Below are 71,941 nucleotides of genomic sequence, written 5' to 3' on the forward strand. Positions count from 1 at the left end.
AAAGGAGAAATTATGTTTGGCTCCAGCAGAACGTGAGAGCTGAGAATGACACAATAAAGCAAAAACAGTCACATTTTATTGCCTTACTCACCCATGGTTTCTAGAGTATGGTGTAACTTTTGGAAGCTTTGATTTATGCTGGTGCGAGTTTTATCTGCTGCTGTCTTGCACAGTTCATTCTTAATACTGAGACCTATGGCCCTCTGCTGACTTTCTTGGTTAAATAAATTAAAGGAAATATAAACATTAATGGAAGTCACTTAATTTATGGCTGGATTGGAACATTGTATCTTACACCATGGATCCAATACAAGCTCCATTAATCTAAATCTTACTAACATCCCTGAATCAGGCCCTATCTTTGGGCTTTTCCTTCTCACTATGAAAGGAACAGTTAAAAATAATTTTAAATGAGATTATATTATCCCTCAAAAGTTATCCTGCACAGAACTTTCAACCCTTGTCACCTCTGGGGTGGCAGAGCATTTGGGATGTTTTAGTGGCTGTTGTTTGAAGGACAAAGATATTCTTCCCACAGCGATTCCTCTCCTCCCCTTTTCCTCTCCATACCAACCATCCCACCCTTTAAGTATCTCCTCTTGAATCTTTTTGCAATGCATCACATGTCAGTTGTGGCTAACACATTTTTGGCTCTTCTGTATGATACAGAACCTAATTCCAGCTCTTCAGACACTTTCTCAGATTATTTCTTGCCAAAATTTACTTTTTTGGCCTGGTTGAATAAAAGAAAGTTTTCTGCTGCTTTTATTTTTTATTATTTTTTATTTTGTTAATTATTGTTTATTCAGAGATGCTTTCTGCCACATATATCTCTGCCAGCAGCAAAACTACTGGCTTGCCATTCCACTGTCTGCCTTAATGTGCTCCTTCCCTGGCACACCTTCTCCAGTTTAAAAAAAAAAACAAAAAACACCAAACCACCAAAACAGGCAAGAAAATGAAAAAACAAGCAAAGAGCATTGCATGCACTTTTTGTGCTGAAGGAAAAAAGAGCAGAAGACAGAAGAACAGGGAAGTACAAATTGTTTAAAAGGTGTAAAAATATAGGAGTTGTCCCATAAAGCATTAGCATGAGTCAGTAACTGAAGCAGTTATGTTTTCACATGGAAGTAGCAAGTTCTGCGTTGTTCTTGTAGTGAAAGTTTTACTGTTATCACAACTGTGGGAGGTATGAACAGAGCAATGAGAAGGAGAAGCAGTTCCTCAGTGAATATGAATTATTGTAGTTTATCAAGACTGTGGCTTTTCACAACTGATCATGTCCTGTTGATATTAGTAGAACTTTTCCTCTGAGCCAATCAGGGTCTCGATTCAGAAACTGAAAGACAAGAAGAAAGCATTGGGTTAGATCTCCATTCTGGAGAGGAGCAGGGAATATAGCCCAAAATGGTTACAACCTAGAGCCCTCTGTATGAATGCATCCTTTGGGATGACATCTAAATTCTTGGGTTTATAGGCAGGGTGGTCCCTCCCAGCAGGAACTGCACACCCGTGCACTGGCTGTGGCTCTGTTGGATTAGGCAGCTATACCAATCCAGCAGATTGGAATAAATCACAGAGGCCTGATGTCCATGTTTAAGTACTATTTACCAGCAGTTCAGAGAGGTGATTCTGCCCCTCTGCTTGGCTCTGATGAAACCCCACCCGCAGAGATGCTTCCATATCTAGAGATACTGATCCAACATCAGAAGGATGCAAAGCTGCTGGAGTGAGTTGAGAGGAGGCTGTGAAGATGCTCTGAGGGATTCAGCCCTTTTGTTCTGGAGACAGGCTGGGAGAGCTGGGCGAGTTCAGCCAGAGAAAAGAAGGTTCTGGGGATACCTCATTGTTGTCTTTTTGTACTTAAAGAGGGCTTAAAAAGGATTTGAAGAGTGAATTTTAACATGGGCAGATAGTGATAAGAGAAAGAAAAACTTAAACTGAAAGAGGGTAGATTTACATCAGATATTTTCAATTGTTTATCTGAGGGTGGTATGCTGTTTGGTTTTATCATTGAACTTAGTATAACAACCTTCACTTTCAGGGAAACAGCATGTTAGGCAGGTGGGGTGGGGTGTTCCCTGTAGGACTCATGTCCCAGGTCTCTGTGAACTGATGAAGCAGCATTGTAACCCCAGCTAAGTCATGCCAATATGACCACTCCCTGTCAAGCACATCCTCTAGAGACACCCAGACTCCTGCTTAATTCAGCTCACAGAGATTGGTGTGGACAAAGAATGGACATGGTATCAGAAGAGACAATTTTGTGTGCTGTCTTCAGGCTTTTGTGGCCACTTCACATTGCAGCTGAGCTTCCACGTTTATCAGCAGTGGTGACTGTGAGAATATGCCCAGGTAAGGTGGCTCAAACAAGACCCCATTTCTTTCCCCATATTTCACCTTAATGAACTTCCTGTACTCATGCTGACAAACACTTGACTCTGTGAACAAAGTGACATATGGCTTTCAAATATGCCTTGTACTTGGCTGAGGAGAGAACAAGCTTAATGAACATTTACCCTACAGAGTTCCTCACTTAAAATATCTTCATGAATATTTGTTCTGTAGATCCCAATTCATAATTAAGTAGTTAACAATTAAGCGAATAAGTGATATGTAGCAGCCTTTGCTATTCAAGAGCAATGATACCAGGAAGCAAAAGGTACAAATACCTGCCTAACCTTTTGTGCCAGCCAGTAATTAATCTTTGAAATGGCTCTGAAGTAAAATTCAAGTAACTTAGTGCTGACTCAGGCCATGAATCCATATTATAACCTTAAAAGTGCTATACTTTGCTCACAATCTATTTCACTATGTTTTTTATGATCAATATACCCCAATATGGAAGACAGACCAAAATCTGTTTGTAGGTAAACAAAAATCCTAACAGAACCATAAGGTTGAATCAGTGATAAATTGTATTAGGATTACAGAGAAATCACTTAGGGGAAAAATAAATCACTGCTGTCAACAAAAAGGATTCACCTCAGGTATGTTCCTGGCAGTTTAGATAGAAGCATAACAACCAAGTCTGGGTACTTCTAGGAAAGGATGAAAGGTTTTTATAGCATCCCCTTAAAGATCTTTCTTTAATGAAACCAATTGATAAGGAAGGTAACTCAGGCTGGCTATCTCAAGAATGTCTTAAGCATGTCTTAAAAAATGCCTACATTAATCAGAGACTCTGTTTTTGTGTGCTGGTGTCCCAGCAGTGCAAGCAGATGAGGAACTCTGGGTATCCACAGTTGTGTCCCAGTGGGGAGAAAATGGCACCTGGAGTATTAGCAGGGACTAAATGGGACATGGATGCTCAAAAAGTAGACCCCACTTGAGCTGTACAGATTTGCTCAAAATTTATGCTTCCAGATGTATGAATTAACCCCTGTGAAAAGCAAAGATTTCAGGTAAACCATACAAGTGTTGTCTATGGTTTATGATAACATAGCCCAGGGTATATTTGAGAGAGGTTTTCTTTGTCCAAATTGTTCCAGTCTAAGTTTCAAAGAATGGTACTTTCTTTTGCTACCTTCTCTGCTACCTTGCAAGTTTTGGTCAAGCTAGGTCATAAGGTGATCATGCTGTTAATCTCCTTGCTGTCCTAAGTTTCCATCAAAAAGCAGCTTTTTTTCACAGTTGCAAACAGAAGTACTTGGCTGAGCTGGGGTACTGCAGGTTGCTTTGAGATCCTTCCCCAGTCTGGAGTCAAACATTCTCTGCAACTACCCAAGGTGACCTACGGCCCGTCACAGTCTTGCTTTGCTTTGCCTAGTCTAAAAATATGCCATAGAACCATAGAATCACTGAATCATTTGGCTTGGAAAAGATCTGTAAAATCATGAAGTCCAACTGTTCTCCCAGCACTATCAAGCTCATCACTAACTCATGTCCCCAAGTGCCACATCCTGTTAGATCTGTTAAATCCCTCCAGGAATGGGGACACCTCCACTGCCCTGGGCAGCCTGTTCTGGAGCTTCATAGGCATTTTGAAGAAGAAAATTTTCCTAATCCCCAATATAAACTTCCTCTGGCACAGCTTGAGGCTATTTCCTATTGTTATATTGTTTGTTACCCAGAAGAAGACTGTCCTTTCTGTAGGGAAATGGATTGTGGCTACACCTTTACAGGCAGATAATTGGGATGCTACTGCACAAAAATGTCTGCTATTTAAGGGCAGGAGGAAAGTGAAGGCAGAATAACTCTTCAGGCTTGCATTTCATGCTGGAAGATGCCATAATTTTCTGCAAGATGTCTGGTAATGGAGAAATTTCAGATTGCTGCAATCTTTCTGATTTACAGGCCTTGTATGCCAGAGGAAGAACAAAGAATGGTTTCATCCCTTTGTAAAGTTGTCTATGCTAGAGGTACAAGGCAGTTTGCATATGGCCTCTTTAGGATCTGGCCTACATCTCTAGGGTTTGGGCACTACGAGAAGAACCAGATATCTTTTACCTCCCTCTGATTGCCACATCTTGGGACAAAAACCTTTGTGTTATTTATTTACCTTAGAGCTGCCAGGCATTGCTAAAGCACAGCCAGAGCTGCACCCTCTCCATGCATGATGAAGTGTGGTTGTGATAGATGCTCACACACCTCTCCTCTGCATCTGCAGGGACACTCCTTGCCATCCCAGTCCCTGCTGGGTCCCTGCCAAAGTGTATTCTTTTATTAACCCACTGCCTGGCTTCATAACAACCTCATGTTAAAAAAAAAAAAATAATGTATCAGAAGCTGTCATCCTCTTCCCAGAGATGTGGCACTTCTCCCTGGATGCTGTACAGATTAGTCTTGTACCAATGTATTTGCCCCTCAGAAATAACAATGCTTGCTATGAGGCAGTCCAAAGCAGTGACAACTCAATTATGTTCCCTAGTTTTGATTTAATTTGGAAGAACTTCACTTTCGGAGTCCTTACTTTTTCATATATGCTCCTGCTCTTCAGCATTTTGAAAATTATTTTAGCTTCAAACAGTCTTTTATTGTTCTCCCTGTCAGAAAAGAAAGTATGTATGTGATTATTCAACATTCATATGATAATAATATAGCACATTTTTAGTAGGTGGCAGAACCTTTTAAAAAATATCCCTATCAATGCTTGAAATTGAAACTTAGGAAACCAGTGAAAAACTTGTATCTGCTTAACTAGTAAAGAGGGTCAAGGGCACAAACCTGGTCGCTGACCTGTAATTTATTATTATACCTAATTTATCACCCAAAAAACACTCATTAAAGTCAATGCAGAGCTTGGGGGATTTAAGAAAGATGTTTCCTGATGAAGAGTGTGGGTAATGGAGCTTAGTTTTCTATTCCTGTTGTGCTTTGGGACAGTAAATGGCCACTAACTCAAAGTTATTTTTATTTCTAGCTGGAGCCTGTGCCTCAAGATGGCCAGAATACTTGTTTAAAATGTAGGAATGGCATACTGTCACATGCTTGGGCACTGTCCAGCCATTGGTCCCAGCTAAACAATTTTAAAAAAATTCATTGGGAGCATTTATCCATGGCTCCTTTGGCTGCCACTAATGCTGGGTGTAATGCTACTCTAACCCCTTTGGGAGGATGATAGCTTTCATAGCTCATTCATAGCACAAAGCATCTTGAAATTCACTGAAAAAACTGTAACACCACAATACACATAATTGTATCATATCATTAAATATTTGGAGAGTGTCATGGCTCAGCACACTGCTGAAGAGATTTTTTACATGAATGAGCACGGACCTCTGCTCCAACAGAGTTTGCAGTGGAGTCCTGGATCTACAGATGTATAATGTTTTCCTGAGTCATCCATGGAGGGTCTTCTTCTGTTGCAGGGATGGAAGAAGAGAGAGAGAGGAGACACATACATAAAAACAAATGATAAATGAAATGCTACTGAAGGGTGCATGGGTGGTCCTAGGGCATTAGTAACAGAATATGCCTTTTTTCTGTGTGTGTGGTTGGTTGAAATCCAGTATGGTTTATATAGAGTGAGTCTGGGAAGGTCTGCAACAGATTTAGGACTTTTGCAAGGGGTTGCAGGACTCCTTGAGTGAGAGTCACTCCTGCTGAGTTGCATTTGAAGTCAGGGACAGGTGTAGCTGAAGTCTGGGTGCAGGGACTCTCACCTGTGCTGTCCATGGTAGATTTAAGACTGATGTCAGTCTTCTAAAGCTCAGGGGGGACCTTATCACTCTCTGCAACTGCCTGAAAAGAGATTTTAGGGAGGTGGGGGGTCAGTCTTTTCTCCGAGGTATCAAGCAATAAGACCAGAAAAATAGAATCAAGTTTCCCCATGGGAAGTTAAGGTTGGATATTACAAGAAATTTCTTCTCCCAATGGCTTGTTTAGCCCTGGCACAGGCTGCTCAAAGCAGTGTTGGAGTTCCAATGCCTAGAGGGATTTAAAAACTGTGTGGATGTGGCACTTGGGGACATTGGTTAGTAGTGGGCTTGGCAGTGCTGGGGGAATGTTTGAACTTGGTGATCTTCTATAAACTCTTCTATTATTCTATGTCCCAGCTTAATAGACACTTCATAAATCCTGCATGAACTTGCTGGTAGATTTGGAGAGGTCTTCACGTTTTGGAGGTTACCTGGTGCAACAAATGACAATAAAGCTTTATTTTCCAGTTCACTTATCTTTCTGACATGATAATGAATTTCTTACAGCACCCCAAATATATTGCTAAAGATTAGCAAGAAGATTATTTTCCAAACATTTAAATATAATAACTAGGTCAGTTAGGAAATGCAATCAAGAAAATCTCATCCAGCTGCCTCTCCTTCTATTAATATGTGGATACAGTCACACTCTATCTTTCTTTTCAAACCAAGACACTACTCCACGCTATCACCTCCCAGCACCTATTAAGGTTGGTCACCTCTCAGCACCAATATTAAGACCATGAAGATCCTATGGAAGGACTCATGTAGCTGTGTTGTTTGCACAGTTCTGAGCACAGCAGGTGCCTACTGCATAATCATGAGTATTACAACTGCCACAGCTTGCTATTTCCACACCTATTGACTAATAACAACTGCATTTTCCTTACTGCCCTTTAAAGGTTACGGTAATTTTGGAAAAAGGCTATTTATACAAAAATCAGAGCATTTGCACAGCAAGTCAGACTGCAATAGATATACCAGGCACTTTCCCCATGTAAATAAGTCCTCCCTAGAGAACCCTGACAAAACCTCCTCATAGGTACACATTTTTGGGGGTCAGTGGGATGGGAGAAGGGACAGGGAAATGTAAGTTTGGAATAGTTTGAGTACTTCTGGGCAACTGTCACACAAAGAAAAATGGACATACTGTGCAAAGCTGCTGGCAAAACCTGATATTAAACAAATAATGTCATGTCTTTGGTAATTTGGTATTGTGTATACAGGGTTCTTTGCAGTTCACACTAGACCTTTTGTGACTTCTATATATGAATGCAACCAGCAAAGGGACACAGATACAAAAAAATATCCTATATAAACAGCTGTCCTGAAAATAGACCATAAGGAAACTGTTCTGAGTGTCTTGATCCAGGGACTAAAGCATTTATTCTCTTTTTTTCCTTTCACCTGAAACCCACAATTAGACCAAATGAAAGAAAAAATACAGAAGGACTTTTGCAACCAGCATCCATTTTTTCAGAGCCCATAACTGACAGATGTCTTAAATTCAGACTCATGAGGCCTTAAGTTCAGACACAAGTTGTTCTTTTCTTTCTTACAGGGTTTTAACTTAAGGTTTTTCCTTCTATTTATTTTCCTTTTAATTTCCTTCTTTTTCCTTTTTTTCTTTCTTAATTTGTCCTTTTTTGTTGTTTTCTCTCTCTTTTTTTAAATTTTCCTTTTCTTTTTCATTAACCTCTTTTTATTTTTTAATTTTTGCTTTTATGCTTTTGTTTTTCTCTTCTCCTTTTTTCCTTCCCCGTTTTCCCTTTTGTTTTTATTATTTTCTTTCTTTTTTTAAATGTTTCTCTTCTCATTTTTTTTCTCTGTTTCCCTTTTTATTTTTTTACATATCCTCTTTTCTTGTGTACATTTGTTTTTCCTTTCCTTTTTATTTTTATTTTCTCCTCATTTTTCCTTCTATATTTTTTATCTTTTCTTTTCTTTTCTTTTCTTTTCTTTTCTTTTCTTTTCTTTTCTTTTCTTTTCTTTTCTTTTCTTTTTCTTTTTTTCCTTTCCTTTCCTTTCCTTTCCTTTCCTTTCCTTTCCTTTCCTTTCCTTTCCTTTCCTTTCCTTTCCTTTCCTTTCCTTTCCTTTCCTTTCCTTTCCTTTCCTTTCCTTTCCTTTCCTTTCCTTTCCTTTCCTTTCCTTTCCTTTCCTTTCCTTTCCTTTCCTTTCCTTTCCTTTCCTTTCCTTTCCTTTCCTTTCCTTCTTTCTCCTTCCCTTCCCTTCCCTTCCCTTCCCTTCCCTTCCCTTCCCTTCCCTTCCCTTCCCTTCCCTTCCCCTTCCCCTTCCCCTTCCCCTTCCCCTTCCCCTTCCCCTTCCCCTTCCCCTTCCCCTTCCCCTATCCCCTTCCCCTTCCCCTATCCCCTTTTCCTTTTCCTTTTCCTTTTCCTTTTCCTTTTCCTTTTCCTTTTCCTTTTCCTTTTCCTTTTCCTTTTCCTTTTCCTTTTCCTTTTCCTTTTCCTTTTCCTTTTCCTTTCTCTTTCGTTAGCAGACAACCACCAAGCCTCCAACCCTGAACCCGACCTGAAAGCCAAAACCAGACCCCATCATCTGCTCTTTCCGCCGACGATACAGATCGGAGAAGAGGCTGTGGAGCTGCAGGCTGACAGCAGGACGTGCTGAGGTACGACATGAGGCAGGACTACCCCGGGCCGTGGTTCCTTGCCCTCGCAGGAGAACCAAACCTCCCTGAAGGAACGTGCCAAACATCCTTGTCCTTTCCCGGGGCAGCCGTCACTGAGCTCCGAGCACGGAGCGCCTCCGGGAACGCTCAAGTTCCGGCGAAAGCACGAACTCGCCGTTCGCTAATCGCTGTTAATCATTAAGCGCTCATTAGAATAACACCGCTGAGTCCCTGCGGGTCCCCGGCACCCCCCGAGTCCCGTCCCCCGCGCCCGGCCCCGCTCCCGCGGGATGCGCTGCGGGAGGGGAGATGCGCGGAGCCCCGCGGGGCCCGGGCCTGCCCGCCGGGGCATCCGCGGGGCGCGGAGCCTTTTGTTATGCTAATCCGAGCTGACATCACTCCGCATATGAAAGCAGAGGGGCCGCATATAAGGCGGCTCCGGGGGCCGCCCCGCCAGAGCGGCCCCGGTCCCCGCGCAGCCTGGGCCGGGCGGAGGTAAGTGCGGACCGCAGCGGTGTGCGAGCCGCTGTCGGCAGAGGTGGGAAGGGGACAGCGGCTCGGTGGAGCCCCTCGAAACGCCGAAGGTGCGGGGCTGGCCAAGAACAGGGCTTTGCGAGGCGTGGACAGAATTCCAAGGAGAGGGGATGCGTCCCGGAGGATGCGTGGGAGTACGAAGACGCCGGGGGGTTCGACGGAGAGAGAATTCTTAGAGGCTGCAAAGCAAACCGAGGAAATGGCAGGGAGAGGGACGGCTTGGAGACTGCGAGAGAGAAGGGAGACCCGGAGGACTGCAAGGAAAAGGGAGACCCGGGAGGATGCGTGAGGCAGGGAGAACCGAGGGAATGCAGGGCAGAGAGTCTGCAAGGAAGAGGGGATACCCCGGGGGAAACCGGGAAGGAGGAGACTCGGAGGCTGAATTAAGAGACCTGACACCCGGCAAGGGGAAGTGTGAGTGCAGGAACGAGGGGAGGACCCAGAGGGGGGAGGAAGACCCAGAGGGTGGAGAGACCCGCGCCCGATGAGCTGCAGGGGAGAGGAGACACCCGAGTGTGAAGGGAGACTGGAGACCCAGGGGCTGGTGGCAGAGGAGGGACATGAAACTGCAAATGCGTAGGGCAATGCAAGGACTGCAGAGGAGAGAGTAGTCCGGGAGGCTGCAGGTTAGTGGGGACACCCAGGGGCTGCAGGGGAGAAGGAAGATCCAGAAGGCAGCAAGGAAGAGGTGAGACCCTTCAGCTGGAATCAGCTCCACCACCCTCTATTCCTTTTCTCTGCTCCCACTCCTCACTGCAGGTCATCTGGGGATCTGCTACCCCTAAACCTGGCTGCTGTGCTCTTGGAGAGAGTTGCAGGCTGGCAGGAGAGTCTTTGTTTCCTGGATGGGAAACCTGGAAAAATGTGAGCTGAATACTCACACTTTTATGTACAGTTAAAATTGCCTGCTCCTATCCCTGAGTCCAGAGTCTTGGAAGTGTCTGATGGGAGTGTTTTCTGTGTGCCAGAGTGCGGCTGGCTGCAAACAGCCTCGAGGTGAAGAGAAAAGAGAGCTTTGAGTTAAAAGCAGCTCCTGTTTTTAGGAGTCCACAGGCCACTTGCTGTTGGTTTGATCAATGACCCAGAGCTCACCAGAGCTGTAAAGATCACATCTGCTCCAAAGTGTGTCCCACCCGTCTCTTTGCAAATTGCTCTTGCAAATGTAATCTGTGTTGGACTGTGTGGAAAAAGGCATTATTGCCTCTCCAAATAAAAGGGGTGCAATTGCACGCAAAACCTGCAGTTCTTTGGGTAGGTATGGAGGAATTAGATCATTTCTCTTCCACTCCTGGGGTTGAAAAAAACCCCAAACTGTGACTTTTTCAAGGCAGGGGGGGAGAGTAGTGAATGGTGTTGGCTGGTCAGGTTTAGTGAGAGCATTTTAGACCATCTGAGACATTTTACACCCGACTCCTATGTTGTCCAGCAGTTCACAGGGGTGAGATAAGGGGTCTGAAATATCTAAATAGACACTGAAAGGCAGGGGCAGGATTAAGGGTTGAAAGTTTCCAGTGTGCTTGTAGAGCAGTGGGAAGAAAAGGGCTCCCAAAGATTAAAAGATATAGAAATACTCTGGAACAAGAAGCATGTATGCCTGGATACTCATGAGAGCACTGCCTTCAAGGGATGCATCAAACCCAAATCCAAGTTGGCATTAAAAAAAAAAAAAAAAAACAACAATCCATGGCAATGAAAACCTGCCTCCCTTGTAGGCAGTCAGTTTTGTCTTGGACTTCAAGGAAGCCAGGAACTCGCCCCTAGAGGTTATTAAAATTCTTTGTAATAACAGCACTTCTCCAGTAACCCTTCATGCCAGGCACTGGGGTTGGGACAGCCAAAAAGCAGCCTGAATAGAAAAATACGCTGCAGATGGCAGAGAAAACACTCAGAAATATTCATTCCCCCCAACCCACTTGGTCCCTAAATGAGAATATTTAGGCAGAGAGCTGCAGCTGGGCAAATCCAGAGCTGGGGATGAGGTAGGATACCCTTTTTCCAGGGTAAGAGGTTTCCCAAAGTGAAGCTGACTGCTCCAACCATTCCCAGTCTCTTCCCAAATCTCTTTGAGGGGGTGTTATGGGGAAATGCCCAGTTATAGTTTGCGTGTGCCAGTGTGCTATGCAATGTGTTGTGAAACTCCAGAGATGCAATGTGGTGGGCAGGTTTTTCTGTTTATTTTACTATTGTCTTTCTTATGGGATGGGAAACCACTGCAAAGACCACAAAAAGCAGCCCAGAGCAGTGTCTGAAGTGAATAACTGAAGGGAAACCCACTTACTGTTATTAATACTGCTGCTAAAATAAGCAAGCCATGCCCTGGAGACAGAGAGGACCCCTCTAAGGATTAAAGTCCTGCATCTGGTTTGTTTATCTGTTTGGCCTGAAGAAGGGAAAAAAAAAAAAAAACCCAACCCAAAAAGAAAAGGGGTGTGGGGATATCCTTGAGAGCTCTTTTGTTGCTGCTTCCTGGAGACAAAAATGGGATTTTATGTTTACAAAGTTGCAGCCTTTTCCGTGAGCTCCAGGTGCCAAGGACTTGGAAGAAGTGAGAGGCAGAGTTAATGAGGTGAGAAGAAAAGCAAGAGGTAAAGAGCAAAACGCATTTATTGTGACAGATCAGAGAGAAACACCTGCAGGGCAAGGACACCTGCATTAAGTAGGGAAATGCAGTTTTTATTATTTGTCTTCTCTGCAGAAAAAGAGAGGAAAAAGAAATCTGGAGAGAGGAAAGGGAGAGATGAATAGTTGAAGATTTGAGCTAATATAAAGATCTATCTTTTTTCTTCTTCTTCTTCCTAAGCAGTTGCACAAACTTTTTGGAGAGGAGAAGTAAAAAAAAACATTAAAGTGAAGCAGTGAATGAAGTCTTGCCATGTGCAGGGTTAAATGGAAACACACAATCAGACCATAACTCTGTGTAATTCAACCCATACGGTTTCTCTGTCTGTTCACTCCAAAGGTTGTATCAAAACTTGGCAAGGGAGGGGACTAAGAAAGGATAAACCAAACCTTTTCATGATTCATAAGCCACTCCTTTGCAGTTTAGATAATCGATTTCTCTGTCACAGTGGCTTGCTAAACTTCAGAGTTAACCGTAGCTCTTTCTCTTTTCAGGTTCTTTATCTCCAAGAACAATCCATACCCAAACTGAAGGAAAATACATTGCACAAAATATTAAGAAAACTCCTTTTTTAGAAAAATATTTCTTTGGAGAAGCTGATTTCCTTTGGCTGGCAGGAGAAGGTGGAGAAAATGAAGCCAAGTCTGCGATTTTTCTTAGCTGGTTTTCTGTTGTTGATTCTGCAGACAGGGCTTTGCTATGGGATAAAATGGATGTGAGTATCTGGCTCTATCTCTTCATTTTTAATGTTTCTGTAGGAATTGCTGGTCTCTTACCTGTTTGTACAACTGCTGCTTGAGGTATGCTGTAAACTGCTTAAAGAGCAGCAAGCACTGCAATTCTCCAGGCACTGATTGATGTCAAGTGTGTGTACTACGGGCTTATGCTAACAATGTCTGCATTTTCTTTCTAAAATATGCATGATTTAGGCTTATTTGTTTTTTTTTTTTTTTTGTTTCTCCTCATTGATACCAAGGGAAAGGCACACACTTGAATGCTCCCATGAGCATTCATTAAGTGGCTCATGAAGCTTCTAGCATTAGCTCCTGCTATGCTGGGAAACTCTCCCACCAGGACCACTGGTTGTGCTGAGTAGGAACTGAGGGCAGTGGGGATGGCAGCTGAGATAATGCTGCCCATCTCCAACCACAAAGGATGCTTGACAGATAACATGGACCTTTTAACCTTTGGATTTTGTGAAGGGTGTTAAAAATGAGGTGAGGAGGAGGGAGGAGGGTAAAGAAATACCAGGGACTGTCGTCATATCAGGGTTGAGTTTCCTTGGAGGTAATGTACTCCAAAGTGAAAACATCACCATCTCATTTCTTTGCTTAAACAAGCAATCAGTTGCTTGCTGCAAAATAAACAAACAGGCCACTCCAAAGCCAATCTGGTTTCATGACCTTGATAAGTGATCTGTCTTTTCTACTAGGGTTTGGTGCTGGGCACAAAATAAATAAGGGAATATGGGTTTGCCTCAAATGAGCATCTTCGGTAGTAAAAAAGGCACAATAATATATGTTGTATTGTGTTTTTATATTTCTGTAACAGTTCTGTAATGATTTGCCCCTCCACCCCAATTTTCTCCCAATCCCTCAGTGCCAATCTTCCTGAAAATGCTTTGTGACTCCCCTCTCCCCTCCCGGGTACCTTGTCCATCACTCGGCTTCCCACCCCGTTCTTCCAGAATCTTCTACCCTGGGCATCGAGGGATTGGATGAGGGCCAGGGGTCCTCCTTTAGGTTTCCCCCATTGGTTTTTGTATCTGTCTATCCTTTCACCTTCCACTCCCCCAGATCCCCATTGACATTGGTCAATGGGCGTCCCTTTCCCCTTGTTACACCCCGGTATTTAAGATGTTGCAAAAGCCTTGAGGTCACTTTTGGTTGGAGCCAGTGTTTTTACTCTCCATCATGCAGTCAGGGAAGAGAGGATCTTCCAGATGGCAACTCATCTTCTCCAAACAGAGATATCAAGCAGAAATGCAAGTGAGAACCTCTGGCAATGCTGCATACTGCAGGGAGCTGCCAGAGGCCACACATCTGTCTTTTATATCCATAAAGAGAAGCATAGTGAATCTCTCCATAGGGTGTTTAAATGCACATGGTCAAGTGGGAGGAATAGTCACCTACTTTAGGGCATCTTTCAAGGTGGCATGCTTGCCTATGGCAGGAAGATAGGAACTAGATGATTTTCAAGGTTTCTTCCAACCCATTCCATAATCTTTGATCTGCTGTCTCCATACTCTAAGGACCTTCTTGGAAGTAGAGGAGAGTAAGGATCTGGTTTGCTCTTAACTGCCTTGGCTTTACACCTTGTAGTAGTCAGCAAGATCTCAATTACATAACCCAGGCACTTGTTTCTGCCAACTTCCTGCAGTATTTAGGGTCTCAGCTCTGCTTATATCCAGCACCAGAAAAGGCAGGCATCTCCTTTCTGAAGGACATTTAGCAAGATGCTCATGTCCTTTGCAACATTTATTTCTCTGCAGCACAGAAATAAAGCTGTTTGGTGGCACCCTGATTCATCAGGGCTTTTATGTATAGAACCATGACTGACTGGAGGGATTTGTCCATATGCTTGGCATTGGTGTCCCACTTAAGCATGATGCTTAATCATGAGTGAAGGGCTTGGGTTCCTTTGAAGAGCAGAGGGGAGATGAGCTCCAGAAGGAATCTGATAGTATGGTGACAAACCACAGACATGAAAAATGCTGGGAGGCAGGGAAAGGCCCCTAATGGCTTTGCTGTCAAAAGCAGCCTTTTGGCTGCTAAGTGGTTAAGCTGCAAGGGTTGTTTTCGAGGATGAGTGGGGGGAGTTTTTGGGGATGAGTGGGGGGAGACGCAGTTGGAGGCAAGACACCACAATTGCTGCTCCTCTACTTCCCAGCAGAATTATCCCCCCTATCAAAAAGTGAGTTTGAAAGATGAAAGCTAGGATTAAAGTGGTATTTGAAGCATGAATGGCATGCAGATGCAGCACTGAGCTCCCCTCACACCTGTTTAAAACTTGGCAGAGACCTGCACTCTCTGTCCACAGCACTTTGCAACTGGGATGATGGTAGCTGGAAATTCACAAAATTATGTTTGGTTTTTTTTTCAATTTGCTGTTTCTCCTCATTTACCCACCCTTATTTTCCTACAGAAACACAGGCTAATTTTCCCCACTCCCCATCACTCTCTTTTCTTGGGGCTCAGGGACTGTCCTTAGAAACTGCATGGGTAAGTTCTTGGCAAACACAGTACCAAATACCAAGTAATACCTCAAACCTGCTTATCCCAGCTCTGAACTCAGATTCTGGGTGCCATATAATTGAAATCTGCTCCTTCCTTCTCTTGCTCGTGAACAGAGAGGTGGGGAATAACAATAGGATGAAGAAGGAAGAAAGTGCTATGTGATGTTTTCAGCTGTGGGATTTTCTCACCAGTCTGCCTGCTGCATAATTTTTGTACACATGGTGCCAGAGGCGAACTTCAAAGAGGATTTTAGAGGAGAGGGGAGAGATAAGGAGGTGGGTTTCACCAGCCTGCAGATGAGCGAGTGACTGATATGAAAGGTGATAGGACATTTAATTTTGATTCAGTGTGTGCTGTAATTGCAGGGGGAGGGGAAGAAGAAAAACAATTGTCAGCCATTTAGGATTTCTCAGTAACACAAATATGCCCTGAAAATCATTAAAAGCAGGGCGAAGGTAAAAAAAGAAATTATTTATTTTATTTTGCTTGGCTTATTTTTATGAGTTCTGTGGTACAAATCTCTATCTGTTGAAGTTGATGCTGGGCCTCACCAAACATCCATTGGTGTGTGGACAGTCAGCATCTTGTATACATGCTCTTGCTCTTGTAAGCATTTCTCTTGCTGGAAAAATTTCATATCTTGTGCTCTTTCATCTAAGCACTAGAGAGCTAGTCATGTGTAAATCCAGAGTATGGTTCCAGAGTATGGTTCCAGATCTTTGCTGGATCAGGATTGTTGTGGGGATACAGCCTTTCTCATCAACGTATATGAGACCTTGTATCTTATTTTTCCCATCCTTACAGCAAAGCAGGTATGTGGGGAGTTTACATCATTTTGTGGTGCTCAGTGTTGTTCTGTCAGAGTGGCTGGGAAGGTGAGGCAGCCATTGGTTTCCATGAGATATGTCTTAGGGCCAATGCATCTAGTAATTCTATCACCTTCCCCATAGCTTTCCCAGGATAGCTTGGGTTTGACCAAGGAGGTGCTGGAGCAACTTATTTGGGTAGAACTGAAAAACAGATGAGCACTAGAGGGAGCTGCAGCCAGATGTGCATGCCCCAAAGGTGTGCAGATGTTGGGATGTCCAGGCACGGAGTAGCTTCTGAGGCACCTCTGCCTCCACAGAGATTGGTATTTCCTCTGTCCCTCTGTACTGAATGTCTCCTTCAATGTGGTTGTACATAAGCCAAACACAGCAAGTGGTTTGGGCTAGTTTTTTGTTTGTTTGGTTGGTTGGTTTGGTTTTTGTTTGTTTGTTTGGATTTTTTTTCTTTGTTTTGTTTGGTTTGTTGTATTTTTTATTGTTTTGTTGTTTTTTTTTTTTTTTTCATGGCTTGCAGAATATGCCCAGTATGGCAAGTGCTGGCATTAGGAATACCATCATTTTTAGGTGGAGCTTGGTCACTTCAGGAAGTCTCTGCCTGTCCGCATTGTGTGCGGACATAATTGGTCACATAATTTGACCAATTATGTCTCACGTGCTCTGGAGCAATCCCCAGCTGAGCTCCATTCCCAGCCACTGCTGCACAATTCCTTTGGTTAAATTGCAGCCCTTCAGAAGCAAAAGGTAGCTTAACCACACCTTTTGGTGAACACAGGATGTCCCCCAGCCCACCAACCTTGAGCAGCCCTTCTGCAGCCAGCAAAAAGCAGGGGAGAAAATGGAAAGATTTTGTGTTTCTGGCAGCTCCTGCTTGTCTCCTTCAAAAAGTAGTGGGAGGGAGCTGGGACGTGGAGACACGGGCGCCTCTGAGGAGACTGTCTGCCTGGCAAGGGACTGCTAGATGAGCTGCTGTGAAAGAGCTGCAGGATGGGGATGGCAGGAGGGGAGTAGGCTGGGGGTGAGAAAAGGGGAGTACCATATCTTTGAAGTTTGCTCTTCGCTCCATAGGCAGTTCAGGAAAAGTTGACAAAGCTCCATGGCCTTCCTCAGCACTCAGTGAGCCAACTCACTGCTGGCATTGACTTCATTCAAGCTTGGGCATGAAGTCAACAGCCTTGTGCCCACTACTGCCAGCACTGCATTTGGCACCATGTCTGAAAACAGCTCTTATTTTAAGCTTTTAGTTCAGAGTTGGTTTCCCCACACATACACTTCTCTCTCTCTTCCTCTTCTTTTTTCTTTCTTTCTTTTTTATTTTTTTTTTAATCATGTAAATCCTATTTCTCTGTTTAAAAAGCACTTGCAGAAACAGGGGAAGAATTTACCAGGGGATATGGTGTCTTTCTCAGGACTTGTGGTTCCCAGACTAGAACTGATGCAGGGCCGGGTGGCAGGGGCATGGGCTGCCTTTGACTACCAGAAGCTTAAGAAGCTTAGACAATGTTATTATAACATCCCTGCAAGCTTTTTCCAGAGGAAAACCTGAGAAAATGAGGCTTCTGCAGATTAAAAACCTTCAATGAGATCAAATACAAAAAGAACCCTCAATCTCTGCCTCTCTTTATTAATGTTTACCACATACTTCACTCTCCACAGCCACGTAATTTTGTCTAAATCTTTTTGTGTCACCCATATCCCTGCAAGATTAAGGAGTTTAGGAATGGGCATAAAAAAGAATGCCTTTTCAGAAAGCAAAGCTGGTAATTTGGAGTAGAAGTTCACAGTTTCACCATCAGTCCCTTTGTGAGACTTTTGCAGATCATGTCACACAAGGGAGGGTGGGGAGATGCCTTCAGGGAGAAGATTCTTCCACCCTTCAAGGGTGTTTTAAAGGACACCAATGCTTTGCTGCACAATTGAAGGAGTTTTTCTCCCTTTGTCTTGACCAGGATACTCACAGGGTACCTTGTAAACCAAATAATATATGACTTTCATTGATATCTGCTGACATCTGAAGGTGCTTCTTCCTAACCTGCATTTTCTATGAATAGTCCTCTCATGGGTCCCAAACATGTAGGAATGGGCCCATACCTCTCAAGGGACCTAACACTGCAGAGCATTAATGTTTTCAAATGAATTTAATAACTGCCTGAGATAATAAAAGAGTAAATGAATGTCATGATCCATCTTTGCATGTTTCCTTTGTAATTATGTTCATGGTTTTCTGTCAGTATCTAGAACTTCAATATAAGGACCTGCTGTGTTATATATAGATCAGGAGATGTTTGGTTTAGACCCTGTTTATTTAAAGGGATGGATCAAATACATGTATTTTTTAAAACCCTGAAACAACCACCCCTTGGTTGTCTGTAGTTTGAAGGATGGGGCAGGAGAATTAAGTGAGAATGTTATCAGGATGAAACAGTGAAAAACAGTATTTCCAGGGTGAAAGAAGGTAAAATCCCTTTTTCAGATGAAGGGTGTTCATCCACAGAAAGATGTTTGTCAGGGATTTTTTTCCCAGGTTGAGGAATGAAGGATGTTCTTCTAATTATGCCCTTGAGGGCTGGATTTTAAGGCTGGCAATGCCCCATTGGCTCCAGTTTCCCTCCTGGTGCTGGTGATCAGTGGAGACTGTGTGAAGACAGGCCAGAGACCCACCACCAAGTCTTACCATGGACCAGCCTCTACTGTGGGATGTTTTTCTTTCCACAAATAGATACTGTTTTCCCAATAATGGTGTTGGGCAGTGGGTATCCATCCCCTGATGCTGACAGAATTTAGAAAGCAGGGAGGGGTGGTGCATTTCCACAGGGACAGTTTAGAGAGACATGGAGTGAGAAGATATTCCTAAATGTGGGACAGAGACTGGGCAAACCTAGGTTGTCAGGGGATGGAATAGATGACCTAATAGGCCTCTCACATTCCTGATCTGTGATTTATAGATGTTTCAGTCTCAGCAAGTGACTACAGTAACTGAGTTTTCTTTTCCATCTCCATTACCTTTTAATTTTTCCTCCCAATGCTTGGAGATGTTTCCAATTATAGGTTCTCATAAGCAAAGACATGAAGTTCAGGCCTGGAGATGCTCAAAAAACACCTTCCTGCATCTCACAGTTTTATTCTTAGAAGGCTTCCTGGAGCTCAGCTCATTCTATGACAAACAGCCATTTTTGCCATTTACTGAGTTCTCACCTATCAGAAGGTATTTTCCCTCTTCCATGAAGTAAATTGTTTTCTTGTTGCACTATAAAACTCCTTGTCTAATGGTGATCACTTCAAGCCATCTGTAATAATGCAGTCTCATTGCATCACATCCCTTTTTTGCACACTGAGGATGAGTTTCAGTCTGAATTCTGCTTACATCCCTACCTGTAGATAGTTGTTCATGCTATTCATGACTTGTCTGTAACAAGTGAGATAGGGGTACCTCAATGTAGCCTTCCAGGCCCTTTAGAGAGGCTGAAGACCTCTATAAAGGATCAGAAAATGTAGTGTAGGACCTAGGAGATATATGCATCCTTCTGGAGGGTCAGCCAAAACATTCCAAGGCCTCTCAAGTGACACTCAACATGTCTGATTAGAAAACTGATCTGCTGCCTTGTAGTACAGCCTCTCTCAGAGACTTGGAATGTTCCTAATTTGCCTGAAGCTCAGGCTGTGAAGTTATCTCACCGCTCCTGCCACACCTTGCTTGCTTCCCTTCCTGCTGGAACATGCTATGCTGGAGTTTTTATCATTTATATTACTGATGAGCTGCTTTGGTCTCTTGCCTGATTTGTGTTTCAGCTCATTCCTGGGAGTTGCTGATAGAATTTCTGGGATAAATTTTCACTGATACCTGGTGTCAAGTGCTCATATCTCATTCAAGCTCTGCGTTTATACCATTCAAATATCTGGGTCCTCTGGATTTCCTATATGGAACAGAAAATGAGCACTTTTAAGTCTTGATGGTATCTTACTATAGCTCTCAAAAGCACTAAAGGCTAACTACTTCCTAGATATGGCTTTTTGCTTTCCATGAGCTAAAGGATCCTGAAGGACTACTGTGAGGTCCACACTGTAGAGGTTTGCAGTCAGGTGACAGTCATACTATTCAGAGACTCATGTCCTTCAAAGACATGATCTCTCTGAGGTGCCTGAATACCCAGTATATCACCAACAAGTTATTTCTCCACTAGCTCAGGTTCACATCTAAGGCAGGATGAGTTGCCTTCTGGAGGGGTCCCTCTCCAAACAAGGAACCTTGTATGAACACCAGTAGGTTTGGGAACGAGATGAACTGCAGGGCAGAATTTCTGATTATTAAATCATAGAATCATTTAGGTTGGAAAAGACGTGTGTGATCACTGAGTCCAACCAATAACTTAACACTGCCAAGTCCACCACTTTTTCCTTTCTCTTGAAATTCACTAGCAATGACTTCTGCTTGCAGTATGTTTAACAGACCTGTTAAATACAAGTATGAAGTATATATTTATATAGCTGGCAGAACGGTGGTTTCCCTTCCAAGTTTGCCGCTGTTTATCTAGTGCCAGAAATGCCAAACTCCCAGTCACCTGGGAATTTGTCAGTGCAGGCCTATTCATCCCCAGCAAGGATTAAATACCTCCAGATTTTGTTAGGGCTCAATTTTAGTTCTGTTTCCATCTCATTTAACTCCTGAAGAATGTGGATATTACAGCAATAAAGTGAAATGCACCCCAAAATGTGTTTGCTAATAAGCCAAACTAACCAAGATGGCTTGGGATGAATTTGAAAGCCAATACATTTAACAAGGACAGAAGGAAATAAGTGTTACAGTTGTGCTGCCAGGATCAGATGCCATCATATTATTCAGCCTGCTAGAAAGTTATTTTATGGGAATGCATAACTTTTATGACTATCCTAAGAAAGCCAAAAAGATACAAAGAGAGTTACACACTAGGCTTCTGCTGATTTTGTGGGTGCTCAGGGAAGAAGAGTACGGCATGTAAGATGCATGTCAGCCTTTGTTCTTTTTTAACCTGGAAAAGTTGGCAATTGGACAGTAGAAGAACCACCACTGTGGGATGTTGTTCTTTTCTTCCATGGTAACATATGTGCTGGTATTCATGGATCCCTTCTGAGATTTGACTGTGGTACTCTCTCTGCACATACTCCCACTGAGCTTTTGCACTGTGGTTTTTGGAGACTAGAGAAACAGACTTATCTATCTGCAACAATGATTGAATCAGTAGAGGACCTTGGTATTAACTCTAAGTGAAAGCATATGTTTTGCAAATTTGATGATTTTCCCCTAGGCCTTGCAGGGGCTTTTCTCCATAATTAATTACACGACATTTAGCATAATCCTTTGAGAGTGTGTGAGACAGATGCTGAATACAAAATACTGATAAGCACCAACGTTGCTTTTTTTTCCCAAATGCCACAGTCTTGGAGAACCCAGATTTCTATTATCATGGAACTGATGGGTCATTTTTCACTCTGTTGAGAGGTCTATGCTCTTCATTTTTCAGCAAAAAAACCTTCCCCATAGGATTTACACATGCAGTTGACTTGACATATACCCTGGAGCTTTGTGCAGACTTCCCTCAATAAGGGAGAGAATTGCACACTGCCAAAGGGTGTTTCTTCCCACCTACCTTAAACACGTACTTTATACAGGATAAATCACTTTTCATAGCTGCTCATCTTTCTCACCGGGTTTATCTAAGCACCTATTTACAGAAAGCTTTAATTAAGTCAGGTGAACGTAGGCGACTAGACTGTTTTAATGCTTTTCTGCATGTGCTTGTCTTCTCAGAGCTCTGTCCAAGACTTCTTTGGCTTTGGCCCTGAATCAAACCCAGCACTGCAAGCAGCTTGAAGGCCTGGTGGTTTCTCAGGTGCAGCTGTGCCGCAGCAACCTGGAGCTGATGCAGACCATTATTCAGGCAGCCCGGGAAGTGATAAAGACCTGCCGTAAAACCTTCTCAGACATGCGGTGGAACTGCTCTTCAATAGAGTTGGCCCCTAACTACCTGCTGGACTTAGAGAGAGGTAAACATCACTGCTGGCTCAGCTGGGACTGGAGTCAGTAGAGTCAGCCTCTGTGTGTGTGTGTGTGTGCTGGAGACAGGAAGGGTCTTGCTTCTGGGAGCATGGAGGGACAACAAAGCCCACTTGTCCTGTTCTCTGAGACCACATTCATCATTACAGTGCCAGTCATGCCCAGAAGCTCTTGGATCCAACACCTTGTCTACCACGGCTCTTAGAAAGCAGACCACCATTCTGGTCTGCTCATCCCACTGGGAGTCATGGGACAAGCACAGGAGCAAAAGGAGGCAGGAGAGTCCACGGGAGGGCTTAACCACCTGCTTCAAGAGCAAATCACACCACAATGAACAAGATGCCTAAATCCATGTGACTCCTTGTCCTGCTGGGCTTTTGTCTTATGTTGAAAAGTTCACTTAGATGTGCTCCAAGCTAGTGGTGCCATGGGACATCTCAGCTGCAGTGAGTTGGTGTGTTGGCTGCTCTGTGGGACACAGACAGTGTGAGTCTTTTTTTTGGGAACGTTTATCTGGCCCAGGAGGCTGAGATGGTGTTCTTGTCTCTTTCAGGCACAAGGGAGTCAGCATTTGTATATGCCCTCTCTGCTGCTGCCATCAGCCACACCATTGCCAGAGCCTGCACCACCGGGGACCTCCCTGGCTGTTCCTGTGGTCCCATCCCAGGTGAGACACCTGGACCTGGGTATCGATGGGGAGGATGTGCAGACAACCTCAACTATGGTCTTATCATGGGGTCCAAATTTTCAGATGCTCCCATGAAGATGAAAAAATCAGGATCACAAGCCAATAAACTGATGCATCTGCACAACAGTGAAGTAGGGAGACAGGTAACAAATCCACAAGAGTTATTGTACTTGTACAATCATCTGTAGTGTTGGTCACTTGGTGAGGTTCAGTGTCTCTATCAGCTAGTGAAAGGAGCAGGTTTCTCAAAGATTACTCTGAAGTCCTTTAGCCTGCTGAAAATTGTAGCTGTACAACTCACCCTGTGACTCAGGGTGTCCCAAATGCTATTATTAGCCCTGTTTAACCGTGGGTGGGATGTCTCATTGCTACCTGTTGCAGTCAGCGTTGGCTCTGGCTCTGCCTACCCCAGGAGGGGTGGTTGGGTTGGGTCCCATTGTGCTCTGCCAAGGGCATTGTGGGGGTGAAGTGCTGTGTAAATGTGCAGGATTATCATCTGCCAGATGCATCCAGCAGCAGTTGCCTCCAGCCATCCCTGCAGGAAGCAGGAAGGATTTTTTTTTTTTTCCTTTTTAAACTGCTATTCTAGTGATTATTATAATAGCTGGCACAAGTTGCTTGCCACAGCTTGCATCCAGTGGAGGGATAATATTTACCATGTGCAGCCCCTGGTGTGCAAATCCCTATAGCAGCCCTCCATACAACTTAAGAAATGGATGGGGGGTGCTATAAAACTGACCCCTGCACTCATCTCTGAGGCTCCAGTGGTTCCATAGGCTGCTCCTCCTGCACAGCTTGGTCTTTCCAGGGTTGCCTGTGCAGACAAACCTGGAGCATGCTGAGCTCATTGGGAGCTTGCTGTGTAGCTACAGGCTGAGTCTACCTTTGCAGAGCACAACCATGCTGAAGTTTCCCTCTCTAGCTCTTTGTTGTTTTGTTTTTTTTTCCTACTATTCCCACACTATTTGGTTTGTTTGCTTGGGGTTTGAGGTTTTTTAGATTTTATTTTTGTAATGTCTTGACTTTTTGTTTCAATTGCAAAGGGCAAATTTTTGTTTGGGATATTGCGTTGCTATGGCTGGTGCATTCAGCCCTTCCTGGCAGCATCCTGCCATGTCCCACTGAAATGAGAATAGTACAGAGTCAAAGTAAGAGGCTGTTTTGGCCCCATGACCAGCAGAAAGGCAGGGGGAGAGTACACTGAATTCAACAAAGCCATGGCATCTCTCTTACCAAAGCCCAAAGCTGCTGGAGATTGAAATTGATGTTAATTATCTATTTATGGAATGTTTTGATAGTCATCTCCTTAGGAATTTAGAGAGTGGAAATGGAGCCCAATATAGATATGTAATCAAAATCAAAAATACTCTTCTGTCTTCTGGCCACAAAGGAGCCCTTGTGAAAGTAGTCCTGGACTGACAGTGATCACCAAAGAGCTGTAGGATCTCATTCTCTTTCAAAGTAGCTACTCTAGACTGCCTGTGCAGAAATGGGAACAGTAGTATTTTCCTATAGCAGTTCCTGCTAAGAAGTACTTTCATTAGCAAGCTTGTGGGATGTTTGGCTGTAAGAGGAGGTAATTTCCTAACTTCTGCATTCCTTTTTGCAGGTCTTGAAAGCCTCTCTTGAAATGAAATGTAAGTGCCATGGAGTGTCTGGGTCATGCTCTATCAAGACCTGTTGGAAAGGCCTTCAAGAATTGCGAGACATTGCACTGGACCTCAAAACCAAATATTTATCTGCCACCAAGGTTGTTCACCGGCCCATGGGCACACGCAAATACCTTGTGCCGAAGGACATTGACATCAGGCCAGTCAAAGAGACAGAGCTGATTTACCTGCAGAGCTCACCTGATTTCTGCATGAAGAATGAAAAAGTGGGGTCACATGGGACCCAGGACAGGTGAGGACTTCTGCAGTGGGTACTCACTGTACTCTGACCCCAAAGAGGAAAGGGCAAGAGGGGAACAGGTATGAGTAAGGGGCAATCAAGGAGGTGACATGTACATGCAGGTAAAGCACATCTCTAACACACAATATAGTTTACCAATTCCTAACCCTGATGACTGTGGCTAAGACAGGGCTTGCTAACACATTTTCCATTACACAATCAGGCACAAGATACATTTCAAAATTCCCTGGGCAGCTTACCTCCATGACAACTTGTAAGGACCAAGCAGCTGCTTTATACTGTGCTGAGCCTCAGTAATTTCTCGCAGTCACTGCTGATTAGAAGAGTTGTTACTCTAAGGCTCCCCTAAGTAGGCAAATGTTAACCCAGTTAGAACCAGCATTCTCAGATTGCCTTAAAAAAAACCACCCCAAACCTGCAAAGATGATATTTAATTTTTGTTTTTCTTCTACTGCATATTAAAGGTTCAGGTGTGTTTGTATTGCTTATGACTCTGCAGAGGAATTTCTTTATTGCATTAATATTGAGGATTTAAGGTCATTATGGTCAAGTCCTACCTCCACTGGGCAGCATACATGCCTTTCACAGGCAGAGACACGCTTTTCTCTTCCTACCATCTGTTTAATTTCCTCCAAGACCAACTAATTCAACATTTCAATAATCTGAGCAGCTCTAGATGTGCAGACCCATATGATCTCTCTAGAGCTGAACCATCAACAACCAAAAAAGTGTATGTTTCTAGAATTTTCCTGATTTTTGTTTGGTAGCTGCAATGGCTGGATTTCAACCTCTCTGGCTGGTTTACCTTTCTTTAGATAGTTGTCATAATTCTTCTTGGCTCTTTCTGTTACTTCATGGTGGAGGCTCAGGCAAGTGACAAGGAGTACCTGCCTGGCCTATTTTGGGATGCCTTCCTTTTAATGCAGTGGACATACTTGTATTTGGACTATTATGGTTCAATGGAGAGAAGATTTTGCTGAAATTAAATGATCCAGATGCAGACAAGATAAACTATACATGCATGTGGGAATGTGGCAGCTGAGGACATGAGTTAGTGGTGGGCTTGGCAGTGCTGTGGACTTGATGATCTTAGAGGGCTTTTACAGCCTAAATGATTCTGTGATTTTTGCATCAACATGTAACTGGATCAGTAGATAAGACAGCTGAGTGAGTCTTTTTTGTCCCCTGGTGTTTTATGACAGTTAATGTCCTGTATCCTCTGACCTCAATGTCTGGACTGCTCTACATTGGCACGTATCTGACAGCTCTGTGGTGGGAATACCAGACTGGCCTTTATCACCAATTCAGCAGTGGAGCATTAATTAGCAAGTGAAGATGTTTATAAGTCACTAAGAATAGCTAGGGAAAAGCATGTATTGAAACAAGTTTCTGAAAGAAAATGTCATCTTAGTGGAAGTGAAGATTTTGTGGATTTGTATGGATTTTGACATACTTGTGCCTTGAAAATGACCTCTTTGTTGTGCCTTTCTGTTTTGCAAGGAAAAAAATTGGTGAAGATGATTTGGAAATTAATTTTATAAGAATTACATTAAATGAACAGGTTGTGTCAAAACTAAGTTGAATTAATTACAGATTTGCCAAGTAAAACATTTTCCTTGAGCTGAAATCCTTTCAAGGGACAGGGAGGTGTGACTTCTTCATCTAATCTTATTTTACATCAGATTTCAACTTTTTATCCCATCTAGGGATGAGAAATATGTAAAGGTCCTGAATGATTTTTTTTTCCTTCTGAGGAAAGGAAAATGTGTATTGCAGGCGTCTGTTTATCCCGAGATGGACGACATCCATGACTGTGAACCCGCCAGCCAAGGGTCCACAGGAAGTGAGATTAAGTAAGGATTTAGAAGACCAAGATATTAAGGTGGGAGGGGATGACTTTCAAAAGGAACTTGTCAAAAAAATACTCCTCATTCTCAGATGTGCAAGATGGTGATGGCCAGGGGAGGGGAGGAGGGTGAGTAGTCCCACGCTGAGCTTCAGGCATCACTCAGGCCAAGTTTTAAGGTCGTGTGTGATTGGGTTTGTTTTCATTACAGTCCATCTGCAGCCTCTTGAGAAGATGCCTGGTATTTCAAAATTGGCATGTGTTATACAAGCCATAGCAACTCCTTTCCTGAACTAAATTACTAGAGGAAATAAATGAAAAATACACACAGTGTGTTTGAAGATTGATCCATGTTTCCTGGGGGGAGCAGGGAAAGGGAGATCTTCCCTAGTCTCCTCTTCCCATGGATGCCTTTTTCTCTTTGCAACTTTTCTCTCATGAAGAGGGTGCCTAAATGCATTTTAAATGTGGTGGTGTCTCTGTTCCAGCCTGCTGCAGGGCTGAAGAGATAATGTCTAATTACAGGGATAAGGTAGAAGGAGCACAAAAGGAATGCTGTTAGAGTGAGGGCATGGCAAAATGTGGTTCATGCTTCAGAATGATGTAAAAATGCTCACATGGGAATAGTTCAAACATGTTTTTATTTAATGAGTCATGTCCTGGAGGCATTTGAACATTTTATCTTTATGCACATCTAAATTTTTGGGAGGCAGACCCCACTGTTTCAGAGTAGTCTAGTTTTTAAGGCCATTCACGCCAAAGAAGTGAAAAAAGTTGTGGGGTTTTTTTCTGTTGTGGTCCCTTATTTGGTCTACTCTCTCTTCAACCATCTTCCCATATCCTTTCTGGCCTTTTTCCATGTGCAGAGGTCAGTCCATGCCTGGGCTGTATAGTACAGTCCCCTATATCCACAGCTCAGGAGACTTTGATCTGGGCATCTTCAGTATTTTCCAGCTTTCTGCCTCCAAAGGGATTTGGAGGGGGGAATATGCCATTAACACCCCCTTCCTCTGTTCCTTGATGTAAATATTTATATTGATGCATTTTTTGTGATAAAAAATGAGCAGTTTTGCAGCATATCCAGGGAAAATCCTTTTCCTCCCCCCTCTCCCCAAGGTCTGGTTCTTGCTCATAGCATGCTGGAAACAGGATGGAGGCTGATGGTTAAGTTGCAACACCTTAGATGTGTTGGAGTTCTCTGTATGCTGTAGGAAACAATCCTACACTGCTAGGTAGGTGGAAAGGATAATCTAATTGGTCATCCCTCTAATGTGAAGGATCATATTATGTAGACTTACTGTGTTTTTCAGGCAGGAATAGGAATTACTTTGTAGATGAACCATATGAAAATCCACTCAGAAAATGAGTCCACGATTACTCAAAAGCCTTTTAGAGCCCTTTCCTGAAAGGATTTCATAGCCTTCTTCAGAACAAGCCTGAAACTTTTTCTAAGACACTCTGGACATTCTTAGCTTTTTGAAATTTAGAAATGGTTTGTAAATCTGCATGCCTGCTCAAGGTATGTCCAGATTTCAAACTCACGGAACTAAACTCAAACCTGAGGTTTGAGGCCTCTTTGAAGTGCTGAAAAGCTGATTAAGGAGATGATTTTTGCAATCGGTATCTAAGCCTCCTGCAAACAAGGCTTACTGGCACACTAACTCCAGCCAAACTCTGCTTTTATACCACCATCACACTTTCATAACCAATTTAAAATAGTCTGGAGAAAAGTCTAAAGAAGCTGATCTGTTAAGCTGCAAGTAAAACTTTCAATACAACAAAACTACTGGGAAAGAAATGTAAACATTCACCTTCTCAGAGATTTCTTGGAAAAAAAACATTTTTCATCTTTTAATGAAGTAGTTCAGTTGCTCCTGCCTGAAAAAATCACTGGCATGTTTGAGTAAATGAGAAATAATATCAGATTATAAAATTGAGATCTCTTTTCTGAGAAAAGAAGCAAAAATATGAATCTTCTTATACGCAGGTGCAATGTATCATGTTTCAAAGGCTATTTAAGTCTCTTAATGAATCCAAGGCAAGGGAAATTCTGCCATGCACGCAAAAATATCCAGCCCCCGAAACCTTGCAGAGATAAGAGAGCTGTTTATTCCTGATCTTTCCCAGAGCAGTCTTGGAATCAAGCCAAATGTGGAAGGAGCTCTCTTAGGCTGCAGAAATCAGGCTGCAACAAACTATGTGCTGCAGCTTAGCTGGGTTGATCAGTCACCTCTCCTCAGCTTACTCATGTGGCAAGGAGTATGGCCACTTTCTGGTGGCTGCTCCTTGCTCACGTAGCCTTTCTTTACTCCAATATAAAATATTAGTCACAAGTGTCTTAGACTGGTATGCTTTCTTGGATATGAACGTACATGAAGTCGGCTGAGCGTGCATCTGCTCAGTTTTCAGTGTTCAGTGGCAGCCCTTCATATCACTTTTTTTTTTCCTGCTACCCCAAAAAAATGCTTTGTATTGTGTATAGGGATTTTCAGCCTGTGGAAGAGAAGACTCTGAGGAGACCTTAAAGCTGCTTCCAGTGCCTAAAGGGGCTCCAAGAGAACTGGAGAGGGACTGGGACAAGTGCCTGGAGTGACAGGACAAGGGGGAATGTCTTCCCACTGCTAGAGAACAGGGTTAGATGGGATATGGGGAAGAAATTCTTCCCTGTGAGGCTGTTCACTGGAACCAGTTGTTCAGAGAAGTTGTGGCTGCTCTATCCCTGGACATGTTCCAGGCCATACTGAATGGGGCTTGGGACAACCAGTGGAAAGTGTCCCTGCTCAGGGCATGGGGGTTGGAACAGGCTGACCTTGGACTACATTGTCCCCCTGTACCAAGCACTGGTGAGGCTGCACCTTGAGTACTTATGTTAGTGTTGTTGCCTTTTTCCAAGGCAGACACTGAGGTGCTGGAGTGTGTCCAGAGAAGGACTGTTTGAGGGATCTGGAATATAAGTCATACAAGGAGTGACTGAGAGCACTGGCATTGCTGAGTCTGGAGAAGTGGAGGCTCAGGGGAGACATTATCACACTCTACAAATCCCTGAAAAGAGATCGTATTCAGGCCATGGTTGGTCTCTTCTCCCAGGAAACCAGCAAAGGAAACAGCTTCAAGTTGTGCTGAGGGAAATTAAAAAGATTTTCTTCAGTGATGGATTCTTTCAGCCCTGAAACAGGCTTCCCAGAGAAGTCACCAGCCCTGGAAGCGTTTAAAAAATGAGTGAATATTGCACTTTGTGGTATGGTTTAGTGGACTTGGTGGTATATGATCTTGGAGGCTTTTCCTGACCTTAATGATTCCATTCTATGATGCTGTGATCTCCAAGGTTCCCTTCCAACCCAAACCACTCTGTTTATGTAGGCAATGAAATTTTTTTGGCAGAAACACTCTGCCAAAAAATTATTAAAATATGAAGCTGGGGAAAAGTAGTAGTTATGGGCAGACAACAGCATTTGATGTTTGTTTTTTGTTACAGCTTCTTTTAGTTTCTGTTAGTGAGGGCACATGATAAGATGAGCTTTGAGTAAATTATAATATGTTCAATGATAGTTGGTTTTGGAACAGTTATCAGATATGCTACCTTTTTTTTTTTTTATGAGGTCTGACAAATTCTGAATAAGAAATAGCAAATAATACTTTTGTGAGTGTCCCAGAAGAACTGGAGGAAACCTGTTCTAGCTAAGGATGCCCTTGTACACAGCAGGGGTTCAGGTGGACTAAATGGCATTTAATGTTTCTTCCAACCCAAACTATTCTATGATTTTATGAAAGTCAGAAAAACATTTGCTTTCTGTTCCTCCCACCTTATTTAGGTGTTATTCCTTCTTTCTCAGGGCAACATGCTGGCAGCTGGTGCCCATTTCAGTAAGTAGGCTGGCCAGCTATGCATTTTTTTGTTATCTTAGTTAATTGAATTCTTTCTCTTTTGAGAGACCTGGATTTGATCATAAAGTTTCCTGAACAGGTTTGTGAATAATAAATTTATTTGTGAAAAGAATAATTTCACACAGTAAAATTGCAATGGATAATTAATCTAGCTCTCTTAAATGTATTTAGTCCTTCTGCAACCAAATGGCATTTGAGTTAGAGAAAATTTGGTCTGGGAATAATTTTCCATGGACCTTAATCTTTTCAGGAGCAAGACTGAACTGACACCATCTAGGCTGTTACTGGAGACATTTCTCTACTCTGTTCTTAAAAGCAGTTTCCCTAAACAACCTGATCCAGGGTTTTACTATCCTCAGTGTTAGGCTTTTCTTAATCAAAATTTAAACAAAACATAATCTAAAATAAAACTAATAATTTCTTGTCCTCTTTCCTTGACATATAAACATTTTTTTCTCTCCCCTTGTAGCAATAATCTTTTATAGAGAGGAATACACCTCTTTTAACATATTTCTCTAAATCAGTTCCTTCATTGTTTTCTACTTTTTGAACTGCTCCTCTGGCTGCCCTGGGAACATTCCACATTTAGCTGGATCTTTCTCAAAGTGTTGCTTACTTTGCACTTCAATCCATTGTCACAAAATATCCTCAACTCCTTCTTCCCTAGCATTATCCCCAAATTTTTAAGCTCACTCTCAACTTCTCATTAATAAAAATACAGGGTAATTCCAGGATCTTTCCTGACATCTCCTCACTGACATATGCTGATAACTCTTGTACAGTTGTTTAGTGCCAGTCTCCAGTCATTCCTTGTGGATGAGAATGCAATGTAAAGGTAGATAAGATTCTGCCCTCAAAATCTTACATGAAGCTGTGGCCTTGATGTATTTTTAGGAATGTGCATTGTGTTATATATCTCCTGAGTGATTTGAATTATTTTTCTCTTTCTTTCTTTCTTTTATATACTGCTGTATTACTTGACATTACTAGAGCAAGGGGTGCCAAAGAAATAAATAGGAATTTGATTTAAAAGAGAAAAAAACATTACACAGCAGTACTGTGTTCTGGGATTTGGGACTGCTGGAGTTCATGAATGCAGATGGTTTCCCTGTGCTCAGAAAGGGCTGAGGGAATCACACAGCCAACGGGATGAGATATCAAGGAAGGAACATCCCTTCTATCATCCTTAATGCAACAGTGCAGGTGCTGGCAGTGTATGAGAAAAAGGACTACAGAAAGGGCTTAGATTTATGTTTTACTGCTGTAACAGCATCTCCCTCATCTATTGGGAGATGCACTGGGCCAGAAAGATAGTTGCTGTGCCCCAGAGTGACTTTTTTCATATCCTCATTAAAAAGTTCTTACCAATAGGACTGATGGAGTGAAGTTCCAGTGGGTATCTCAGCCCTGTCGTAACTGTAGGTGACAGTACAGAGTTTGCCTCAGTTTGGATCCCAGGTGCCAGCTGTGCAACCAAAAAAATATGTATCCTTCTATCTGCTGATGGGACAGAGTAAATAGGGATTCACAGTGAAGTTGTGTGACATTGCTAGGTTGGATTTCATCAGTCTGAGAGGTGTTTTCCAACCAAAATAATTCTATGATCTCCCCCTTTTAAAATTAAAATCCCTCCTCTCCATCTGGGGGAAGACTCTTAGAAGTTCTGGGGTGTCCTTCACCTCTGCAGAGGAGCCACCCCCATGATGAGGCTGCGTGGTGCATTGCAAATGAGGGCTGGAAAGGGGACATTTTGGACAGGCATATTGAGTGGGATTTATCTAGCCAACACTGCTGACCTTCTCTCTTCTTAAAGAAGAAATAAGCACTGTGACAATGTAAAAGCCTGTTCTTGAGACAGAATTTTGGCTGGGATTACGGCTGAAGTATAATTTCTCTACAGTCTTCCAAGTGCTTTTAGAGGTTACAGTGTTGTGCTACAATGCAATGGCTTGCCTTCATGTTTTCTCTCCAAGGCTCAGGAGGAGGGCATTTCTCTGAGTTGCTGGAATTGTGCTGGACCAGGCCCAAAACAAATGGGATTGAATTTAACCCATCAGTGGGGAGCCTGGTGAGATTACAGTTGCAGGCTCTGAGAGCTGATGTTCAGGGATCGCTTCTGTGGGTAAACTCTGGTCTTTGGAGTTCTTTGTCTTCTCCCACTTGCTGAGAAACTACCTGTTTCATCTTGCTTAATGAAAAATGTATCTAACTCATATCCAGGTCTATGCTTTAAAGCAGAAAACAAAATCTCTGCTTAGTGGCATTGTCAGGAAATTTTTCTAAAAGCCCATATATGTTTATGATGGGGTCAAAAACTTTGTTTTGGCTATTCAATCCATCCATTCGGAGTGTCCCCATTTCCTGATGCCAAACTGAGGGAGGTTTGAGGATTTATTTAATAAGATTTTTCTTTTTTCCTTTCTTTGTTTCAGACTGTGGGCAGTGGGGAAGGTACATGGGAAGGCATATCTTCTACTAGATTCACTTTTTTTTTTCCTTTTTTTTTTTTGGCAAACCACAGGAGTGGATGGAGGGAAAGAGAGAATCCCAGGTCCCAGTACAGCAGGTAGAAGAGTTTTGCTTTCTATTTGAATGGGGTAAATGTCACTGCTGTGTGCTCTGTATGTTTGGGGTGTGAATGTCCTCAGTGGTGAGCTGGAATCAGAGTGGACCCGTATTCCTTTTCTTGGCCATTTTAGTGAGCTCCCAGCATGAAGTGACATGGATGCACTGCACATCCCTCACCACGCTTCTGCAGATTCCCCACCCTCCCTAGGTGAACCCCCAGGAAACAACATTTTCATCCACTGGCAAAGCTGAGTAAGGTTGACAAATACCCTCCCCTCTTCTAATGTCAACACACCTATATTTGAACCTTTGCTTTGAATACTTAACACATTTATGAATACATTTATGAGGAGTCATTTGGAGATTTCTCATGGAGGGGCCCCAGTTCACAAAGGCACTAACAAGCCTTTGGTTCAGCGTTAGGCAAACACATTCAGTGTGGCTGCACACTTCAGCTTCGGTAGAGGCTTTAAAAGGTTTTTAAATATTTACACACACTCCTGAATGAGAGTGAGTTTGGGGGGCTTTAAACATTGAACCTGTAGAGGAATGTGAATCAGAGTAAAAACAGGAGGCAGAAAAACTTAAAGAAGTGCAAGAACAAAATCTCAACACTTCACTAATCCCATAATTTCTCCTAAAGCATTACCTTATGAGCAATTCCTATAATTCTCATGGATTTGTTTTCATCTTGTTCTGGTTTGAAAGCAAAACCAGCGAGAGACTCCAAGTCAGAAATACAATTTAATGGGAAAAGGGAAAAGAAACAAAATACATGCAATAATACAAAAGGAAGACCACCAACAAAGTCAGAATACAACCTGACACTGCTTTGGCCAGCGTGCTGGAGTGGCTGCAGTCCTCTTGGAGAGGCAGATGTGGTTTCTGTTTGAGCAGTGGTCCTGTAGAAAAGGTGTTGTTGGTCCAGGGGAAAACCTCAGCTGTATCCTCTTGGAAACCCGTGGGAAGGCTGCCACTCTGTCTAAAAAATCCCAGGGTATATCTAGGTGGGAATGCTCAGCTCCTCCCTCCTGGGCAGAGCATCTCACCATGGGCTGATGTCATTCTGAGTCACGAGGTGCGTCTTTGATCACCTGTTAAACAGAAGTGGCTCCTGGGCAGGACCAGCTCGATTGATGGACCCTCTGGTGTTGACCATCCAGGTGGCTTTTGCCAAGTTCAGTTCCCATTTCCTGAAGGTTCCCCCACTGAGTGCCTTCAGGGTGGTCTTAAATTGTCCATTGCATCGTTCAACTTTCCTGGCAGCTGGTGCATGATAGGGGATATGATATATCCACTCAAAGCCATGTTCTCTGGCCCAGATGTTGATAAGGCTGTTCTTGAAATGTGTTCCATTGTCTGACTCAATTCTCTCAGGGGTGCCGTGTCTCCACAGGACTTGCTTTTCTAGGCCTAAGATGGTGTTCCGGGCAGTGGCATGAGGCACAGGGTAGGTTTCCAACCATCCTGTGGTTGCTTCCACCATGGTCAGTACATAGCGTTTTCCTTGGCAGGTTTGGGGAAGTGTGATGTAGTCAATTTGTCAAGCTTCCCCATACCTGTATTTCAACCATCCTCCACCGTACCACAGAGGCTTCATCCGTTTGGCCTGGTTGATTGCAGTGCAGGTCTCGCAGCTATCCATGACCTGTGAGATGTTGTTCATAGTAAGGTCCACCCCTTGGTATTTTGCGTCTCTCCCCTGATGACCAGAAGCATCATGGGCCCAACGAGCTAGGAATAATTCTCCCTTATGCTGCCAATCCAGATCCACCTGCTATGGGTTCAGGCTGCTCTGGTTTGGCGATGGGTTGTGTGGAGATGCTGATGGCACTTTTGGTTCCTTCCTCCTCTGTGCCAGTCTGTGTAGACGTAGACACTCTTGCTTTGCTTTTGGTTTCTTCCTCCATGACAGTCTGCGTAGACACGGACACTGTTGTTTTGCTTTTGGTTCCTTCCTCCTCTGTGACAGTCTGTGTAGACATGGATGCCGTTGTGGCATTCTGTACAGACATGGACACTGCTGCGTTGCTTCTTGTTTCCTCTTCCTCAAGAAGACACTGCATAACATTATGTAGTGTTTTTTTCCTAAGCATGGTCTGCTTTGTCTTCTCAAACTGTGCAGAGAAAACAAAGCAGAAGTAACAACATTATGCTGTCCTTGGCATCCAGAGGGAACTCAACATTTTCAAAAACTGCTGTGTCAAACCTGAAAGGTTGGAAAAAATCAATATTTACTCCTCCCCCCAGGGGCTGGGAGTGGTTGCCAAGGCCCCAGACGTAGCAGCCTAAATTAAGACAAGCAAACAGAATTGAGTACATATTCTGAATCATGTTCATTGCCTCGAAGGTTATAATGCAATAGAGAAAATAGACCAATAAAGCCATTCTCCTACCATACCCTGGTCTACACTTGAGCATTACAATCGCCAGATAGTTCCCCACATTGAGGAAAATATAGAGAGCTAGGTATAAGACCCATGTAAGCATTTAAGCATCATAGTGAATAGGTACCCTCTACAATACAAAATTGTAATTCTGACTTTTCTCAGTACCTTGAGCCGTACATTGGGCACCAAAATTATGTTCTAGTTTGAAAGTGAAAGCAGTGAGAGACTCCAAGACAGAAATACAATTTGTTGGGAAAAGGGAAAAGAAACAAAATACATGCAATAATACAAAAGGAAGACCACTGACAGAGTCAGAACACAACCTCACACCCCTTTGGCCAGCGTGCTGGAGTGGCTGCAGTCCTCTTGGAGTGGCAGATGTGGTTTCTGTTTGAGCAGTGGTCCTGTAGAAAAGGTGTTGTCGGTCCAGGGGAAAACCCCAGCTGTGTCCTGTTGGAAACCTGTGGGAAGGCTGCCTCTCTAAAAAATCCCAGGATATATCTAGGTGGGAATGCTCAGCTCCTCCCTCCTGGGCAGAGCATCTCACCATGGGCTGATGTCATTCTGAGTCATGGGTGGGTCCTTCATCCCCTGTTAAACAGAAAATGGCTCCTGGAGGGAGTTATCTCTGAGTGATGTGGGGAGACATTGATGGGCCCATCAACAGGAGATAAGGAAAACTGCCCAGAGGCAACTGCTACACAGATAGCAATAGAAAACATCTTGCCTCTCAATCTTGGACACATCTATTAACAGTTGCTTAAATCAAGGGTCCAACTTATGCTCCTCTCTCCTCTTCCTGCCCCAGAGCCACACAGAATAAGATTTAGGAGAGATGTCAGCAATTACCCCACTCAATAAACCACCTTTCTTACAGTAGTTTCAAAACTCCATCAAGTTCACGGCCCCATAGTGTTTGATACACATCAAAAAAGCACAAGCATCTGACCAAACAGGAACACTTGAATCCTGGGTTGTCTTTACAGTCTGTGGAGAAATGGTGTCTCTAGGACATGGTTCATCACATTCAAAATTCAATGCCTGGTGCACTTTCACGTCAAGTGAATACTGGAGTATTTTAGGAAACGGGATGGATGTTTTTTGAGGACAGATGTGAAATGGTAATGAGCAGATCAATGAAAGAGACTCCTCAATTAAGGAGTAGCTTCTGAAAGCCTCAAACCACTCACTGGCAAGCAGACAAAATGAGGAAACCCAACACAACAGCTGATTTATCCCACTGAGTCTGTCTTTAATTAAAAGCAGAAGCAAAACAAGCCGTGAAAGTCTGTGTGATACTTGGTGACTTGTCATCCTATCCTGTGCTCCTGCCAGACTTCTGTTCCTGTGTCGGAATTTGTGATTGAAAACTCTTTTCCATGGACAGAGAGCACAGACAGTGTCTCTGGGGGCTCTGTCCAGGGGGTTCCTGACCCCTGCCAGGGTCCCAGACCTTCCAGGGCAGACAGAGGGATGCCCTGGACTCCCACATTCCTGGGTCAGGGCTCTGGGTGTTTTGGGGCCAACCACCCAGCTGCTCATGCCGTGCTGGGAGAAAATCAAAGGGGAAAAGCTGCACAGTCCAGGCCTGTTAGTATCAATTGTGATTTTCCTGATGAGATCAGCTCTTCATAGTGGCTGTAACAGCCTGCTCAGGATTCTTTACAGCCTGGGATCCTTGGCATGGAGCCTGTTCAAATACTATCTGGCTGTAGGGTTCCTCCTTTTCCCTTTTCAGATTAGGCAGTGGCGGACAAATACCAGTGTTTGTTCTTTAGGGTGTCATCTTCTTCCAGCTCCTTTCAGATAGTTTTGGTACCTGCCTGGGAACACTGATTGTTTGGAATGATGGTTCTTCTTGTGGTGGTATTCCAATAGCTTTGCTTGCCTGTTCACATGGGAGCAGGCTGGCCCAGCAGACAAGCAGCCTGGATGCTGCCAGGCCCAAACTGAGAGTCAGAAAAGGAGTTTAATGTTATTTTGGGTATCATAGCAGGTTGTGTGATTGCAGCCCAGGGCTTCCCCTGCCACCCTTGCAGGCATGGGGAGCTGTTGGCTGGGTGCTCGCTGTGCTGGCTTCACCCAGTGCCTTGCAGAACTGTCAGGCCCAGCAACATCACACAGCAGTGGTTTGGGAAACCCAGCAGGAATGTGCACTTGCTCACAGCGTTTTCCTTCTTCCAGACAATGCAACAAGACTTCCAATGGGAGTGACAGCTGCGACTTGATGTGCTGTGGCAGAGGCTACAACCCCTACATGGACAAAGTGGTGGAGCGTTGCCACTGCAAATACCACTGGTGCTGCTACGTGACCTGTAAAAAGTGTGAGAGGACTGTTGAGAGATATGTGTGCAAATGAAAACTCTCCTCTGCACACCTGGGAGCTAAGACAGCAGCGGCAGCCCAGCACTATTCGGAGAAAACATTTCCTTGACTAGACATCATTTATCTCCTAAAGACACAGACTTGAGGAGAGATAGCAGGAGGAAAAGCAACAATCATACCAGTAAAAATAAGGATGTAAAAAAAAACTCAGAAAAAGCAACAAACCCACAAATGTTTCTCTCCACCAATAAAATGCTTCCTGAGAAGACAAAACTTCATTTGGGATGGTATCTTCTTCCAGAGTATTTCCTATGGTTGCCAATGATGTCCAGCCATCAAGTGCCTTAGTATTCTGAGAAATAAATATAGAAACTTTTCCGGGGGGGGGAGAAAAAGGCACCATTTGTTTGACAGTAACTAAGGCTCACACCTGCCTATGCCTTCTAGCACAGGTACTGTCTCCATTAGGACCATCCCACAAGGAAAAATGCTACAACTTTTCAGCAATAACTGCCATGTTGCCAAAGACTTATTTTCCACAAGGGATCATCCACTCTGAGTGATAAAAAAAAATGAAAATATTTCAGGTCAATCCCCTGAAATTAACAACTAATTTTAATCTTTCTTTTACACAGGTCTGCAACTTTGAGCTGAAGGAAAATATATCCTTGATTTGTCCAGGCTGGACAAAATTCACCAAAAAAAAATCTCCTGGAATCCTGGAGGCAGTGAGAGTAGGCTGAGAAGGACTTTATGGGGTCCACAAGACAGCAGTGGAGCCTTTAGAATAAAATAACAAAGTGAAATGCAAGTCCAGTGGGAAAGTAAAGAAAAAAAGCAAGCTCCTGCCCTCTATCTCTTTGCCATTTGGGTGTGATACCCTTAGTCACTGACATTCTTCCACATTGACCCATCAAGTTCTTGGGGAAATATGCAATTAGCTTCTTCCCCCACAAAACTATTGGTCCAGCCTCAGGAAACTGCAGAGTTGTGCAGTCCAGGCTGTAGGGAGTACAGCCATGGAAGCCAGCAGCTATTCACAGCAGGAAGCAATGGGAATGTGTCAGTCCTCCATGTGGCTCTGCCCTGACACAGCAGAGAACCACTATTTGTGGCTGTACATATTTTCTTTTGTATTTTTCTTTTGTATGATATTTATATCTTGTGCTTTCATCTACTTTACTTCCTACATAAATATAACCTTATATTATAAACAAGCATTAACAATAGTATGAAATAAATGCTGAAGTTACTGGTGCAACAGCAAAATGTTAGATTATTGTTTCACTCTTCTACTTGGAATGCAATTCTGATTTTCCTCCCAAGGATGGGAAAAGAACATGGTTTGATGCACTCACTGGCCCAGGGAAAGATAAGTTTCTTTATTCCCTGCCTCCTCAGTCTCTTATGTTGAGCAGAATTAGCCAAGATACAGTCAAGACAATGAAAGAGAACTCTTGGAGGAGAAAGGAAGAGACACCATTGCTGTTTCATTTTTTTTTATCAGTCACTCTCATTGGTAAAATTTCCTAGTGCCCCTGAGGAGCTTAATAACAAACATGACTTATACCTCTCATGTCATGGGTGGTTTGCTTTAGGCTTGTGCACATGGAGAAGAGTTGCTGTGCAGGGGTGTTTTTAACATAGCCTAGGCTCCCTTATTTGCTTTTTTGTTTGTTATCGTTTGTTGTTCTGTTTGGTTTTGTTTGGTTTGGTTTTGGTTTTTGTTGTTTGGGGTTTTTGTTGCTGTTTGTTTTCTTTGTTTACTTGGGGTTTTGGGGGGGATTTTTTGTTTGTTTTTTTTGGTTTTTTTTATTGGGCATCCAACCCTGTGTACTGATTACGAAAAGTGATGTTGGACAAGGATGCTGCTCCAGGAACAGAAGGCAGCAGAGCTTCTGATATCTTTCAGATCATTCTTGGGCACCCCAACCCCATGCAAAATGCTGTAAGCAGCCAAAAAATCACTCCTACACAAATGTAGAGCAACTCTGTCACTATCCTAGGGGGAAGTATGTCAGTAACACCACAATCTTTCTCCAAATACTCTTTTTTTTTTTCCTCCACTCAGTCAATCCCTAGGGGGCAATTGCCTCTGACATATCTGTGAGCAGCCCTGGGTAATTGCAAAAGAAAAGCATCATGTGGTATAAGAGCAAAATTAGAGGTGTTTTGTCCTCTTCAGCTATTTTGCTTTGTTGCCTCCTTCCGTCCTCCAGTTATGAGCAGGCAAAAAAAGACCTTTCAGAGTTTGACAGTGGTTTGTGTTATTGTCACCCCATAAAAGCTGATGGACTAAAACATCTCTGTAGTGCAGTGATGAGTGGTGGGTGTCTTTAGGCTGACATGTAGACAGGCTGGTGGCACAAATCCCACTGCTCTCCAATGCCAGATTTTGACTTCATTTGATATGTAAAGAAACCATCTACTCTCATTCTTTTAAGGAATTTTATTTTTATTTCCAGTTTCTGATGATGCCAATGAGGCACAGATGTTCTGACTGAAGAAAAATCAGCATTTCAATGCCATTCTGTAATGACTTTTTTTCCTTCTCCCTTGCTGATGTCATGAGTCTTTTTGCTTGGTGAAAAACTAGCAAAAAGGAAGAAATAGTCTATACATACACTGTTTTACTCCCATGTCTGACCTGTAATCCTTGACTGGCTTTCTCATGTCAGAATAAATCATCACCTGTAATTAAAAGAAGTGAGTAAACCAATTAGGCACTGCAGGTCTGTCAGGTGGGAAATGAACTCACAGCAGAACTTTAGCCATGGTGGCAATACACACTTTGTCATCTCATGCCACAGATGCCTGTTACTGAAGATGTTGGCCTGAAATGGCTGAATTGTTTGGAGTTTTGCAGTTTGGGGCAACCACGTTCAAAATCTCAGCTGGCTTCTCAAGATAATCCATCATGGACTTCATCTCAACTTGGATTCTTTGGCAAAAGAGTCTGTGTGGCCCCAGCCCATGTCTTAGACTGTTAGTCTGTGAATTATCAGTGTTACACTGCTTTTTCCATAACTTCTAAATTTCAGGATTTCAGGGCCCTATTCTTCTCTGGAGCAGCTGCACACTGTATTAGGAGTGTGCCCAGGGTGATGGACTGTGCTACGGTGAGAATCATGCACAGGGCAAGGTCTGATAAACTGCAGCCTCCCTTGTCACACAGGCCTGCTCCATCCAGAAAACCAGGGTCATCTGATCAGTTTGATGGCTTTAAGCTGAAATAAAGTAGGTTTAGATTAGATATTTGGAAGAAATTTGTCCCTGTGAGGGTGATGAGGCCCTGGCACAGATTGGTCAGAGAAGCTGTGGCTGTCCTATCCCTGGAAGTGTCCAAGGTCAGGTTGGACAGGACTTGGACTTGGTCTAGAGGAAAGTGTCCCTGCCCATGGCAGGGGGTGGAACTTCTAAGATCCACTACTTCTAAGGTCTTATGAGTTTCTAAGGTCCCTTCCACCCCAAACCATTCTGGGATTCTATGATCTCCCTCTGGATGCTCTGGCCTTCCCAAGTTTTTTCAGAAAACACCTTTCTATGAGCAGTAGACAGTACTTTCTGCTTTCCTTTCCTTTCAATAAGGACTAGGAATAAAGAGAGTACTGACAATACAAGGCCATACTGGTGGAACCACGCATAATACATCTTCTTGCCACCTGTTTCTGATGCTTCACTCCTTGCAAAGCACAGAGAGACCAGAAAAGTGCCACATCTCTCAATTTCAATTATCAATACAACAGGGATCCAGAATAAAACAGAATGGCCAAGCTATTCTTGAAGTCTAGAGGAAGGGTCCCTGCCCACGGCAGGGGGTTGGAGCGGGATGATCTTCAAGGTTCATTCCAACCAAATCATTCTATGATTCTATAATTTTTTGTGCATCTGCTGTGTGAAAGATAATTGGGAGAATATTTGTCACAAACCAGCTTTGCAAGGAAAACACATCCCTCCTTTTCTTTCTCAGGCCTTCAGCAAGCAGTTTTCAAGGCACTGCTCTGAAACACTGAGATCCTTCAGCTATTGCAGAAAACAGCTTTAATTACTGTGAATGTCTTTGTCAGGTGGTGCTGTAGTTCCCTTCTTATAACATGTCTTACCACATCCCAACAGCTGATATAATTTGGCCCAGCTCCATGTCGTACTACACAGTACTGTTGATTTATACTAGCTGGCAAAATGCATCTGATTTATTCCCACAAACACTATTATTTCACAGCTTTACAGTATTACCCCTGATGGAAACAGCCAAGCTATCCTGAAGAGTATTATGCTGGTGGCCTTGTAGTATTTATTAATTTGGGGAAAAAAAATCTATGATTTAATAAAACAGTTAGGACGTAATGCTATTTTCAGAGCTGAGGTTTTAGACTTGTACACATCTGGCTGACTTTGTATTTTTGATTAATCACCCCCCATCCTTACCCCTTCCAGTTTTATATCACTTAGGTTTCTCCATAAGGTAGGCAAATACCATTAATTGTAAAAAACCTCACATCTGATTGTGTATTTTATTCTGCAAAAATAGAAAGAATCTTAATTTTACTAAAGCAGTCACACTATTTCACATGCAGGTAGAAAAGCCCTTGGTGAGGGGAAGGGGAGTGATGGAAGAAGAAAGCAATCTGGATACAATTAGAATTGTCTTTGTTAGGAAAGTGATAAAAATTGAATCCCTGAGGGACCACCCCTCTTCCTGCTAGAAAACAGATCCCTGTAGATAGCCATTATCATCCTTCAAGTGAGATAGACTTGTGCTGCCCAGATCTGGGCTACCTGTTTGGGGAAAATGCTGGGAGGAGGCTCTGGAGGTACTTGGGAATATGAGGAACAAGAGGAAAATTCAGGTCTGGGATCAATTATTGTTAGACCTCCACCCTGTGACAAAGGATTTGCTTTTCCCTGCATCAGACAGTGGGTTGTGAAACACCATTGTTTTGTTCCCAAGAGCAAATTTGAGCTATAACAGGCATGACTCTCTCCTCTGCAAGGGAGATGGAGCAGAAAACAAAATTTGGGAGAGGGGGAGAAAGAACAGGAAACTTAAAATCTACATGAGATTAATGAGTTTAACATGTACAACATATTTTGTTTTGTTTTACTCTCAGGACCAGTTTCATTAGTCAGACAGAGTTTGATTAAATATCTCAGCAGAGCTTTGGTTTATTCATCTAAAGAACAAATTACTCTCTCTTCATGGAAGCAGCATTGTGTTTTCTAATTGTGAGAGCAACAATAATAATAAAAATAGTAACAATAGAATATGTTGTGGATTGTTTTCATTTCTTCTTTTGTTAAGAATAAATGGACAGTATTTTGTCTGTTTCTGTGCAGAAAGTTCTCTCTTTTTTGCTATTTTAAGTGGAATTTTTCAAAGTATTTACCAGAACCATGTTATCTTGAAATTTCGCTTAAGGCAGAAGAGGGTATCATGTAACTAAACAATTGCAAGAACTAGATATAAAGGGATATTCTGCCATGACTAGAGAGCTTAGGAGAAAGCCACCAGATCCATAACATAGATGTCAATGTAAGGACGAGATTCAGATCTAAAAATTGTCATTGGTTAAGTTACTCTGTGAAGTCTACCCACTTGTATGACACAGCAACAACTCAAAAAGGGACAGCTCACGTGCCTAAGGTTAGAGGTGTTATAAGAGTTTTCCTGCGTGCCTGGCTCGCAGCAGCCATGGGATGGACATTCCCTGGCAGCTGTCCCACGAGCGGCCATGAGACTGGAGCTGGGTAATGGATAATGGAGTTGTGTTGGAAATGCAGTGGAGGTGGGTTTATGTTTATCTGACTCCCACGGGTGGCCATGATCTCTGCGGCGTGGGGAGAGCAGCAGAGGCACAGAGCACGAGGAAACCGAGGCACAGGAATGAGGGAGGGACACTTGTCTGAGTCTCCAAATATTAAATCTCAAATTTGGGCAGAGCAAGTGACAAATCTGAACCTGAAGGGGTTGCTTTTAAGGGATGGGGAGGACACAACCTTTGACCAACAGGAAGGCATCAGGGGTGGGGTGCAGGGTAAGGGCTCCCCAGTAGAAACCAACATGGGGAGGTGTCACTATAGAACACATGAAAGCACAACGTGAGCCACTGCTATTTGCAAGATAAAGAAAAGAAGGTTTGTTTACTGAATCCAACTTTTATACTTTTCCAAAGGTGACAGTGGATTGGAGAGTGAATGGGCCACCTCTCCAAAGACATTGGACAAACTACCAGTACATCATTTCTCCACCCCTATGAAGGAATGCAAAACAATATGTTGTTTATAGAAAATGTGTGGGAAAGTTTTCTAACAGAATGTAAACTCAGAAGGCTTTAGAAAATCTTAAGAATCAGGGCGACACGGAGGGAGCAAAACTCACAATCCAATTCTGCTCCAAGGAAGGGATGAAAGACAGGGAACACTCCAGAATCAAAGGAATCTGCTATCTTTGACAGATAGGGGTAAGACAAGGCAACAAGGGAGGTATACAGGTGGATTGACAAGTGGATTGACATACATTTTGGTGGGGAAAACTGTGGTAAACAACTCAGGACTGAGCCATTAGGGAAGCCAAATGAGGTACATAGAACGAATCATTGCAAACTTATAACAAGGAATATTAAAATGTACTACAGAAGAACCAACTGTAAAATAACAGACCACCACACTCCTGTATTAGTGCCAAAGCACTGGAAATCTTGAATTATCAAATCTTATAAATGCAAGTTATCAATAGATCTCTATTGTGGTAACTGCTGACAAATGGGCTTTTAAAAACAGAGATCCATGGTTTTTTCAGATTTTCTAATTTGCTCAGTCCGGGATGAGGTCTGGAGTGTTGTTCAGTGGTGATGAATGATGAACTTGAGCAAAGGTGGAACTATAAAAGTTAATCCAGGTAAAGTTGGGTATTCACAATCCTGTGTTTGTCTGAAGCTCTAGGATGTGTGACAGAATAATTTCTACATCTTTAAGGATTGGCTACTTTCTCAAAATTCATGCTGAATTTTAGAGGAAAGGGGGATTTAAGATCCGTTATTCTAAGAGTTATCTTTTCTTCTCCATTATTTCTCCTCCTAAATTTAAAGTTTAAAATTATCCTAAAATAGTTTGAAATTTAGGATAAGATGCTATAATCTGTGTCATTATGAAATCCATTAATAACAGCAACTGTGTCATCATCAGAGGAAACCAACTGGTAGGCATGTATCAAATCATAGAGTGGTTTGGGTTGGAAGGGACCTTAAAGCTCATCTGATTCCAAAGCCCTGCCATAGGCAGCAACACCTTTCCCTAGAACAGGTTGCTCCAAGCCCATCCAACCTGGCCTTGAACACTTCCAGGGATGGGGCAACCACATCTCTGGGCAACCTGTGCCAGTGTCAGTCAAATACCCCCAGGTCAGTGAGGTCTGTCATGCACAGGGAGACCCCAAACTTTCTCTGCTGCCTGCAGACACTGAAAATACACACCAATTGCAGCTACTTTCCACTCAGGATGCACTCACTCAGGGGGGTGAGCTGGAAGTACCTTTGCTTTTGGGAGAAGTGGGAGATGACAGCAAATAACTCCACATTTGAGAAGCAGCTCTTGGGTGTGACATAAAATTGCTGAGATGGCACCTGCAAAGAATGGCCTGATTTAAAACAGAAATAGCTCCCCAGCTTTCCCTGACTCCCACACACAATGTTTCCTCCACTGGACAGAAGACTCCTCTCAGAAGTTTGCAGTGAAACATCTGGTGCCATTTGAGCACTTCAGAGTGACCTTGTCCTTTTGAGAATTCTTTGCCCACCAGGGCTGGAAGAGGAACATCCAAGGGACACCCATAGCATTTCAAGTAGTACTGACATTTAAGCAATTCAATTGCACCCCTGCATCTGGTGATACAAGGACTTGAGGACAGTTTCTTCCCTTCACAGCACTGGTCCCAAAGGCTCTTCCAGGTCTACCATGAACCCACAAACTGGATGACACTCAAAAATTAGCTGTGCAAAACCATCAGGCTCATTCTGCCTCATAAGTGCCATTGGCACCCATAGTCCAGGTCTGAGTCTGACCTCCAGAGCTTACAACCCCAAACCACCAAGAGGGGCTTCTGAGTTAAACAGGACCTTAGTATAAAGTCACAAGTCGTTGAATGAATTGCCCCAGCAGGAAATCATTGGGTGGGTTTTGGAACAATCTGTTCTCAGCTCTCTGCAATAAAGATATTTTTAGAGTGTAGAAATCTGGAATGCCTCCAAAGAAAGATTGGGGTAAGATGAATTATGTCTACTGGGAGTTAGTGTGACCCTTTTCATATAGATATCATTGAGCAGATGTTGAAAGTCAGGTGGGGCTTATCCTTATCCTTTGCCTGATGCTTGTCATAGGGGTCCTTTTGTTTGGATTTGTTATAAACCAAGTTTTGTTATAACCTTTTGTCATAAACCAAGTTAATTAGTTATTAAGTGTAGCTGGACTATTAGCATCAAAGAATGAGCCTATGTAACTCCCATGCCCAAAATTATTACAGATGGTATCTGTTATGTTACATAAATTGCTTAATGACACTTCCAAATTAAACAATGAAACTCAATGAATGACATCAAACATTGTAAACATGTGAATTCAGCTGGTTAGGCTTACTTTTTCCTTTTCTCTCCATTGGAGGGAACATTTTCATCTTGGGATTTGCACAGAATTCCCAGGAAACTAAAAAAGTTACTTTTCATGGAGTTTGTAAAGAAAATCAAGCCATTCAAGCACACTGCCCACTTCACAGTTGCAATCAAATGTCAGACTCAAGGCCCCTGAACTTGACTCATAGATAATTGCACTGGTACAAACTAACCTTTCCTCCCCACCAACCATTAAGGAGGATATTTCAGATAATAAAGCATAAAAAAAGAAACTTAACGAACAAAATGAATGTCATACAGTGACCGTGTTTTACATGAACACTGAATTGCTGGCAGAGGATTTCTCCTTGCAAAATATTTTCCATTACTCTATATCATCTGCTTAATAGCCTAAGTGCCCGAGCTTACCTTCAGGAAATTTAGATAAACTGAGAGATCTCCCTGCATAGAAAGACACTGACCATTCTTTCAACATCATGCTTTTTCTCCTCAAAATTATCTTAGCCAGTGTAATGAGACTGAACTTCTTTCCTTTTGATATCTTGCTGGTGTTTCTGAACATTTTTGTCAGCGGTGTCAGTGTCATTGGATGAAAAACATGAGAATAAAGGAATCATAAAGAATAATTATATAGTCCGAAGATTAAAAAAATCCTTTGGAACTGTCAGGAGTTGATGCACTCCAAGTGCCTTTTAGACACCTAAATTCAGTAGTGAGAACTGAGTCCCATGATTTATATTTTGGTTTGGTTTAATCCAAAACAAGTGTTCTTTCCCAGTTCTTTAACTAATACAGATGTATGAATAGGCTAGAAATGAAGAAATTTGGTATGGGAATTCACCAACATTTTTATTAAATAATACTCACAACCCCCTTTTAGCACAACCAAATGTTATTCCACAGAACTTGAACTCCATCCATTTTCTCCTTCTGCACCATATCCCACATATTTTCAGCAGCTCTCATGCAGAGAGGCACCTAGAATGAGAATCATCTAATTTTGGAGATCCCACACGTGAGCTAACCCAGCACTGTCTCTATCCTGGATGGGTGCAAGGAAGGGATGAACTGGCTGTGCTTCCTCTGCCATTCTACATTTTATCCCAGGCTGGAGTAGGAACATATGATTTGTGTTTTAGCTGGTTTGCCTCCGAGGTCTCGCCAACCTCACCTGGTTCCGGGTGATAACTGAACCCAGGACTGGTTCTGCTGGGTTTTATGTTAAGGGTTTTTCTGTTCTAGCTGAGGGTAGATAATGAAGTTATGTTAGAAATACAGTAGAGGTGAGTTTCTGTTTATCATCATCCTGTAACTATGACTGAAACAAAAAAGATTAAAGCGAAAAAGCCCAAAACAGAACATCTTGCAGTTTTCAGGGTTTTTTTTTTTTACAGCCCAAGTTTTCAACCAGGATTTGCCTTGACACGATAAAGTACATTTTCAAGTTCAGCTTCTTAATGGGTTACATCTGCTTAATGCAATTTTGCATCTGAACTGTCTTGTCAGACACAGGCACAATCAGAGCTGCATTCAGCAGTACTCACTTTCCCTGGAATCAGATAAACTCAACCCAATAAATCAGTTTTAATGTTCTCAGTATCACCCCGTTATCACTGTGAGTTATTCAATCTGGGCTTCCCAAACTTTCCCATTCTTTCACAATGAAAGAACTGAACTCTTAAAATATATAAATTAGTTTCTCTCACATTTTCTTTCTGTCTTTTCTTATTTTCTTCCCTTTTCATTCTACTTCTCTTTCTTGCTTTGCCTGGCTTTTTTTTTTTTTTTTTTTCTCTTGCATTCTCTCTTTTTCCATCAATTGGCTATGTAAAGTAATTCACAATTACATTTCTATAAAGTCTAACTTTTTGCTTAAAGAGAAGCTATCTAATTAGGCAGTTGTGACCTGCCTCTCAGTGTAAATCAGAAGCAATGATTTATACCAGCTGAACATAGGAATTCTGGTACTTGGTAGCAGATTTTTGGGGGCCTGTCTTGTAAAGTGCATTGGACTGTGTATTATATTAGCTAGAAGAACATTTTGTAAAAATACAGTTTTATTATATGCCCTGATTTTTTTTTCCTTTTCTTCTATCCTTTATGTTCCCACATTGTTTGCATGATTTAAGAAGTGAAAAGATGGACCCATCTTTGCAGTACAGACAGGAGCTGGGTGATAATGGCCTGAGTTCTCTCCTACATCATGGCCAAGCTGAGGTGCTGAATATCCCATACAAGGCATTGACAGCTGGAAGGCCCACTGGAGTCCACAGTGCTTTACAGGGGTCCAAGGGGCCTCCAGAGGCATCTGGAACTGTGATGGATGCAGCCCACAGGCTGGTTACTCAGGTGGAAGGTGGAAGTAGGTCCATCCAGCATAGGAAAGGATGGGAAGGACAGTACAGTATAAAGGAGTATTTAATTTTCTCACAAAATTGATGGATCAGTCCATGGGACAAATGAATTCAAGGAGTGAGAGTCAATATATGTACCTCTGATTAGGAGTATCTGAGAACCCATGAGAATTTTCTGCTCCTCTTATACCATAAGCTTAGGCCTGGCAGAAAGTTAGGAAAGGAATGAACTCTCAGGAGTGGTAACATCCTAAATCTCCCAGCAAACTTCACCAGAGTTTGCCTCTCAGAGCCAGGAGCTGTAGGAGACGTGGCAAGTTCTGGTAAGTTAGCAGAACTGCACTTTGGACCCTAATTTGTTAAGGATATGAGTATTTTTTTAATATTCTTTTTCCATCTTTATGAATGTGCAATGTTTGTCCGACCTCCATCCTTTCAGATGCTGCCTTTTCTCCATGTCCAGTTCCAGCAAACTTCAGGAGTGAGATGAGATTTCAAGAACATCCAAGGTGGACAATATCCAATCTGCCTAGATATGCTAGTTCTGTTATTGAGCTGTTCATCCTGGATTCCCTTTAGAAACTGGCAGCAGGTACATGTTTCATCCTTGTGTAAAATAGCCCAGATCTTCTCTGATTAAGGTAGCACACTGCCAGAGAAGTTCAGCATTAGTCTTCTAAATGATCAATTATATTTGGGATACTTAGAAGAAAAAAACAAAGTACTCGTATTCTTTGTGGAGCTACGTGAATTAACTTCATTATTTGAATTAATTTAGTGAGAATAATCCCAAATGCTTGGAACTGATAAACTTAGAAAATTCTGGCTAAGTCACCTTTGAAACATGCTAAGTGTATAGGCATAGAAAGTCGAAGAAAAGCATTTTTCTTAAACACCAGTTTTCCTGCTATCCTTTGTGTTTGGTTACAACCAAGACTGCAAAAGAGTGTGCTTGAGAGTGGATATCCTTTAAATATGGTGTCCCAGCTACGGCTGAACTTTCTGTTTGGACTTTGACCAAGCTGCTGGGCTTAAATCCCAGCTCTGGAGCTACCAGATGGACCACATTATTCTCACTTAAAGAAACCCCATCAGACAAACTGTTTCTACCAAAACAGGTCTGTTGGTCATGGAAAATGTGAGGTACTAATGGGACTCTGTATTCCTGTCACAGGTGCCATCTTCCTGGGTACCCATCCCAGCTTCTATTGTACTTGTTTTTAAACTTCTCTGGATCAGGGAAAGAGGGAAAGTCTACTGGAGACACAGCCCTTCAAGCAGATGGAGCAAGGCCAGATGGACATGCTTAAATGAGGACCACTGATGCCTGAATGAGCTCAGCATCACAGCAGCCTGAAGTGTTTCACAGGGGAATGTCTCAGTCCAGCCAACAGGCACTGCCAAAGAGCGTGACACGTTGGAAATCACACTTCTTAAAACTCCAGTGCCTGTGCACAGCCTGAGATACCTGCATTTTGGCTGCCTTTGACTAGTAAATAAACCAGGATGGATCCTGTTCACTGGCTGCCCATGCCAAGTGGCACAGCAGAACTTGCAACCAGATGGGTTTTATCACCTAAACAGATTACCTCACCCCCACTGAGTTTTGTCAATGGGCCTTGCTCTTTGCTAGTATCCAACATGCCCGGATGTTGTCTGGGACTCACTAGTGCTCAGCCACAATAGGGAGGAAGCTAAGGTTTAAGTACTCCTATGTAATCATGGAACAGAGCTGGAGACATTGTTCTGGCTCTGGCTGACTCTCTAATACAAATGTATTGGAAGCTTAGAAGCTTAAAGCATTTTGTAGCCCTTTGATTTCCCTTTCCTGAAATTGTACATTCTCCCCTTGGGCTCCTGTCACCTTCTTATATCCCTACAGATGCTGGTTAAAGACCTAACCACTTTGTGTGTCCTGAACTGTCTCTCAACAGCTTTATATGTTGTCCCTCAGTTCTCCTTCTACAAGAGCAGGTTCTTGTACTGAAACAGATCCCTCTTCATCTCTCCTGGATGTCCTTCCCAAGACATCCTCTCATTTTCACGTAGCTAGCATCCCTTATAATCCTCAAGGATGTATAACAGAGGCAGAAAAGGGATATCCTGTTCTAACTGTGGCTTGAATTCAAGCACACACAGGTTGCAGGTCTCTCATTTTATCATTCTTCAGGGAACATCTGCACCTCTATTGTGCTTGTTCCTCCTTTATGAAATCCCTTTATATGCTGTTCAGAGAGAGGAGAACACAATGAGGACCAGGGACTGATCACAGAATGCTTCAGAAGTGGTTAGTTTCCTTGTCTCAGGAGCTCAGCTAACTTTGGGAGCTGTGCTTTTAAGAAGAAACTTCTGAGAGTTTCATTGCATGAGAATTACCTGGGCCACAGAGGTCTGGGCTTTATGTGGAGGTCTTAGCCCCACCCTGAGTGCATGGAGAAGTTCAGGTTTCACAAGAAGTCTGCAGGGGAAGTAGAGGCCTGTCTGTCTTGAGAAACTAAGCAGGAAGTCTGGTGAATCAGTCCACAAGATTCAGTTTCTAGCACCCTCCATTCCTGCTGCATGGATAGGAGAGTGAGGAGTTGAGCTCCTCAAACATCTGGGAAAATGAAAAACCAACTGGCTTTCCTGGCTTCGTATCAAAAGAGAGAATGGGTGGGATCTTTGTACTGTGGTTTTCTTCCTCCCTGGCAAGCAGATGTTGCAACCTTTCCTAAAGTGGGTTGGAGAAATGGGTGCTCTTCTCTAAGATCTGGCCAAGCTCCTTGCTAGGAGAAGGAATACTAAAAGTCACAGACCTCTTTTGGCCCAGTTTGCAGCCTGCAGCCTGCCTGGCCTGCAAAGAGGGTAGAAGAGAGTGGAGGAGGGGGGGTGGGACGGCACAGGGGCAGGAACTGATGCTGCTTTATCACTGCTTTGCATCCCTGGGAAAGGACCTGCAAAGAGGATCAGGAGTGCCAGTTGGCTCACTAAGCATGTGTAGTTGACTGTGACCTGGTTGTAGAAATGAGTGGGAAGTCTGGGTCCTTTGTGTTCACAAAAAGGTAGGTAGTAAATTTAAGGGTGGTCTGGAAGGCAAAGGATTGGAAACCATGGAGAAAATTAAGTGGAACAACCAAGGAAAAGAAGGGAATAAAGTCACTGATTGCTTCTCAAGCTGTATTTTAAAATGTCGTCTGATTGGTTTTCAAGCCAGAAAGGTTTCAGGTCCAGTGGGTTTCCAGTAATGATGGTAAAATAAGGAGGAGCACTGAAAAGAATTTGTAAACTTTGTACTTCTTTCCCAGTTTTTAAATTTTCATGAAAAGGACTTCTGTCCTTCCTAGCTTAAAATGAACCTTGGGAGTGAAAACCTGTCTACCTTCACCAAAAGAAAAGGCCTTTATTCAGAAAGATTTCCAATGCTAGATTTGTGACATTGGAGACTTTTTTAAATGAAGAAACATTTCTATGTTTTTAATGGTGTGACATATGGTATGTTTCTTGGGGTGGTCTTGTGCAGGACCAGGATATGGACTTCAAGGATCCTTATGGATCCCTTCCAAGCCAAGATGTTCTATGATTCTATGTTTTGCAAAATTTCATGTTGTCTTCACTGATCTACATATCTTATGTGTGGAAACAGCCTTTTCACAGGCAAAGTCCCCAAAGTCACATGTTTTGAGCCTCAGGAACAGACTGAGACCTTTACAAGGAAAATAAGACCCTGCAACCTTGACCATTTGAAAGATAACATTGCAAAATGCATGACCATCTTCCAGTTGATCTGTGCTCAATCAGCTGGAGCAGTGCAACCACAGGTCAGGGGTTGTTTGGGGTCTTCTCTCTTCCAGCCACAGCTACTGCCACAGCAGCCCACAAACGTGTGTGTTGGTGAGGTTCTGGAGCCACCATTAATCCACAGCAGTGTATTGGATCATGGGCAGTTCATTGCAGCATTTTTACCACACAACAGAGTGAAGGCAGCTGGAAAACAAGAAGAGGAATTAATACATCTCAGCTCATGAATAAGAAGACAAGTTTCAACTAGACATTGAGAAGAAATTCTTCCCTGCGAGGGTGGTGAGGCCCTGGCACAAGTTGCCCAGAGAAGCTGTGGCTACTCCATGCCTGGCAGTGCTCAAGGACCAGTTGGGCAGGGCTTGGAGCAACCTTGTCTCGTAGAAGGTGTTCCTGCTCATGGCAGGGGTGTTGGAAGGTGATCTTTAAGGTTCCTTCTAACCCAAACCATTGTGTGATTTTGTGATAACTAGAGAGCAAGTCCTTATTAGCACTAAAACAAACACTGGAACTGTGTCTTGACTTAAATCACTTGTTAAATAATTCACAGTCAGACCTAGTGTTTCTTCCTTTCTAGAGAAGAAAATATGACTTTATCATGCTAGCAAATACCAGAGAAGAAATCGTACACTGGGGTCCCAGGGGCTTTCAGGAATGCAAAATAGAGCATAGCCAGAGTTAGGGACAGAATTACTGGAATAGGGAAAATTGCATAACTGTAACCTGGCAGCTTGATCCAGCTCCTGGAGACTCACATGTAAACGAAGTGGAGCACCACCACTTATGCAGACCCTGAAACAGAGGGAATCAGCTCTTATATGCTTAGTGTAGAATGGCTTGCAAGGGATTGGATGAATCCAGCTTAATTTCCATGTGTCTTCTGATGAAATCTGTATTGAAGTTATTATGATAGCACAGACTTTTCCAGATGTGACAGTAATGTCTGCAGGCATACATTTTAACAGTCTGCAAGACTGGGAAGACATTTTATGATCTATGTGGATGAGGCCGTTTAATATCTGAGCAAAAAAAAAAAAAATTAATGACTAAGAGCCACCTAACAAGCCGTGCTAATGTGTATTTGATCATTAAACATCTGGAACATTTGGGATGTATTAGCCAACTTTTGCATAGCATAGGAAGGAAGATGCTGAGCAGATATAGCAGGTATGTTATGATGTTTAAAACTGTTGAGTTACATGGTAGAAAATTTGAGTTTCTTCAACAAGGTGATCTTTGTTAGTGATGTGGACAGGATTTACTTGAAAGGCACAGATTATTGATGTGACATTTTCTTATGATATTTCATGTGTATTTCCATTTTATCCCCTACCTTCAAAATAACATTTTTGCTTTCCTATCTGCTTAAGGATCATTCAGATATAACAGGAATCAGAAACAGACACCTCCAATAAATTGGGTCCACTTTTTCTTCAGTGGCAGGAGATCAGTGAATGCTTTTTCATTGTCTGAGAAGTTCTGAGTGTGAAGCTTCCATGTGAAATTACACTTTTTAATTATAGCCATGTTTAGTAATGGTATGGCCTGTGTAAAAGGCTATCAGAAGAAGTGATGATCTTCTTTTCTGGAATGTCCTTGTACTTGAATCTGAACAGTGCTGCTGCTTTTGTGTTTGATGAAGGGGAGCTGGGCAATTTTTAAGTTTCAGATCAAATTTTATAACACAATCTGAAGTCCTTAGCAGTCCCCGTAAGAAGGTTTTTGCTGCTTCTAAGCCATAGGGGTGTTGGCATAAATAGCCCTGAACTCATTCCTGGCATTTAGAGAGTATTTTTTCTGCTAAGTAAGAGAGGTTCCAGGGTGTAGGCTCAGGTCTTGGAGCACTAGCTGTCCAAGCAGCTTTGCTGTTAGCTCACTCCCAAACCCTGCTCTCAGCTGAGAAGAGTTGAGATGTTTGGACACAAGTTAAGCTGGGACACTATGCCTCAGTGCCAGTGAATCAACCCCAATCAGCTTTATTTAGTAGAGTAGGTGTTGCTAATGAGACCATACCAATTTTGACTCCCCCTTGGCCTGCACAGTCCTTCAATACTGTTCCAGCAAGCTTTGCCCCTTCAAATACCCCCACAAGTCTTTATGCCACATCTCAGAGCTCATAGCACCTACCCTCAATTTCTTGTTATAAAAACATAGCTCTGGCAGGCTGCAGCACAGACCACTTAATATTGCAGACACTTTGAACTGAACCTCCCCTCCACTGGTCCTTCAATAATTACTATGAACTAGGGCCGTGAGGCATCACACAGGACTTGGAGGAGGCCAAATGCCATGTGCCATGTGGACTAGGCAGTCTGCTGGCAACCCTGAGCTCTGTGTGATGATAAAAACCAAGCTGTGCGACTGGACTTCAAGGCAAATAGAAGCACAACACTTTTTGGTTTAGCACTACAGAAGAAATTATTGTGGATTTAGGGGAACCATGTCCTTAGAAGGCAATAAAGACTTTTGCCAGTAAAGACGCTGGAAATAGTTTATGAGATGTATATTCATCCAACTTCCCACTTTCCTTTTATGTGATGAAAACTGTGGCTCCAAGAAATCTTCCTTTGGTAAGACACATGGCAAAACTCTAAACCCAACTAGTTTCCACAAATACTCCTGATTAAGTCCCCAGCCCAACAAAGTTTTATAATGGGGTTATCAAATGCAGGGTAAACCACGGCAGCCAAATGTGAGGTCATTCACAGCAACCCAGGTTATTGTGCAGAAATGTCCTACTTCTGCACTGGTGTAGTTCCTAGACCTCAGCCAAGGCACAGCAATGTCATACTCCCAGAAGTGGGTGGTGACTTTGAGGCCCAGCATCAAACTTCACAAATTGTGAGTTTCACCTCCACAAAGGGGCAGTAGATATGGACTGCTCTTCGAGAATGCATGGGTTTAACATTCTAGGTGTATCTTGACATTGCTGCAGGTCTTACAGGAAACCTCTAGGCCCCATGCAGCATGAGCACAGATATGCTGTTATATAAGTGAATGGACTTTCTGTCATAGTGCTTGTTATCTAAATCAGTTCAACAGCCTGGATGTGGTCTACAGGAAGAGGAGTGACTTGACTATGAAGGAAGAGGCAGGTGGTTAGGTAGGAGTCTTAGGAAGTGGGCTGGCATAAAAACATGGACACGCTTTGGTTTCTGTTTGCTTAATGAACAAATGACTGAAAACTCACTACTGGAAAAGCAGGCTGTGATTTGATCAATTTGCATCTTTTGACACAATGCTCTTGCCTGGAAGAGCCAGCCTGTAGAGGTGTGAAAGCTAACAACTCATCTCCCAGTCAGTCTGCTTCATGATCCTCTCCTTTTCACCCCTGAGACTACAAGGACACTGCTGTCCCACTTCTGCAAGTGTTGATATGAGATTCCTAAAACTTGCATGGCCCACCTCAAAGAAGACAGCTGTGCCCACATTTTTATCTTCGGGCATCCTCGTGGGAAGTGTCTCTGGAGATCCCTGGTCAGGTAGGGCAAACAAGGCTGCTTCCCAACTGGGCTCATCTGCAAGGGTCAGAATGGTGTGTCTCAGTCAAACAATATGAGAGGCTTTCTATGTCTTCAGAAATAATGTGAAAGAGGAAAAGCCTCTCTTGCCTGAAGGAGCCTGAAGAAGGCACCTCCTTTAGCACCCATCTCTGCTGACAAGGAGACCATACAGGGCAACTCTGGCTTTTATAAAATGGACATTTGTCTCCTTACTGACACTGGGTAGTGAGGGGATGGCCAGTTTTCACTGCTGACAAACCAGGCTGGATTTGAACTAGCATCTAAAACGTATGCCAGCAGACTTACGAGCCCCTGAATATCTGCTTTCTGTACAGTGCTCTGCTCTTGGAGGCCATGTGTTATTACTATAATAAACATTGTTCATACTCTATCTGCCAGGTATGTTGCAGAAATGCCACACATATTCCCAGTCTTTAGGAATTTCCCCAAATCCTACCCATTCACAACAGATCCCACAGCTGCTTCCCCTAAAAACATCCAGCTGCATCTTCTATTGTGCCTTTACAGTGATTATCAGGTTTTCTTCCATTTTAGCAGAGCTACAGCTTATACAGTCTTGACCTCTGAAGCACAAAGAGAAAAGAGGAAATAACAGGGCACAGCATTTCTTTTAGCTATTATTCCACTAAGGCCAGCCAGGCTACTGCAAGGGAAGTCCCTGTACAAATTAGGGAAATTTGGATATTTCTTTCATATTAAGAGGCATTCTCAATAGACCCAGGACTTGTTTCCAAAGACATGACTGCATTCTAGCATCAAAAAGACTTTTTTATGCTAATATTGACCAGCATTGAAGGAAACAGCAACAAAAGCTGTCAAAGGTGACAAAAGTTGAAGCCAAATTTTGAATGCACAGAATTTTGTTATTTTCCAGGGCTTAGTCACACAACAATCCAGACAATGGTCTGACACACAGACCAAAACTAATAAAGGGCTACCTGGCAGGAGCATGAAGAGGAATATTATGCATTATGGACTAGTCCCAGGAATTACGAAGCTGAGTGGAAGAATATTGGAAAAAGATGGGAGCTCCACTTCCAGTGAAGCTGATGGAAAAGTCCAAAGGAGGCTCAGGAATGATGGGACAGGAACTCAATAATGATATCCAAGTTGTAGGGTTTGAGGCAAAAGTCAGGGGTCACACAGATGAGGGTTTAAGCTACACATCAGTGAAGGGGAGCCAAGAAGTCTGAATAAGGCAGTTTATGTGCAGAGGGGCTGGAGAAGACATGAGCATACAGCTCAGCCCTGCAGGCTGTGCAGGTGTGAGCTGGGGCTGACACTGACTTCATTTTGCCTCCACAGGAGAATGAAATTAAATCTCCACAAGCTGGGGAGAGTCACTTTTAAAAAAATCATCTCTGCACAGAACCTTGTCCTTACAAAAGTGATGATCAAAAAATGACTAAATTAGACCCTATATACACAGTTAGTGTCCTACCCAGCTATTGTTAGAAACAATTGTTTGGAAAAGTATTTATAAAGGCAAGTAATAATCTTTCCTTTGGAGTACCATCCTGGCTTCTGACACAGGCAAGTCTAGGGTAAAGTTCTATTGTGTTCAAATGCAAAAGTATCAGACCTACATTTAATTCTCTGGAACTCCTGCTGAAGCTGAAGGAGCTTTTAGCCTTAAGGTAAGAGCTATTTCAAAAAATACTCCCCTTTTCTGCTGCTTATCTCCCTCTGTTAAATATGTACTTCCTTATGGTTTTGTAGGATATCCTCATTTATTTATAAAGAGATCTCGTCCTTTTTTCCTTCAAGTTCCCCTCATCATATATATTAGAAACAGCATGGACAGTGTAAAAAATACTTTATATCACATCTCTGAGCTGGCATATAAGTGAGAAGCCAAGGACATGCATTGCTTCTAAGCATTGGCATATAGACAAAAATGTTCTCCACATTCACCTAATGTGTTATCTTCACTATTTGTCTGTGGTGAATAAACTGTCCTCTTGCAATTGCCTTCCCCTTCTGCTGACTATAGAAGCAGTGTAGTTGGTGCTGCACCATATGCTAGTTTGTCATGGCAATCAGCAAATTGGTCCAAGAATTCACGGAGTTTTCCATGCCTGCTGTACTCTCTGTGCATAAAAGGGTGCTACCTTGGTCAACATATGATATATCTCTTTTGGGTTTAACATCTGGGAGTGGTGTCCTTACAAAATGTTAAACAGGGCCTCTGGAAATGTCAGACGCCCTTCAAAGGTCATGAAGTCTGGCTCCAGAACTTATGTTATGGTTTAATGTCAGTCAGCAAGCAAGCATCATACAGCCAGTGGGATATGAGAATGAACTGGAAGGGTGAAAGTCAGGAAACTAATGGATTGAGATAATAACATCCCTTCTAACCCTGCCCTCTGTCAGTGGGAATCCATTCCCCCTTGTCCTGTCCAGGCCCTTGTCTGAAGTCACTCTCTATGTCTCTTGGAGCCCCTTTAGGCACTGGAAAGGGCTGTAAGGTCTCCCTGAAGCTGCCTCGACTTGCCTCGCCTCACCTTCCCTCTCCTTCCCTCTCCTCCTCCCTTAGCCTGTCTCCATAGGAGAGGTGTTTCACCCCTCTGGTAATTTTTGTGGCCCTTATACTCCTGCCATTTCCTTTTCTTCCCCCAGCTTTTTATGCTGAGGATGATGCCATATGGTGTGGGATATCCCTTGGGTCAGCTGGGGTCAGCTGTCCAGGCTATGTCCCCTCCCAGCTCCCTGTGCACCCCCAGTCTTCTCACCAGTGGAGTGGGGAGCAGAAAAGGCCTTGGTTCTGTCTAAGTTCTTCTTGGCAATAATGAAAACATCCCTGTGTTATCAGGACTGTTTGTAGGACTTATTCAAAGTATAGTTCGTGCTACTATGATGAAAATTAACCCCAGCCAAACTCAGCACATTATCAGGTGTCCCTGCCCAAAAAATCTGAATCAAGAGCACACCCCTGGAAAATCCTTATCTATGACTTTGCAGTCACTCTGTATTCAATTTTCTTATTGAATTGACCAAAGAAAGCTTTGGTCTGTCTGGACTGGTGCACAAGTGAGATCTGTGACTTGCAGCACTGAATATCTCAGGATTTAGGAAAATGTGGTGAAAAGTCGAACAAGTACAGTAAAAGAAAATATATATTGGTGCTTCTTTTGCAGCTTCCAATATTTCTCAGTGCAGCACCTTCCTGAGTGGAGACCACTTACCAGCCCACCTCCTCACAGCTTTTCCTCTCTCATTTTGTTTATTGAGATATAAAGAGCTGATGTGGCTCTGACAATTCTGTCTAACCCAAAGTGGTCTCAGATGGGCAAAATATTTTACTTTATACTTGATGGGAGGCAGACACTGAACAAAACCCACTGGATGAAACCTTGTCCAAATGGTCTGTAATAACAACAGGCACCAAATTGGCAAGCATATCCCCAGGACAATGCAATTGGTAGGGGAAGAGGTTGTAGTATGGGTAATGCTTCTTCCTATGTACTAGGCACAAAGTGAGATTTAGCAGTAAGAATAGTATACACACACACTTATACAAGATGCAGTGGAATCTACACTTGTTAAAGCTTTTTTCCTTGCTGGCTCTGTCTGGTAGAGCCTGGGCTTTAAAATACCAATGCCTGTTCTTGTCACTCTCAGCTTTAATTTATTATTTTTTAAAATCAATAAATATCCTTCCACTCCTCCATCTGGCAGATTCCATCTTCATCCCACCACTCTAAAGCTGATCAGAGCCACCTATGTAATGCCATTTGTTCCAGAACATATTTAATTCTTGGCCCGTTCTCAGTCTCATAAATTCCTGACATGATTCAGGAGGCGTTTCTGTTGGAAAGAGCTCTCTGCTCCGCTGTCATATTTATAGAGATTGCTGCTGCCTCTGATCTGAGGCCAAACATTAGTAATAATTGCAGCAGGAAGCAGGACGAAGCTCAACATATTGTTTGTCTGGATTGTTTTAATTTTAAGAGTATAGAAGCACCCCCCACCTATTGATGTTAGAAGAAAAAATCACAGTTAAAAAAATTGTTCAGGAATTCTCTATTTTTTTCTTTTTATTGCTTTTGTTAGAGGCAATGAGGGAATCATCATGCTTTCTGCTGAGGACAGGGAGGTGAATTAGGTATTGAAGATTTATTAATTCAGGGATCCTGTGCCTGCAGATTAGACCAGAGCTTCCCACTTTTTATTTTCTGCTTGTTAAAACAAAGCCAGGAAATGCACACAGCTCTGCATACACCTATATATTTATATGTGTATATTACAGATATACACATATAAATAGAAAGCAGGTGCAGAGCTGTAGGTTGGACCAAGAAAACTTGACACATTGCAGCTTCAGTCCTGACGAGCACAGCCACATTGCTGCACTGACCAGGGTTAAAGCTGCACACGGACAAGGTGCTGATGCTGGCAGTTTGGATGGAGACATTAATTCAACCAGATGATGACCTGTACTCAGGATATGAAGTCCTTGGGTACATGGCTCAGAGATGAATGGCTCCCACTCCAGGACATGGGTGCCAGGAGCTTTCAGACACACTGTCCCTGAACTGGGATAGCTGTGTTTGGAAGGGAGAGACAGAGAAAGAAAACTGAATGTGAGTTCATTGCTGGGTAAGAGCTTTGGGAAAAAAAAAGAGATCTCTTCTGCCAAATTCTGGGCTGTGCTTGTTCAAACCTACCCCATTTTGCTGATTATGGAACTCCTAATTGAGCATGATATGGGGTAAGAGCTGTCATAAGTTCGGAGGAGAAAACTGCTTCCACACTTCCAGCAACAGCTACAATCATATTAGCCCAACACAAGGGGATAATACAGGGCTTTACTCATAAAAAAAAAAATAGCAAAGGCCAACAGCTAGGAGCTGAATCCAAAAAAACATTGGTTACAAGCAAGTGAGCCTTGTAAATTGAAGGGGGATGTTGACAGCCTAGGCTGATCTATCAAGGAATGGGTAAAGTGTTGGCCAATCATTAGGATGCCTTCACCAAAAGATATTTTAAGCAAATCCATGTCACTGGGCTCAGTCCAGTTTTGAGGTGAAAGCATCTGTTCTGCAATATGCTCAAGTTCAAATTAGGAGTTCCATAGTTTCTGCCACTCTTAACATCTCTGAATAAAGAAATGCCAGGAGCAATTATGCACTTCTAAGCTGTTAGAGGAAGTGGAAATCGAGTCATCTCACATTGGTTCTGGGATTGTCAGTGATATTGTGCATTTGTATTTTGCCCCCAGAAACCCATGAAATAGTTCAGACACAGTTTTGGAAAATACTGCAGTGGTGGAAAAGAGATCTGGAACCAGCTGTGCTGGATGTCTGGCTTGACAAGAGGTGAAAGCAGCTGACCCATCTGGCTGCTGACGTGAAGGAACCTTTGGGATTCTCCATTACACTTCTTACAGGAGCACCCAGCACACAGTCATAGAATCTCCCTGAGGTGAAAGAGACCCACAAGGGTCATTGAAGCCCATCTTTTGGCTCTGCAAGGAAGACTCGAAAGTCACACCATGTGTCACCTCCATTTCCTCAGATGTTGAGTCTACTGCCTCAGTAAAAACTGCCAGCAATGGAAGGAGGATGGAAAATTCATGTCCTTTAAGGTCCTGGAACCAAAAGAAGGCAACACTGAAAGTTTTTGCTGTATTCATTCTTGTCATGAGTTCCTACATCTCAGAGACAGGAAAGAAAGGCTAACCCAGTGCAACCTTTCCTACATTATTATTTAGGAAAAAGCTCATAGATACACAGTAAAGAAGGGTGGAAAGGGTGGAAAAAGGTTTTTCATTCTGGTTTTCATCCAGGGAGCTGAGACAACAAAAGATATAAAGGCAAGCTATAGCAAAATGGGAATTAAGCAATGATTTTGAGTCTAACCACATCTCTGTGATTCCAGTAGCACCTTCTCATGGACCTGTCCACCTCAGCCCAAAGCTGTGGCCAGCAGCTATTGTAAATGCAGGTGAACCCAGTGGGAAAAATGCTGATGTCTGACTCCAGTTCAGAAGACTGAATGACTTCTTTATTATAACTATACTATAATACATTAATATACAACTTAAAGCAGATACTAAAACTACATACCTACTTTTTCTAACACACAACTTGTGACCCTCTCACTCAAGTCCAGACACAGGAGGATTGGATTGGCCATCAGGCTCAAACAATTCTCACCAGAATCCAAACAATCACCCCAGATAAACAATTTTCCAAACACATTCCACATGGGAAAAACAAGGAGCAGAAATAGAAATTGTTTTCTCTTTCTTTCCTCTGTGCTTCTCTATGAAAAATCCTGAAAGAGAGAAGAATGTGCCTGCCACAGGCAGCTATGTTACCCTGGAGTCTTTGCCACACTTAAGTCACAATAACCTCCCTCTGGTAAAAGAAGTAGCCCTGAAAAAGCTAACAAGCTCAGCACTGCCTTGAAAAATTTAAGTTACTCCAGACATGCTCAGTCTCCCTCAAAATCTGATGCTGCTAAAAAATATTCCTTTTGTTTGAAAAACCTTAAGGATAATGGGAAAATGGAATAGCAGAAAGGAAGTATGGGACAGATGCCAGAAGATCTGATGGTAATCTAATCCAGATAATGCCCAAATCCAGTATCACCTTCCCTGGGGGCGATACCCAGGACACAGTGCCAGGAGAATGTCAGTGCTAAGACTCCAGTGCTTGCCTGTACCATCAGGGAAAGGGAATCTGCTAATATTTAGTCTGCCAAAAAGACTATTCCAATTAGTGGACGTCAGATTAAGGCTTGAATGATTCAGAAACACATAAGAGTTTAGACAAGGCTTACTCAAGTCACACAAGGGTGATCACTTACTTAAAATTATTAGTATTTGACAAGCATGTACATCTCCAAGCACTTAAATCAGAAACTTAAATTTGCACTAACAGTTGTGGAATGGATCCCATTTAGCATGAATTTCTGCGTTCCCAAAGAGCTGAGCCTGAGCTGATTTCACTGCTTCCTGTTCTCTGGAAACTTGCTTATTCATAAATAAAAACCCCACCATTGTTACCCGAAATGAGGGAAGGAACCTTTGCCTCAGAAGACAAGGTGTCATCACTCAGCTGTGTCATTGTTGGCTTCAGTTAGATCCCTGTCCTAACATGGTTATAGTTAATACTTCCACCAACAGCTGTGGACAAGCCAGGACTTTTTTTGGAAATGAAGGGAGAGTAGCCTCAGAGCCCAGTGGGAACATTCAAGCCAACAGAGTCATGTCAGCAGATGCAGCAATGCTGGCATTACACTGGTTCTGGGAAGGATGCTCCTCAGACTCTTTATATTTTTCCACATTGCAGTTATTCTTTTCCTTCGTGGAAAGGCAGGGAAACCTTGCAGATCAATGAAATTACCAAAAAGAGGCCAATAGCAATTGGCAGGGTAGAATTTAGGTCTCAACCTTAAGTACAGACATCAGTTTAATCCCCATCCCAGCTCCAGAAATAGTCAGAATGTAATCAGCCATTACCCATTGTCCTGTCCCTCCAGGCCCTTGTCCAAAGTCCCTCTCCAGCTCTCGTGAAGCCCCTTCAGCCACTGGCTAAGGGGCTCTAAGGTCTTTCCAGATCCTTCTTTTCTCTGGAGACAGGCTGGGAGAGGCTGAACACCCCCAGCTCTCCCAGCCTGTCTCCAGAGCAGGAAGGCTCCAGCTCTCAGAGCATTTTTTTGGCCTCCTTTGAACTCACTCAGCAGATCCATATCTGAAATATTCACTCAAGATGTTGAATACTTTGTGACATCAGCTCTTGATTTTACTATTATTGTCCCAGAAAGGGAATGAAGATGAAGAACTTTGGCCAAGGTCACCCTTGAAGTGACAAGGTGAGACATTGAGCCTGAATCTTTGAAATACCAAGCTGATCTTCACGCCATCCTGGATGCAGAAGGAGAGCACTGGGGAGATGGAAACAACCCTGTTTCAGTGGTGATGTTCTGCTCAGACTATGGACAGTACAGTGTGTGCTGAGCTTGCTATCCAGTGACTGCCTTTCAGGCAGCTCCTAGCCACGGCATTTAAAAATAGAAGCTTTAAATAGACTTATACAAAATGCTGGTTATGAAATATGCTTTTTATGCCTGAGGCTGGAAGAAAACCATACAAAGGTGATAACAGGAACTGTTCAAACAGAGCTAGACCAGGGTGAAGCTCCATGGGCAGCAATGCAACCTTCCTGCTTCAGCTTCCATATCAGCTGGGAATATGGACCATCTACAAACTTTTGCACATGACCACCACCAAGTTCTCCCAGCTAGGAGCTCCTAGAGGTATTGTCTTAAACATTTACAGGGACAGAAATGGACAACAAAGGGGTAACCTAATTTTTGCCCGTGTCAGCACTGTGTGTAAGTCAAAGTTGGGCATTATGTCTCATATCCTCTTGGAGGACCTCTTTGAAAAACATGGAATTTATAGGCTAAAGCCCACCAATTTTATAAAAAAACAGAACTGTGCCAGATAATGTTTTCGAATGTTTCACTCAATGGAGTTGCATGAAGTAAGTGTTGAAATGTTACATTGATGTTATTCAAGATGATTTGGGGACTACTGGATGCACAGGACTGCCAGGGACAGTCCCTTCTGCCTGGCAAGCATGAGCAATGGCTAAAAATCATCACAGAAAGCCCTGCTTTGTAAAGTCCAGCTGGGCAAAAACAACAAGGCAAGGAGGATGACTGAGGAACACAGGTTTGTCTGAAATCAGTAGATTAGGAGTAGGTAGGAAACAATTTCATTCCTTCTTCTCTGAAGTCAAAACAGGTTTTGCAACTCTCTGCTGTATGACCAGGGCTTCATGAGTGCTGCTGCCCTTTGGCATATATTGTCTGTCTGAAATAAGAAGGTCATTTTCAGAAGACTGGTTTTAGGTACAAGATGTCTGCATTATGTGGACTTAATTGAATGAAATTAGTAGATCCAAACTGGAGAGAAAAAAACCACTGCTGACTGAAGGTGCATCAAGTTTCAGAGGTTGAAACTTCCACTTTGTACCCTGTGAAAATCAAAGCATCTTAAATGAGTGTGAAAAATCATTATTCACGGGTTTTCAGACCTTTGCTTCTTCACTTTCATGGTAGAGTATACACAGTCCTAGAGATGAGGATTTTCTGAACTCAATGTTTATTAATGGAGCCAAACCTTAGCTGTGCAATCCTCACACCAAGAAACAGCACAGTTCCTTTAGGTCCCCTCACCACACAGGCTTTTGGTGTTTGTAAAAATGAGACATCCAGAAGGGAAACTTCCATCTGAATTTCCCAACAGATGGGACCCAAATGTGTTTCATGTTCCATTAGTACTAAACACACACAGCCAGCATGATGGATTCAATATCCTTTCTGGTCCATCAATCTAACAGATTAGAAAGGAAAAAGATTTTTTTTTGCAACGCCATGCAGCTTTCAGTGCTTTGCAGATGATCACTTTCCTGTGCACCCCATCCTCCAACTGAATAAGGAAATTATGTTTAGATCTAAAGACCATGACTGACAGTCAGGCAGATAGATGCATATCCAAAAACCAGACAGAGAGATGGGATTGTTTTTCTACACCAGCCTCCAAAAACCTGCACTTGGAACAAGGAACTTCAGGGAGGGAATCTGTCAAATCTCCTTAATCTTAAAACGCAAGCAATAAATTACTCCCAGACCATACATTTTTCCTTTTCTTTTTACCATAACCCTCTTCACTTACCCTCCAGCAAATCTGTTATACCAGATGTCAGAGTTCAAGTATAAACAGGGAGTTCCAAAAGTCAGACCTAATCCTTTCTTTTTCCATTGCTGTCCTTCCCTATTTGACCATTTCTGACAATTAGAGATCCCTCCATTCCCAAAACTGGTTGAGGCATGCTATCATGTTACGTTCCTCTGGGCAGATTTTACCTTTGGTAAAGTCCCCTTTTCCATGTGGTTTTAGGTTTGATGGTTTTTTGTTTTGTTTTGTTCTTTTTGTCAAGAGGAAAACTGGAAATACAAATAAGTGAGAGTAATAAATCTCATACATCACATTTCACCAGGATCCCTTGATTATTTCTTTTTATGTTATGCACTGCTTAAAGCAACAGCTTTTGGAGGAAGATCAGCCAAATACTTACTACTTTTGAATTATTACATGACTAAATTGTCAAATTCAGAGAGGTTTCTGTGTCCCTACCTAATCTGTGGTTTAGCTATGGAATGTTTAGGTAATGTAGGGCTCATAGCTTGCTCACAGAGAGGCAAGGTCTAGCAGTGGACCAGCTGGTCTAGCTGGACCAGAGATTTCACTCTTTGATGCAAAGACCTTGACTATTTTCATGAATTTCTTAAAGTGAGCTGGGGCTGACCTTTGCTTTTAGAACAGGAAACTCTCCAGAATGTCTTTCTTGTGGAAGTATTTTGCACATACTTCTTTTTCCACTGCTAGCTCGTGGCCCATCTTTCCTTCTCTGCCCCTCTGGTCAAGTCTCAGCAGGTCTGTAATCTTTTATATCTGCATTTCAAGCTTGTATGTGCAACATGCAAATATACTTGTGGCTTTAAAGAACTGCTTTCTTTTATGGTTTATACATGTCTGTCTTGGTTTGGAAAGATAGGTGTCTGCTAAGGAAGGCAGAAGCCTCCCCTGAAATGGAAAAATGTAGACCACTTCCCTCCGAATTGTTATAAATTTGAAATAAAGGGGGGGGCTCTCAGGCAAAAACATGGGAGCAGGAGTAACAGTTCTTTATTAGGGAAGAAAATAAAAAGATAAAATAAACAATGCAGTGAACCAAAACGACACTGACAGAGTCAGAATACAACCTGACACCCTGTTGGACGGGGTGTTGGCAGCAGTCCAATTGGAATTGTGGCTGCAGTCCTCCTGGAGCTCAGGTGTGGTTCTGTTGGAGCAGTGATCCTGCAGAAAAGGGTGTGGTCTTCCTCTGAAGATCCAGTGGAAGAGGCAGCTGTTCCTCTGGGAAATCCACTGCAGAAAAACTATAGTCATGGGCCAGAATCTCAAGGCTGTATGTGCAGATTGAAGTGCTTGGCTCTTCCCTCTGGGCAGAGCATCTCACAATGGGATGTCACAGTTCTTATCAGTCATGCAGTGACATTCAGTGGCCCATTATCAGCAGATGTCTCCCCATCGGGAGGATTGATTGTGGAAGAGATAAGGAAAAACTGCCCACAACACAAGACAACTGCCATACAGATGGCAAATAGAACACATCTTGCTTTTCAGTCTGGGACAATGTCAGTACATGAAAGTCTCCTACACATTCATGTTTTGTTCCAAGAAAGTCTGGTCCTGGAAAGGACCCCAGAAAGATATTCTACAAGGTCTTTAGCTTGTCAGAAAGGTAAGTTCTGGGTTTTGGCTGTCTTCCTTCCCATCTTGTACTTTCTTTCACTCTCTTTGGCTCCTTCAAGCTGTGCAAGTATTTGGACTCTGATGCTTGGATTGGAGAGTCATGCTGCCCTTCAACAAGAGTATTTTTCCCCTAGAGAATAATTCACCATGCACTGTCTTTGTCTCCTTCATCATAAAATTAGCAAATAAAAACCAGTGGTTCAGCTTTGATGTTTGGTCATGCTTGGAAGGCAAGATGCTGGGACAGGACTTCTCTTCTTGGGTAAGTCATGCAAAGTTACTTCAACTCAAACAAGCTGCCTGCCTAAAATGCTCCTTTGCTTTCTTGTGTTTCATCTGATAATTCATCAACCACCTTGCAGTCTGAACACTTGTCTGCAATTATGAGGTAGTTTGTGTGGCTTGTGGTGAAAAGGTTGTTTCCTGGCTCTTTCAAGAATCTCCTGGGGATGCTGTGTATTTTGTTGTCTCTGTTTATTGCTTGGCCAGCATTTCCTTGCCTGTATAACATCTGCTCACCAGACTTCAAATATCCTTGATTGCATTTGGTCTGCATAAGGCACTTCTTAACTTTCTGGTGTGTTCTTGAGAGTACATCTGTTTCCAAAAATCTGGGCACTGGGATTCATCTGCATTTCTATGTGAGCCCTCTGTCCCGTGCAACTACCTAATCTCTGTATTTCCAGCTAGTACCATCTCTCTTTATGGTAAATTTTCCATTACTTATTTGGCATCCTGTTGTTATCTGGCAAATTTTCTATCAGTTCTGCACTTTCACATAGGTGGGAATTCACTTTTCCCACTCTTAAAGCCCTTGGTAGAGTTCTCGTGGGAGCACAAGGGCTCACAATTTAGAGGTTTTGACAGCTGGGGATGGCTGTGAAGAACTGTTCTCCTCTTTATCCAGGAATTCATTAAAGAAACTTTTCCTGCTGTATCCTTTACTCCTTAGCCACATTATCTTACTGTCTTGACTTCTGTCATTCCTCTTAGGACTCCCTCCTCCTCCAGCCAGTCAGTGACCATTTCCACCTCCTCTGCTCTACGTCAACTTCTCCTTTAGTCTCTCAATTTAGATATGTGGATTTTAGATTTCATTTTACACAAGCCCAAATAGCTAAATAAAGTCAGGAGCACCCTTGACCCAACAAAGAAAATGTCAGAGAGCATTTCAGCCCCTTCCTTCTGAAAACACCTCTTTCTTTCCATGAACCACAAAATGGACTCTCCAGTGATGTGCTCCTGTGTATGAGCTTTGCTTCTGTGCTGAGCATCAGAGGACAAGCCCAATCCCTGTGCTTCATTGTGTGTCAGACAGCCTGGCCCTTGATGCAGCAGGCAGAGTAGCTTCTTTCAGTGTCCCTGGGGCACCATCCTCAGGTTCTTCACCTGTTTTTCATAATTCAGAAACTCTTATCTACAAATTTTACCTGCTGGGGAGCAATACTAAAATCTGAACTGTCCAGAGGAAAACCTGACTGTTGGTAAATAGCCTGAGCCTTTTATTTCAGACTCCTACATCTTTTGTTCCTATTACAAATTTTGTGTCATTTGGTCATTGTTTCTCCAGATTTTTGACCTGTGCCACAAATATTTCATGCACAACACTTTCTGTGTGCTGACAGTGATTTTGGAGAACCATCAGAAGTGCTACCAGTTGCCATAACTGGAAGCAGAGACCAGATAAATGAAGAAGGGTGACAAGACATGTTTTCTTTCCACAAGAAGCATAAAGAACTTCTTGGATGCCTTATCTATAGATGTCTTGAGTCCTAAATCAAGACTAAATACCTTTCTAAATTATTTCTTAAACAGATGAGTGCTGTGATCCCTAGTAAGCACCTGATTTTGGAATATTTAGATGTAGCTAGGGAAAAAGAAATATGAATTCAAAAAGGACTAAATCCCTTTATTGTGGTGTCTATGGTTATGGATCTTTCTGCAGAAACCACAAAACTCTGTATTGTTTTTGAGTTTTATTTAGCGGTAATTTGAGGATGAGACACACATTTGTATATCTTGCTTTCTCCAAGCAGATTTTCTTTCTCATCCTTGCAGTTTAATGAACTCCAGAGCACGGACCTGCAATCAGGCTGCCAACATGACATACACCAAAGCCTGTTTCATTGCTAATTGCTCAGAGGGACTGAGATAGGTACGGGCACCTCCTCCAGGAGCAATGGTCCACAAGAACTACAGAGATGCACAGGCAGCTCTTCCTCACAAAGCCAGGAGGTGGATATTACAGCCCAGAAACTGCTGCATGGAAAGGAGGTATTGGCCAGACTGGATTTTGCTTTAGAAGATTATAGGAGAGTTTGAGACTGGTTCTGAGAGAGCAGTGCAGCCAGGACATGCAACAGACAGTTCAGTGCAATTCAATTCCTATGATATGAGCAGCTGAAAACTTTAAGCCTGGTAATGGCAGTACCGAGCAAACTTCCAGAATGAAAGAATTCAGGTTTTTTGCTACAGGCAGCAAAAAACACATGCAAGCACACACCCACCACAGAAACTATGGAAGCTGTTTTTGAGACCAGACACTGAGAGGACAACAGGCAGACAGATGAAAAAACTCATGGCACACTGCAAGATTAGAAGTGTAAATCAGTGTGCCCATTCTTCATACTTATAAACAGGCTCTCATCTGCTCATTGAAAAATTACCCTCTCCCATTTAGCAATTAGCTGCTTGATGGGTCTTCTCAGTGTTCTGTACAGGTAGAGAATGTATCATGCTTTAAAAACCTCTTTCAAACGAGAACATTTGCAAAAGGGGCTAGAAAAGCAGTTGCATAGAAATGGAGCTGCGAAAGGTAGTCTGAGATAATGAAGGATCCCTTCATTTTCCACCCCTATGCCTGAGGTTTTGGGCATTCAATCACTTTTGGCTGGTGGTGTCCTGTGGCCCTCTCCACTTATCTCCAAGACCTGGAGGTGTCCACAGTGGTTAGTCACCCCTTGGAAGAGCCCTTCTGAATCCAACAGACAAAAACAGCATAGCCAAGCCCTCAGATAAAAATCTCAGCCTCACTTCGAGGCAACACGAAGATCAAAGAGAAAGCTGAGAGAGCTCTTGAAGACTTTTCAAGCATTATCTGAATTATTTGATTTGGCATCATGTAAGGATGGAGGTTCCAGGTCTCCTAAAGAACAAACATCTGCCTGATATACTGATGCAATTTGCTATTGTAAAAAGTGTTAATATTGAGTCACCTATAAAATTGCACATTGAAGCAGCATAACAACATCTAAGCATCAAAACCAGAAACTGCTGTGGTCATGGCACAGCCTCATTTTCTTAGCCAATGAATGCACCTACGTCTTCCACTGTATAGTCCTCCAAAATCTTTGGGAGACTTTTCAGGTGAGTCTGGTACTTGAAGAATACAGTCTTTTGGATGGCTCTTATCTTAACAGATCTGAGCTTCAGTAACAAGCAGTCACAATGATGACGTGTGGTGCTGCCAGCAGCAGGGCCAGGTGCCCAAGCCATCTCCAGAGGGACAGGGATGTGTTTGTATGGCCACTGATCCCAGAAAGCACTGAGTGACCTGAAAACAGGGGAAGCTGGTTCATCTCTCCTTGGGTCCACCATTCACAGGGGGATGAATGGTGGAGTCCTCTGACATATAAGAGAAAGGAGGGAAAGCTGGGGGAGATGACCCTTGCAAGTCTCTGCTTCATAATGCAGATGCCATGAGGAGAGGTTCACAGAATCACAGAATCACAGAATCACAGAATCACAGAATCACAGAATAATGAGGTTGGAAGAGACCTCTAAGATCATCAAGTCCAACCTGTGCCCTAACACCACAACTAGACCATAGCACCAAGTGCCAAGTCCAATCTTCTTTTAAACATATCCAGAGATGGTGATTACACCACCTCCTTAGGAAGACAATTCCAGTATTTTATTATTCTTTCAGTGAAAATTTTTTTCCTAATATCCAACCTAAACCTTCCCTGACGTAACTTGAGACTGTGTCCTATTGTTCTGCCAGTTCCCAGTGTTGTAGTTTGACGCGAAAAAAAGAATTTTCTTAGAAGGAAAAGATCAATTTGGATATTGACCAATTGAAGGTCGACATGCCTCTGAGAACACAGAGGAGTTAAAAGCAGAATTTTTAAGAGAACTCTCTCTCTTTGGTTGTGCCATAAGTAACATAGAACATTTCACAACATTCAATTAAAAGGTTTCAATTTCATAAATACACTAATATTATACTAGTATCAAACCATAACACCCTGTTATCTGGACTCTTCCAGGGTATTTCCTCCATGAGCAGGACCCATAGGAACAGTTGCCTGCAGCTGGGATGCTGAGACACTGGCACAATGCAAGATGTAGGTCCAGAGTCCTCACAAACAGATAAGAGGGATGGAAAGAGCTGATGGGACACAGAGGCACCAAGAGATACCTACACAGGCAAACCAAGAATTATGTAAACATTTCCTGAGTTATCTGGCCATACCCTAAGATGCAACCAGAACACTTATGAGACACTCATGAGCCACTTGCATGAACATGAGGAGAGCTCAGCCCCTCCATGAGCGACAGCAGTTGAGATCTCTCAATCTCTGCCTCAACATTAATTAATTCCAAAAATACTCCCAAACAGACAGATTTTCCCAGCCCAACTTGCCTAGCCCTAGGGTGAATTGTGAAAGAGAAGAAGCCACTACAGGCAACAGAAACGT

The 71,941-nt window shown here is 42.8% G+C and overlaps 1 protein-coding gene across 2 annotated transcripts; it reads left to right on the forward strand.

Annotated features, from left to right (window-relative positions):
- Positions 1-9,231: 9,231 nt before the first annotated feature.
- On the forward strand, positions 9,232-38,896 carry WNT11 (Wnt family member 11). Of its 2 annotated transcripts, none has more exons than XM_021532429.3 (6): positions 9,232-9,264; positions 12,418-12,638; positions 21,769-22,004; positions 22,568-22,845; positions 24,312-24,604; positions 37,487-38,896. In XM_021532429.3, the coding sequence occupies exons 2-6, from the start codon at positions 12,556-12,558 to the stop codon at positions 37,659-37,661; spliced, it is 1,065 nt and encodes a 354-aa protein (XP_021388104.1). In that variant the 5' UTR covers positions 9,232-9,264; positions 12,418-12,555; the 3' UTR covers positions 37,662-38,896. The 2 variants fall into 2 exon arrangements, with proteins under 2 accessions (XP_021388104.1, XP_077647070.1); XM_077790944.1 differs by lacking the exon at positions 9,232-9,264 and having other exon boundaries at positions 12,469-12,638; positions 22,568-22,681; positions 22,766-22,845.
- The last annotated feature ends 33,045 nt before the right edge of the window (positions 38,897-71,941 follow it).

The sequence above is a fragment of the Lonchura striata genome, chromosome 2 (genome assembly GCF_046129695.1).
Source record: "Lonchura striata isolate bLonStr1 chromosome 2, bLonStr1.mat, whole genome shotgun sequence".
Classification (NCBI taxonomy): Eukaryota; Metazoa; Chordata; class Aves; order Passeriformes; family Estrildidae; genus Lonchura; species Lonchura striata.

What these genes read in the sequence shown, in the direction of transcription:
- WNT11 (XM_021532429.3), top strand. Translation starts at nt 12,556, where the DNA reads ATGAAGCCAAGTCTGCGATTTTTCTTAGCTGGTTTTCTGTTGTTGATT. An exon ending in TGCTATGGGATAAAATGGAT is followed by an intron (nt 12,639 to 21,768) that starts GTGAGTATCTGG and finishes TTGTCTTCTCAG; the next exon opens with AGCTCTGTCCAAGACTTCTT. An exon ending in CCTGCTGGACTTAGAGAGAG is followed by an intron (nt 22,005 to 22,567) that starts GTAAACATCACT and finishes TGTCTCTTTCAG; the next exon opens with GCACAAGGGAGTCAGCATTT.